General features: G+C 44.6%; 1 long non-coding RNA gene across 1 annotated transcript; it reads right to left on the minus strand.

Moving 5' to 3' along the window:
- Positions 1-9,462: 9,462 nt before the first annotated feature.
- On the minus strand, positions 9,463-32,070 carry LOC141095931 (uncharacterized). Its single transcript, XR_012233511.1, has 3 exons — positions 31,949-32,070; positions 9,734-9,852; positions 9,463-9,646 (listed from the first exon to the last, which is right to left on the minus strand). It is a non-coding gene; the product is annotated as an uncharacterized lncRNA (long non-coding RNA).
- Positions 32,071-72,089: the final 40,019 nt, after the last annotated feature.

Here is a 72,089-nt window from a genome sequence, read left to right on the forward strand (position 1 = left end):
GAACAGAATCCTCAGCCCCGGGACACCCCGAATCCAGACGAGAAAACTCACCAAAATGAGGACTGAACCCATAGTTAATCAAGAAAGGGGACCTACCAGTGGATTGACTCACCCGACTATTGAAGGCAAATTCAGCCAACGGCAGTGCATCGCACCAGTCATTCTGTCTAGCAGAGGTTAGACACCTGAGGATCTGTTCCAGGGACTGGTTAGTGCGCTCCGTCTGCCCATTGCATACCATCCTGAGAGCAGACGAAAAGGACAGAGACATACCTAATTTTTTGCAGAAAGCACGCCAAAACTTAGCCACAAACTGCACACCACGATCAGACACCACATTCAGGGGTACCCCATGCAACCGGATCACATGCTGCACAAACAACCTGGACAACGTCTCAGCTGACGGTAGTGCGGACAGGGGTACGAAATGAGCCTGCTTAGAAAACCTGTCCACCACTACCCATACCACTGTATTACCCTTAGATGGAGGGAGATTGGTAACAAAATCCATGGATAAATGAGTCCATGGCCTTTCGGGCACTGCCAAGGGTATCAGCTCCCCTGCCGGCCGGCTATGAGAGCTTTTAGAACGAGCGCAGACCCCACAACCAGCAATGAATTTTTTTATGTCCGAACCAAGGGTAGGCCACCAAAAGATCCTAGCCACCGCCAGACTTGTGGCTGAAATACCAGGGTGAGCACTCAGCTTGGATTCATGGAACTCCTGCAAGAGTTTCAGGCGAAGTTGCTCTGGGACAAACAACTTCCCCTCCGGCTTGGCCGCCGAGGCCTGCGACTGGGCCCCCAGAATCTCCCGTTCCAATTCAGATGAGACCTCTGCTATCACAACCCCAGGGTGAAGAATGGAGGACGGTGGCTCAGGGGGCGACACCGGCTGAAAACTGCGAGATAAGGCGTCAGCCTTGACATTCTTAGACCCTGGACGAAATGTAATCGTAAACTGAAAACGGGAAAAAAAAAAAAAGTGACCAACGGGCCTGTCTGGGCGTTAGTCTTTTAGCAGACTCAATGTACGACAGATTTTTGTGATCCGTGATCACCGTAACCGGGTGACTGGCCCCCTCCAAAAAGTGCCTCCATTCTTCAAACGCCAATTTGACCGCAAGAAGCTCTATTGCCTACGTCGTAATTTCTTTCCGCAGCAGAGAACTTCTTGGAAAAGAAAGCACATGGCCTGAGGTTGTTTACAGTGGCAGGCCCTTGGGACAACACCGCCCCCACCCCCACCTCAGAGGCGTCCACTTCCACGACGAATGGTTTGGACGGATCTGGCTGCACTAACACAGGAGCAGACATAAAACATTTTTTCAGCGTTGCAAAGGCCTCTTTTGCGAGCGAGGACCAATTTCTCACATCCGCACCTTTGCATGTTAGATCCGTGAGAGGTTTGACCACTTGCGAAAACCCCCGGATAAATTTGCGGTAATAATTGGCGAACCCCAAGAAGCGCCGAAGACCCTTAAGATCTCGGGGTTGCACCCAATCCGCAATGGCCTGCACCTTCTTGGGGTCCATGCGAAAACCCTCACTGGATACAATTAACCCCAAAAAGGACAACTCTTGTACACAGAATACACATTTCTCCAATTTGGCATACAAACGATTTTCTCTAAGCCTTTGGAGCACAGTTCGTACATGTTCCAAATGAGAATACTTGTCGGGGGAATATATCAAAATATCATCTAAGTAGATAACGACAAAACGACCAATGAGATCTGAGAATACCATGTTGATGAAATTCTGAAATATGGCAGGGGCGTTGGCAAGACCAAACGGCATGACTAAATTTTCAAATAGTCCCTCGGTCGTGAGGAACGTGGTTTTCCATTCATCCCCCTCCCGGACCCTTATCAAATTATATGCCCCCCGAAGGTCAAGTTTAGAAAACCACTTTGCCCCTGATAGCTGGTTACATAAATCGGGAATCAACGGAAGGGGGTACGTATTCCGTACAGTAATTTGATTAAGCTCCCGGAAGTCGAGACAGGGACGTAACCCGCCATCTTTTTTCTTTACAAAAAAGAAACCTGCTGCTACAGGTGAGACTGAAGGACGTATGTGTCCTTTGCGCAGACTTTCAGTAATGTACTCCTTCATAGCCAAGCGCTCAGGACCAGACAAATTAAACAGACGGGCTTTGGGTAATTTAGCCCCCGGGACCAGCTCAATAGCGCAGTCAAAGGGTCTATGTGGCGGTAACGTCTCGGCCTCGCTTTCGGAGAATACATCTTCGAAGTCCTTCAGGCATTCCGGAATACCTTCCAGCTCGACAGATGATACAGACACAGATTTAACTGGTTCAACCAGCAGTGCGGATTTATCACATAACTCAAAATCATTAAACCCCCATTGAACAATCTCCCCTGTTTTCCAGTTAATAACTGGGTTATGGCGTTGTAACCAGGGCATGCCCAACACCAACCCTGCAGGTAGATTGTCCAGCACAAAACAACTTATGTTTTCCACATGAATAGCGCCCACTCTGAGCGAAAACACATCAGACATAAAGCAAATTCCCTCCTTAGTGAGGGGAGATGAGTCAATGGCCATCACCTTGATCAGAACCTTGAGCCTAACTGTCCCCATCTTGCAGTGTGTGACCAATTGGGAGTCAATGAGGTTAATAGATGATCCGCAGTCAACGAAGGCTGTAGAGGAAAAAGAACTACCGTCCACAAATAGTTCCACAGGCAGTAATACTTTAGAAAACGAGGAAAATGGTACCTGAGGGTCTGAGCAGCCTCCCCGTTGACTACCCAGACCTAGTCGTTTCCCGCCGACCGGGTTTGAAGACGGGCAATTCGGGCACTCCCTTTTCCAATGTCCCGTTTTACCGCAGTAAAAGCATAACTGCTTGTCCTTCCGGCGTTTCCTCTCCGTATCCTTCAGGGAGAGGGCGCCTACATCCATGGGCTCAGGGGCAGTCTCTTTTCCACTGGGGAATAATGGAGTATCCACCTGCATCACCCCTCTGGCCCGCAGCCTGCGGTCCATCCGGACGGCCTGGGTCATGGCGTCCTCGAGAGAGTTAGGTGGGGGATGTAACGCCAAGGCATCCTGCAGCCGCTCGGACAAGCCTCTGCGAAAGAGTCCTCGGAGTGCGGCGTCGCTCCAAGAGACCTCTGCCGCCCAGCGGCGGAACTCAGAACAAAACCACTCAGCTGAATGTTTCCCCTGACAGACACTCATCAACATATCCTCTGCCAATCGCACTCGGTCAGGTTCATCATAAATGTGCCCGAGGGCCTCAAAGAATACGTTCACTGACATACGTTCAGGAGCAGAGGAAGACAGAGAGAAAGCCCATGCTTGCGGAGCCCCCCGAAGTAGGGAAATAATGACCCCCACCCTCTGGAACTCATCCCCGGAGGAGCGGGGCCTTAGAGAAAAAAAAAAGCTTGCATCCTTCTCTGAAAGACCTGAACTCCTTTTTGTCCCCTGAGAAAAAGTCTGGCAATTTGACCGGAGATTCGGGGGACGCTAATGACACATCCCTACCCCCAGAACTAGAAGCCCCTGCCTCGACAGCCTCCTGCACAGTAACTACCAACTGTTGCTGGGTCTGGGCCATCGTGCGTTGTTCCACATTGAGCTTATGGAACATTTGGGTCAGGTGCTTGACCTGATCAGACAAGGCTTGTATGGGATCCATGAGGATAACACACACTTTTTTTTTTTCCTGAAGAAAAAAAAACCAGACTGAAATGGTCAGTTATAATGTCAGGAACACCGCACTGTACTTGCTCACTGAGCCAGTGCGCGTGTCCTGAGTGTCAGCGCCGGCGTGCAGCCTCCGCTGAGCAGTGACTCACCCGCAATGTAGGGGTACCGGGGTCAGGTACAGCCAGAAAGTACCGATGCACAGGACCTGTGGATGCTGAAGTTTAGGAAGCCAGCATAGGACCTATGGTCATGTGACTGCAAGGGGGCGGGGCTTAGCGTCCTGCACACAGAGAAGGAAGAGAACTCAGAGTCCAAGCAAAGCAGAGGTTATGCACAGTACAGACCAGCGAGGTACAGGAGAGATAAACAGATGGGAGGTCAGACAAAGCCAAAGGTCATACACAGGATCACAGTACAGTACCAGGGAGGAGACAGAGCGGATAATCAGGGCCAAGCAGAGATCAAAACCAAACAGACATATAAGGTACCAGGCAGAATCCAAAGCGATATCCAGGGAACAGACCGAGTCATACACAGAGAATCAAGTAACCAGAACACAGCACAAACACACTCAGGGGTCACCACACAATGCCAAGGGCAAGAGTATAACTGACAGGGATGGGAGCGTCCTGAGGCTATAAGAAGCCTCCCCCAGAACCAGGGAGAGGCCACAATCATAGCCCCAGGTGTGCAGGTAAGCCTGCACCGGGATCACAACCTTTAACCCCAGAAATGCCAGTCATCAGCATTGGTTCCAAACATTAACCCCACGTGTGCGAGTCAAACCCGCACTGAGATCATGACAGGAACGAACCATTTATTATCAGGAGAGCCGGACGGAGACAAATGTTGAAATTGTTTAACTTCAGCAAACAAATCAGAGGTATTAGCAGCCAAAAACACTTTCTCAGGTAAAATGGGAACAGGTGGGATGTTTGACGGTTGTTCAGGCAAGAAGCTTCTAGATAGCGCGTCTGCTCTGGCGTTTTTGCAGCCGGGTCTGAAAGAAATCACAAAATTAAAACGTGAAAAGAACAATGCCCACCTTGCCTGTCTTGGATTTAGCTGTTTGGCCATTTTGAGATATTCAAGATTCTTATGGTCGGTGAGGACAGTAACAGGATGTTTGGCCCCCTCCAGGAAATGCCGCCATTCCTCAAAGGCCAACTTTATAGCGAGCAGTTCCCTGTTCCCAATATCATAGTTTTTTTCCGCTGGGGAAAACTTCTTTGAGAAGAATGCACAGGGTTTCAAATGAGTCAAAGACGAAGTCCCCTGTGAAAGTACTGCCCCCACCCCCACTTCTGAGGCGTCAACCTCAACAACAAAGGGTCTCTCCTGATCGGGCAGGGTAAGAACAGGAGCAGTGGCAAAGCTCTCCTTAAGAAACGTGAAGGCGTCCACTGCATCCTTACTCCAGTTTACCAAGTCGGAACCTTTCACAGTAAGATCTGTGAGAGGTTTCACCACAATAGAGAAGTTTTTTTATAAACTTGCGGTAAAAGTTGGCAAACCCCAGAAATCTTTGAAGAGCTTTCAAAGATGCAGGACGAGCCCAATTAAGAACCGCTTTTACCTTCTCCGGCTCCATTGTGATGGCCTGGGGTGTCAAAATATGACCCAAAAAAGATTTTGGACCCCGAAAATACACTTTTCTTGCTTGGCGAAAAGTTGGTTATTGCGGATACATCCCTTACATGATTCAAATGTGAGTCCCAGTCAGGAGAGAACACCAAACTATCATCCAGATAGACAATTACATAGCGGCCAATAGCATGTTGGAAAATATCATTGGTGAAATTTTGAAAAATCGCCGGAGCATTGCACAGCCCAAAGGGCATAACCAGACACTTGAAGTGGCCCTCGGGGGTATTGAAGGCGGTCTTCCACTCGTCGCCAACCTTTACACGAATGAGATTATACGCCCCTCTCAGGTCCAACTTCGAGAACCATCGAGCCCCCTGAACCTGGTTAAACAGGTCCGGAATCAACGGTAGTGGATATTGGTTACAGACAGTTCTCATTAAGACCTCGGTAATCTACACACGGCCTGAGTCCTCCATCCTTTTTACTGACAAAAAAGAAACCTGCGGCCAGGGGTGAGGTGGACGGACAAATATGCCCCTTTCTTAGAGCCTCTTGTACATACTCACGTAAAGCTTCTCTTTCAGGAGGAGATAAATTGTATAAGCGTCCCTTAGGGAATTTACAATTGGGAACCAAATTGATAGTACAGTCATAAGAGCGATGAGGTGGCAACCGCTCAGACTCCTTCATAGAAAAGACATCTGCGAATTGGCCCAAAAGACTCTGAAGAGAAGCTTGTACGGAGACGATACCACAAACGTGTGTTAACAGGCATTTCTGTGAACAATCTGCACCCCACTTCTCTAATTCACCAGAAACCCAGTTAATGTTGGGATTATGGAGCTGGAGCCATGGGAGCCCCAGTATGACACTAGTTGGGAGGTCATGCATAACCAAAAATGACAGTTGTTCCACATGCAGTACACCAACCTGAAATGATAGCAATGGAGTACAGAGACTAATCTCCCCATTAGCTAGTGGGGTGTTATCAATACCAACTAATTTAGTGGGGTGAGCGAGTGGAATTAAAGAAATACCCAAAGAGACAGCAAACTCATAACACATAAAATTAGCAGTAGCCCCTGAATCAATCATGGCCACTCCTTCTCCCTTAGGAGGAGAAAGCGATAGAAATTGGCACTAAGAGTCTCTTAGAACTTAAAGGAATTACCTGTCCACCCACAGGCCTAGGTGGTGTATTCCGAGAAGATTCTTGTGGAGTGCTAGGGCGCCGCGGGCAATCCTTTATCCAGTGCCGAGGATCCCCGCAGTAAAAACAGGTTCCAAGTGCGTGGCGTGGACGGCAAGGACTAGGTTCTGTGGTAGTTTGCATGGCTCCCACTTCCATGGGTTCGGCAGCTGGCAGACTCGGAACAGCCGGAGTGACCCTAGAGAAAACAGAAACCTGCGCTGCTGCCTGCTCCGATCTCCTCGCCCTTAACCTGCGATCAATTCTGACCATTAAGGCCATCAGCTCCTCTAGAGACTGGGGCAGGGTGTAATGTACCAGTTCATCCTTTAGGGCTGGAGAAAGGCCCCGCTGAAGTTGATTCCGTAGGGCGGGATCATTCCAACGGGTAGCTAAGCTCCATCTACGAAACTGGGTGCAATAAATCTCTACCTCCTGATCACCCTGGAACAGGGAGGTGAGATTTGCCTCGGCCAGAGCTACTTGGTCAGGCTCATCATAAATATTCCCTAAGGCTTGAAAGAAGTCGTCTACTGAAACACAGAGATTTGAATCTGGCGGCAGAGAGAAGGCCCACTCTTGGGGCCCCTCCCGTAAGCGAGAGATTATGATACGGACTCTTTGAGCTGGAGGACCAGAAGAAAGAGGTCGTAATTGAAAATATAATTTACAGTTTTCTCTAAAAGAAACAAATTGGCTTCTATCTCCGAAAAATGGCTCGGGTAAGTTAACTCTAGGCTCAGAATTAGTTGTCCCTGCCACGGCAGCTGCTTGAATTTGCTCCTGACGCTGGACCTGCGCAGCAAGATCTTGCACCAGCTGAGTAAGACCCTGCATCTGATTGACTAAGGAGGTCATAGCGTCCATTTGGGTGGCCGGTGATTATGTTATGATTCCACCACACGGCGGGGAAAGAAGGTGCCACTGAGCTCCACCCCCCCGCTGACCCTACCTACTTGCCGGTCCCACCCTAGCCGGTGGGCGACAACTGGGCGGCGGTCCCTTCCTCGGCGTAAGTGCAGGGAGCTACAGTGAGGGTAAACCGAGGGTGGAATTAATGCTGGACAACCTAAGGGAGACAAGCAGCAGCAAGGAGGACTACAAGAGTGATACTAAAGAGAGAACAAACCTGAAGGGTTAATCCACGAAACCCAAAACTAACACACCAAACAGTACTAAACTTTCAGCAAAGACAGAGCGGAAAGCTAGAGTCCAGAGGTACTCAGACGAAAGAGAGACTGGGAGGCTGTCAGCGGTTGTACCGGGCAGCGCAGTGGAGAAGGCAGAAATCCGTACCACAAAAGAATCACCGGCAAGGAGTGAAAGTCCTGAGGAGTGCTAAATAGGAAGAAGGCGGGACATACGAACAGGAAACAGTGAAGCAGCCAATCACCAGAACGGGGAAGAATGATGAACGAAAAAGAACTAGTTGATCAGAAACTGAGTATTCCAACTGGCTGTGTGGCACAGCCAGAAAGGCAGCGAAACTTGCTGTGGAACCCAGACTAGACCCCGGTACGAATCCTGACAAATGTATTAGCTTCAAGACAAAACTGGGCATTCTGAAGAAGATTGTCCTACGTGTTATGAGTGTGCAAGAATAATAATGTGGATGTTGAATTAATATTGTGGATGAAAGTAATGTTTAACTTCACTGATGGTAAAAAAATAAACAGTAATCCCTTAATTATTATTATATCATTTTTAATAAATCACCAACATTTAGTTAGTCATAGCTTGCTTTTCTTGGATTTTAGAATTGATTTTAGGAAGAGGTACTGGAGAATCATGATCATTTGCTATCCACACTGTCCACATTTGAGAATGATAGTTGCTACCCCACACCAGAACTAGATACAAATCACAGGCAATTTTAATATAGTTACGTCTCCTAAACCCGAAAGCATACAAGATACCGACTTCTTCCCCTGTCCACTATTTATTTATTTATTTTGCTCATTTATATAGTGCCATTAATTTCACAGCACAATCTAGATTCCCTATCAGTAAGGGTCCCGTTTCACATAGCGGCGCACCAGCGATCCCGACAACGATATGACCTGGTAAGGATCGCTGGTTCGTCACTACATGATCGCTAGTAAGTTGCCAAACAGGCATCACAGGATCCGACGATCCATATAACGATCTCGCCGGTCGTTGGTACCTTGTCACACAGCAGCTTTTCTGACAATTCCCGCCTGCGTACCTCAGTTCTGCGTCGCCAACGAGGTCGCTCGTCGGCGTCAAACACAGCGATGCGCGCTGGCCAGCGGGACACCGATGATAAAAAAATGACCCAGGACATTCCTGCGCGATCAGCGATATCCAGCGGGGGGGGGGGCCTGTCGCTGCTGCCTGTCACATGTAGCGAGATCGCTGGCATTGTCACTGTTGCGTCACAAAATCAGTAATGTTTCAGCGATCTCGCTATGTGAGACCAGGGATTAAGTATTTGGAGGGTGGGGTATAACGGGGAAAACCACACAAACATCGGGACAACATACAAACTCTTTGCAGATGTTGTCCTTTGTTGGATTTAAACCCAGGGACCCCAGTGCTGCTAGGCTGCAGTGCTAACCACTGAGTCACCGTGCTGCCCAGTATATACTGACTATATATACAATCCAAGGTTTACAGATAACTTTGAATAAATAAAAATGCTTTTGAGATGCAGCAATTATACTGAAAGTCGGTAGATAGCGCAGATCGGTTCGCCTAATAACTCGATCATACTTATAATATTTCAGAACTGAAATTAGCAATAATGGCTGGGCGAGTGGCACTCTGCTATCATGTTTTTTCACTTGACTATTGCTACTTTTATGAAAGCAGAATGTTAAACATGATAATTGGATGATATTGATTTCGGCATGCCAATGTTTTCACTTTTCTTTCTATGACAGCTGTCAGAGGGGTAAATTAGATAAATCTAACATAATGGATGAGGCTGAATTGTATTCTAAAATGAAGAAGCGAGAACTTTACAAAACATTTTATTTTAATATATTTTCTTCAAACTTTGAAAGAGATGGTTAGCGGTAGATGAAAAGTGCTCCCTGGGGACAGCTCAATAGGTTTCTCCATCTTATGATCTGGACCGTCTTCAGTTTGAAGTCATTCTGTTACACATGCAATGCTCTTGTGCCAGGCATGAAATTGCGCTGCAAAGTCTTTTCTTACAGAGGTCTAAAGGACAGAAATTTTCTTGCAGTGATAGGAACCAAAATACTATTTATTAAGGTTGTCTGTCAAATTGCAACCTATTTTACTGACCTTAGCATGTGGAGAGTAACTTCAAGACTTTGTGCTCTTCGCGTGTGTAACAGCAATAGTTTTGGACTATTTACTACAGCGACTTCTTCAAGGTACAACTTGCCACTTCTAATATAACACTGGAAATGCAAGTAGAAAGATACTTTGGCAATATAGAAAATAGGACGAAATTCAGTTTGATTAAAGAATAATATTGACTAATTTAATCATTTATACATTAATAAGGAAAACTACTAGGATACAAGCTTGTCTACTGAGGAACAAAGGTTTGTGTATGCGGAAATGCAAAATGCCTGATCTTTCTTTGCCATGATAACAAATGTATTGTGAATACTGGTTACTAGAGTTGAGCGACTTTTGGTTTTTTAGGGTCGCGTTTCGTTTCGTGAAACCCGACTTTTCCAAAAGTCGGGTCGAGCAAGATCGTCCGATTATAGGGAAAAGTCGGGGTCGTCCCGAAACACGAAACCCAATGTAAGCCAATGGGGAATAAAAGTCGTCAGTGAGAGGAGGACAGGAAACACACCTACAGTGCCCATTTGAATGGCAAAAGCATCAATTCTTCTTACTGAAGCTTGTCAACCTTAATTAACTTCATAATACAAGTTACGCACTGAAAAATGGGGGTTATTTGGCTACAGTTGTGGGGGGGGAGGGCTGGCTCCAGGTTTTCATGTGCCCTGGGCGAAAGAGCGCCCCTTTAACACATACCACAACTCATCATGCTCCGATACGGCAGAGAAATAGCGGTATAGTACAATGAAAAATACTTCACTTTTTACATCTCATGACGAGGCCCATCTATTTCTCCATACAGAATCATTGGTCCCATATAATGTTTGAAACAGTATATGATGAGCTCCACATAATGCTACAGTATATGTTGGTCCCCATGGATGAAGCTCCACTGTCTTATGGGCCCAAATAATGCTCCAAACATAATGGGCCCCATTTCTAATGCTCTAGTGTATAATGGGCCCTGTAAATGCTGCTCCAGTGTCTGATGTCCACCTTTGGAATGTTCCAGTGTATGGTGGGCCCCATCTATCATTCTCCAGAGTATAGTGCTCCCCAAAAATTGCTGTCCCAACATTGAAAACAATCAAATAAGTCTCCTCGCTAGGGAATCCCTGTACTTGTCTGGACTCCTCGTCGTCCCCATCTTCCATCTCACTGCACAGTATTTCAACTTTGCAAGTGCTGTGATCCTGAGCAAGCAGGGGGGGGCCCACTCGTTGGCGACGGCACTGGCACAGGGCCCCTGATAGTACGGTGGTGTGTCTGATGGCGGGTGGGCCGAACCTGCACTTTCATCTGCAGCTTCCTCTTTGTCACCGTGTAAGATGGAACTGTATATGGGAAGGGTAACCTGAGTTTCATCAGGGTCAGATTCAGGCCGTGTAGCGTGTGAGGGGAATGTAGTGGTCTGGGTCAATGTACCAGCAGATTCATCGAGCAGTGGCTGGGCATCAGTGCACTTGTGTCGCCCCCAGGAGTACGGTCGCCACAGTGGCATTACCTTCCTCCTAGGGAGTGTGATGTCATGCTTGGGAGCAACGAATGATCTCTCTAGCAGGTTAACTGATTGGGCGGCATTATTCCCACGAGTCATGACCCTCCAAACAGCGTTCATGAAGGCAAAGTGTTTGTTTTACGTGGGCAGTATGGTTGCAAAGCTGAACCTTAAAGGAATGTCCAGAAGGGCACCACCAGGAGTGGAGCCTACGGTTAAATTCGACTCCACCTGGGAAACCTCAAACATGCCAGCTACAGAACAGATGCACACATTGCAAGCTTAATTCCGTTAACGAACGAGACTCCGTCATGCCCCGCGGTCCGAGTCCGGCTTACTTGAGGGACACGTGAGGCTCTGGCACATGAGATTGGCCAATAACTGGTGTGTCATGCCCTTACATGTCCGTGGCTGCATGTGCGCTACACTGAAAAGGCCAGCGTTTGTCGCTTTCAGGTGCAGATAACCCGCTGAACAACGTTAGTGATGGGGATCACTGATTACAATTATTACCCGCGAACAATGATTTCCCAGTAAGTGCAGGTCAACCGCAGTTCCGGAATTAGGCCTAACCGTCATTCCTGAAAAAATGAAAAACTTACGTGTGCAAACCACAGGTGCTGTAGCTTGCTTAACAGCTCGCCAGCCGTTCTCACGCCCAGTATGGATTACACGTGATTGCACAAAGGTGAGAAAGGGTACCATATCCCCAGATAACATGTATGGATAGCGTACACATTCAAAATATATGTCTATACATCAGGAGGCAGGCTCAAACGGTGTCCGGCCCAGTATGGATTGCACGAGATTGCACAAAGGTTAGAAAGGGTACCGTATCCCCGGATAACATGTATGGATAGCGTACACATTCAAAATTTATGTCTATACATCAGGAGGCAGGCTCAGACGGTGTTAGGCCCAGTATGGATTGCACGTGATTGCACAAAGGTTAGAAAGGGTACCGTATCCCCGGATAACATGTATGGATAGCGTACACATTCAAAATATATGTCTATACATCAGGAGGCAGGCTCAGACGGTGTTAGGCCCAGTATGGATTGCACGTGATTGCACAAAGGTTAGAAAGGGTACCGTATCCCCGGATAACATGTATGGATAGCGTACACATTCAAAATATATGTCTATACATCAGGAGGCAGGCTCAAACGGTGTCAGGCACAGTATGGATTTAACGGCCCAGACTACACAGCGGAGGAGTAGGGAGAGGTAAAGATTGCAAATGCTGGGGCCCTGCCCAAGCAAGGGGGGTCCACTCGTTGGCATCGGTACTGGCACTGGGCCCCTCATAGTACGGTGGTGTGTCTGACGGCGGGTGTGCACCACCACCGTCAGAGACACTTGATTGCACTATGAGGGACCCTGTGCCAGTGCCTGCGCCCAAGAGTCGGCCTACCCACCTGTCCAGGGCAACGGCACTCGCACGGTGTCGTGCGCTAGGTGGTGACCCCGGCCATGGGGGGGAGGCAGCACAGTTAGGGAGTTTTAGAAAGTGGCATATGTTGATGTTGGACATTCAGCTAATGCAAAAGGTGAAATAGGTCAAGTCCCAGGAAGAGGTGGACCAAAGCAAGCCATTTTTCTGTCACCCTATGTGTCATCAGGGGAAGGTGGGACAAAATCCTTGGAAACCCATGCGTGGTTCATTTTAATGAAGGTTAGATCATCCACATTTTGGGTTGACAGACGGGTCCTTTTTTCTGTCAGGATTGATCCAGCTGCACTGAAGACTCTTTCTGATAGCACACTTGCAGCTGGGCAAGCGAGCTCCTGTAAGGCATATTGTGCCAATTCAGGCCAGGTGTCCAGTTTAGCGGCCCAATAGTCAAAGGGGAAAGACCTGTGTGGGAGGAAAAGTAGTTTGTAACCATAGTTGACAACTGCTGTCTCCTGTCACTTTCCATCGATGCAGTATTACCAGTTGTGTGAGCGGTACTTGAAAAATCAGTCCACAACATTGTCATGAAACCCCTGTCTCCAACGCCACTTCTGCTGTGTGCACCACGAACACCTCTGGCAAGCTGCCCCCCGGCCCGTACGGCTCGTGTGAGAACCATCACCGCTGCTGTGTGCTGGGAATGCCTCAAGCAACCGATTTACCAGAGTTGCTTGTTTATTAGCCAATATTAGGTCAAGGTTCTCCTGTGGCATGATGTTTTGTAATTTGCCTTTATAGCGTGGATCCAGGATGCTGGCCAACCAGTAGTCATCATCGTTCATCATTTTGGCAATGCGGGGGTCCCTTTTTAGGATCAGCAAGGCATAATCTGACATGTGGGCCAATGTTCCCGGTGTCAATGATGCACTGCGAGTGCTGGTTGGAGGAGCACTTTCTGGCAAATCCACATCCCTCCAGTAACGCACAAACCCTGTACCAGACCTTGCCACGCCAACATTTTCACTTGCCCCACGAGATGCATCCTCCTCCCCTAAGTAATCATCCCCATCATCCTCCTCCTCCTCTTCTTCCTCCACCTCGTCCAGGAGAGGTCCCTGAGCAGACAATGGCTGAATGTCATCAAGGATTCCCTCCTCCTCTTCCTCCTCATCAACATTGGCTGCAGAAGCCTGCTCCTTAAGGTGCGTCGAAGTTTGCATGAGCAGACGCATAAGTGGGATGCTCATGCTTAGGATGGCGTCGTCTGCGCTTACCAGCCGTGTGCATTCCTCAAAACACTGAAGGACTTTACAGAGGTCTTTCAGCTTCGACCACTGCACACCTGTCAACTCCATGTCTGCTCTCAAAGTGCCTGGCCGTGTATCCTCCCACAAATGCATTATGGCATGCCTCTGCTCGCACAGCCGCTCCACCATGTGCAGGGTGGAGTTCCACCTTGTTGCAATGTCGATAATGAGGCGGTGGTTGGGAAGGTGGAGCAATCGCTGCAGCTTCTGCATATGAACGGAGTGTACAGGCGACCGGCGGATGTGCGCGCACAGTCTTTGCACCTTCTGGAGCAGGGCTGTTAACTCTGGATAATTTTTGAGGAAGCACTGCACCACCAGGTTCAAGGTGTGAGCCAAGCAAGGTATGTGGCTGAGTTTTGAAAGGGCTACGGCTGCCACAAAATTACAGCCGTTATCACTACCTTGCCTGCCTCAAGATGTACACTGCCCAGCCATGACTCAGTTTGTCGCTTCAAGTACTCGGCCAGCACCTCGGCGGTGTGTCTGTCGCCCAAACACATCATCTGCAACACAGCCTGCTGACGCTTTCCACTAGCTGCTCGATAGGGGGACACCTCGTGTGCAACAGTGGCAGCTGCAGATGGAGTGCTCGTATGACTGCGCTCTGTGGACGAGCTTTCGCTTCTGGAGGAGGAGGAGGAGGAGGAGGGTCGAACGCCTACAGCCAACTGTTTCCTATACCGTGGGCTAGGCAGCACTGTCCCACCACCGCTGTCCCCTGTGGACCCTGCATCCACCACATTAACCCAGTGCGCAGTGATGGACACGTAACGGCCCTGGCCATGCCGACTGGACCATGCATCAGTTGTGAGGTGCACCTTTCCGCTCACTGACTGCTTGAGTGCATGGACAATGCGGTCTTTCACATGATGGTGGAGGGCTGGGATGGCTTTGCGAGAGCAGAAGTGGCGACTGGGTAGGTCATAGCGTGGTACTGCATAGGCCATGAGTTCGCGGAAAGCTGCGCTTTCCACCAACCGAAAGGGCATCATCTCAAACGAGATTAGTTTGGCAATGTGGGCGTTCAAACCCAGTGTACGTGGATGAGAGACTGAGTACTTTCTTGACCTACTCATAGTGTCTGGGAGGGTGAGCTGGACTTGAGAGCTTCATATGGTGGAAGTAGCGGTGGACAGGGCGGACTGAGAGAGGGTTGATGATGATGATGGAGTTGGTGTTCTTTCTGATGGCCTAGAATCAGTCTTTCATTGATATAACAGTGGGATTCCCTGACTGCTGTGGCCTTGCAATGACACCTCAACATTTGCTGCTGTGCTAACCGGTGGGCTTACAGTGGGGGAAACAATGTAGCGTTGCTGACTACCTTCGTTGTGATCAGTTGCACATGTGGCACTTGAGGTTTGGTGTTGTGTCCACGCTTGCAAGTGCATGGTGTTTAAATGTCTAAGCATGCAACTGGTATTCAAATTTTTCAGATTTTTCCCTCGGTTAAAGGTCTTTGCGCACTTCTTACAGATAACCTTGACCTGATCATGAGGATTTTGTTCAAAAAAGTGCCACACTGCACTCTTCCTACTTTGGCAGACATTTTGCGGCCTAGCACGCTGTGATCTTTTGACCCTCTGGACAAGCTGTCCAGCAACTCTTTTGATTTTTGGAACCTGTCTTTGGAGTGCTCCGGGCCTGCCAGAGAACAGCTGTTGCGATGTCGATGTCTGCTGTGGATGCTCCTCATCTGAGCTATTGTAAGCAGCACCCTCTTCCCCCAATGGATGCCAATCTGGGTCAACAACTGGGTCATCCATCACCTCCTCTTCAATGTCATGTGCACCTTCCTCTGTGTCACCGTGTATGGTGATATAGTGTGCGGGAAGGGGCACCTGAGTCTCATCAGGGTCAGAATCTGGCTCTGTACACTGCGAGGACAATGTAGTGCTCTGAGTGAATGTACCAGCAGAATCATCCATCAGCGGCTGTGCATCAGTGCACTCCATGTCAGATTCATCTTGGCCTGGGTAATTCACCATTTGACTTGATAATCCAGGCATGGTATGTGAAAACAGCTCCATGGAGTAATCAGTAGTATGGCCTGCGTCATCCTTCAATCTTGGTTGGGGTGAAGGACACAAGGAAAGGTGTGGTTCATGAACATGAGCCTCCAATGACGACTCAGTGCTTTTACTTTTTACAACTGAAGAAGAGGAGGCGATAGAGCTGGAGGCTGAGTCAGCAATGTAAGACAAAACTTTTTCCTGATGCTCTGGCTTTAAAAGCGGTTTGCCAACTCCTAGAAAACTAAGCCTTCGAAGCCTTATGGAGCCAGACGATGACGCAGGCTCAACACCTCCTGCATTCGGTCCTATTTTGCTCTTGCCACTACCATCAGATCCACCACCAACACCATCATTACCAGCTGCCAACCCCCGCCCAATTTCACGGCCTCTTCCAGCAGCCTTCCTCATTTTTGGTAGAAATGTAGACAAAATCCAACAAACTATATAGTAATGTAAAACAAGGTACAAGGTGTCTATAGGACAGGGGAGATTTTGAATTTCTGCTCACACTAGTGGACACTGGACACTTTTGGATTGTGTGAGGCCCACTGAATATCTGAGCGCTATGTCACAGGCTCGATGGCACAGCTGTGACCAAAGTGACTAGAGGATAAGGGAGATTTTGAATTTCTGCAGACACTTGTGGACACTGGACACTTTTGGATTGTGTGAGGCCCACTGAATATCTGAGCGCTATGTCACAGGCTCGATGGCACAGCTGTGACCAAAGTGACTAGAGGATAAGTGAGATTTTGAATTTCTGCAGACACTGGACACTTTTGGATTGTGTGAGGCCCACTGAATATCTGAGCGCTATGTCACAGGCTCGATGGCACAGCTGTGACCAAAGTGACTAGAGGATAAGGGAGATTTTGAATTTCTGCAGACACTTGTGGACACTGGACACTTTTGGATTGTGTGAGGCCCACTGAATATCTGAGCGCTATGTCACAGGCTCGATGGCACAGCTGTGACCAAAGTGACTAGAGGATAAGGGAGATTTTCAATTTCTGCAGACACTTGTGGACACTGGACACTTTTGGATTGTGTGAGGCCCACTGAATATCTGAGCGCTATGTCACAGGCTCGATGGCACAGCTGTGACCAAAGTGACTAGAGGATAAGGGAGATTTTGAATTTCTGCAGACACTGGACACTTTTGGATTGTGTGAGGCCCACTGAATATCTGAGCGCTATGTCACAGGCTCGATGGTACAGCTGTGACCAAAGTGACTAGAGGATAAGGGAGATTTTGAATTTCTGCAGACACTTGTGGACACTGGACACTTTTGGATTGTGTGAGGCCCACTGAATATCTGAGCGCTATGTCACAGGCTCGATGGCACAGCTGTGATCAAAGTGACTAGAGGATAAGTGAGATTTTGAATTTCTGCAGACACTGGACTCTTTTGGATTGTGTGAGGCCCACTGAATATCTGAGCGCTATGTCACAGGCTCGATGGCACAGCTGTGACCAAAGTGACTAGAGGATAAGGAAGATTTTGAATTTCTGCAGACACTGGATACTTTTGGATTGTGTGAGGCCCACTGAATATCTGAGCGCTATGTCACAGGCTCGATGGCACAGCTGTGACCAAAGTGACTAGAGGATAAGTGAGATTTTGAATTTCTGCAGACACTGGACACTTTTGGATTGTGTGAGGCCCACTGAATATCTGAGCACTATGTCACAGGCTCGATGGCACAGCTGTGACCAAAATGACTAGAGGATAAGGGAGATTTTGAATTTCTGCAGACACTTGTGGACACTGGACACTTTTGGATTGTGTGAGGAGCACTGAATATCTGAGTGCTATGTCACAGGCTCGATGGCACAGCTGTGACCAAAGTGACTAGAGGATAAGGGAGATTTTGAATTTCTGCAGACACTGGACACTTTTGGATTGTGTGAGGCCCACTGAATATCTGAGCGCTATGTCACAGGCTCGATGGCACAGCTGTGACCAAAGTGACTAGAGGATAAGGGAGATTTTCAATTTCTGCAGACACTTGTGGACACTGGACACTTTTGGATTGTGTGAGGCCCACTGAATATCTGAGCGCTATGTCACAGGCTCGATGGCACAGCTGTGACCAAAGTGACTAGAGGATAAGTGAGATTTTGAATTTCTGCAGACACTGGACACTTTTGGATTGTGTGAGGCCCACTGAATATCTGAGCGCTATGTCACAGGCTCGATGGCACAGCTGTGACCAAAGTGACTAGAGGATAAGGGAGATTTTGAATTTCTGCAGACACTTGTGGACACTGGACACTTTTGGATTGTGTGAGGCCCACTGAATATCTGAGCGCTATGTCACAGGCTCGATGGCACAGCTGTGACCAAAGTGACTAGAGGATAAGTGAGATTTTGAATTTCTGCAGACACTTGTGGACACTGGACACTTTTGGATTGTGTGAGGCCCACTGAATATCACAGCGCTATGTCACAGGCAGAAATTGGCTAGTGTATCACAAACTACAAGGTGTATGTAGAATTGGGCAGAGTAGGAATCTCCCTAGAGTGCAGGTCTGTAAGAACGGAACATGTCCTCGACTTATTCTCACAGAGTGACACAGATAACAGCCGTTACACGGTACTGTGTGAGGAGCGTACACCGCTGTATGGTGTGAAAAAATGCACGCTCAGTACCTCAGCAGGACAAAAAAAAAAATTGGGATTGCTTTTAAAAAAGCAGTTTGCAGCTCAGTACCTCAGCAGGACAAAAAAAAAAAATTGGGATTGCTTTTAAAAAAGCAGTTTGCAGAGCAGTGGATAAACAGCAATGCAGCTGTCAGGAAGCCTTAGAAGGCAGCCCAACAACCAACACCACTGATACACAACAATATAGCCTCACCTTGCACTGCACACACAGTGACTGGTGTGTTGTACAGGCACAATCGCTAGCAGCAGAAGCAGTTTTTTTTTCTTCTTCCCTGCCTAACGCTCTCCCTACAGAATCAGCAGCAACCTCTCCCTATGCTAAGATCGGCAGAAGTAAGATGGCGGTCGGCGTGCACGCCCTTTTACACCCCCTGTGACGCCCACCAAAGCAAGCCAATCACTTGCATGCCCTTTTGAAAGATGGTGGTGACCCGTGCCTATGTCATCACGTTGCCCACAGTGTCCGTGGATCCTGATTGGCTGAAAAAGAGGGCAAAACAAACTTTTGAAACGCGACTTTGGCGCGTAAGTCGCCGACCTCGTGGCCGACCTCATCCTAGGGTCGGGTTTCGTTTCATGAAACCCGACTTTGCCAAAAGTCGGCGACTTTTGAAATTTTTCGACCCGTTTCGCTCAACTCTACTGGTTACACTACATTATCCATATTTTATCCATAGTTGGCAGATTTTGAGAATATTTTTGTAATGTCTTTAACCAATTAACATGAAATAGCATATGGATATAGGATTGAGAAAGAACACAAGAACACTGGCTCAGTGGATAGCACAGCTGGAGTCCTGGGTTCAAATCCCACCAAGGACAACATCTGCAAGGAGTTTGTATGTTCTCCCCGTGTTTGCGTGGGTTTCCTCCGGGTACTCCGGTTTCCTCCCACATTCCAAAGACATACTGACAGGGAATTTAGATTGTGAGCCCCATCGGGGACAGTGATGATGTATGTAATCTGTAAAGCGCTGCGGAATATGTTCGTGCTATATTAAAATAAAGATTATTATTAACTGTATATCTTGTAGGTGTACCTGGATTGATATAAAATACAAAGGAAACAAATAACTTTAGATTTACTTTAAAATTTTCATACAATTAAAATTTGACAACTCAAAGTTTAGAATTGTTATGCACCTGTCCCGTATCCGTACTTTGCTTCCTTCAGCCTGGTTTACAGATGGCCCGGCGATATGAGCATCAGGTTGGGTCTATATAAAGCTCACTGAGACACCTTTTTGTCTGAGTATTGCATTAACACTTCTGTGTTGCTGGACCTTAGATTGCTACACACCTTCTACTGTACTCCAACTGCCTGTGAGTTCCAGATGTCCTCGACTTGCCTGTTTCCGGTTTCCTAGAGTCCTCAGCCCACCTGCGGCTTCCTGACATCCACCTGCCTGCAGTTTCCTGACATCCTTTGCCTGACTGCCTGCGTTTACTGATGTGTTCCACCTATCTGCAGTTCCCTGATATTCTGCACCTGCCTGTCTGCAGTGTCCTTGCATCCACTCTTCTGCTTGCTGTTTACTGATTTCCTCCACCTGCCTGGGGGTTCCTGAAGACCTCCACTTGCCTGCTTCTGGTTTGCTAGAGTCCTCAGCCCACCTGCGACTTCCTGACGTCCACTTGCCTGTCTGAAGTTTCCTGGCATCCCAGACTTGCCTGCAGTTTATTTCCTCCGCCTGCCTGCAGGTTACTGATGTCCTTCATCTGCCTGTTTCTGGTTTCCTAGTGTCCTCAGCCTGCCTGTGGCTTCCTAACATCCATCTGCCTGTGGTTTGCTGACATGCTTTGCCTGACTTCCTTGGGTTTACTGATGTCCTCCACCTGCCTGCGGTTTCCTGACATCCTCCACCTGCTTGGCATATCTACCTCACCTAGTGAGCCGAACAAGAATTTTACTGAAAGACCAACGTTAATATCTCATCAAGTGACATACAGTAAGTCATCAATATATGCAACACCATGTGTATAAAGTTACAACATATTGTAGATCCTAAGGAATCACTTGGGTAAGTAATGAGCAGGCGAAGTTGACAACCAGGTATTGTAAATTATGGAAATTGTGAAGGTGTAATAAGTGCAAAAAATTGACAGTAAATATATTGAAGTTTAATAACATTGGGCTGGTTAGGAGATTACAGCATTTTTGACTGTTATGTTTAGATGCAAATATTATTATTTTTATATGGAACCTTTTATTCTAATTCCCCAAGAAAGCTAGGTCAATTAAAGTTCCAGTCCATCTACAGACTGCAAGCAATAAAGGTCTGAGAATGGTAAGCCTCAAAATAACCAGGGTTTTCTTCTTTTAGGGTCTGTTGAAGAAAGATAATATTTTATATTTTTAATCACTGGGTCTTCCCAACCTAACTTTTGAATAAGGCAATAACATCACAGTGATTGAAAATGACTTTCATTGAAGTGGACTCAATGGGAGTTCTCAGGGTAAAGTTTCATTTTCAATCATATGTAAGAATCGGTGTGATGAGCTTGCAACTACTTGTTATATACTCCACATTTCTTATGGATCCCTAAACATATAAAGATATGAGTTATGAGTACAATTTCAATGCTGATATTTCAGTGCAGTTTGGTGAAGGATATAAATTAAATAGCACATGAGTCAGATGCAGCCATAAGATTAATGGGGAAAAGATAAGACTCAAGACTAGAAATGGAAATAAAATCAAGGGAATGAGGATGCATTGAAGCATAAAGGTTCTATAAATTGTTTATTTTGTGAAAATGTCAAATACCGTATGTATCCATCAATTCTAAAAATCTAACACTGACCTTTAGCCATCACCTGTAGCTATTTCATGAAAAAATAAATAAATAAAGACGCAATTAAAACAAAAGTTGGTTTTAGGCTGATAATTAGAAGAATGATAAAAGAAAAAAATAGTATTCAAAATAAAAAGTCATTATTTAACCAGATGTGTTGATGGATTTACATTTTAAAATTTTCAGTGGAGATGTGCTTATGCCACTTCCACACTTTTACAGTCCGTCATAGGACTTTAGCACACTACAACTGAAAACTAAAGAAAGTACTTCTCATTAGGCCGAAGTCACATATGCGAGAAACTCCCACGAGTCTCGTATCTCAATACCCGACACTGCCGCCGGCATGGGACCAGAGCGCTCAGCTGCATAGAAATACATGCAGCTGAGTGCTCCGTTCCCAAGTGTCAGCGGCAGTGCCGGGTAATGAGATGTGAGACTAGCGTGAGTTTCTCTCAAGTCTGACCCTGGCCTCAGGGTAGGTTCATACGAGCGTATTTAAAATCGTTCAGAGTTTTATCAAGAAAATTGGCACTATTTTTTTTTCTCACTTGTTGTCCGCCTGTTTTTACAGCAGCAGATATTAATCATTTACAGGACCATTTACAGTTTTTTATGTTACAGAATTGCAATGTATTCGTAGAAATTTTCTGGCACCCATAGCCTTGATTGCTTGAGTCATCTGATTTATGGAGGAAAGTCATGCACGCTGCAATTTTTTTCACATACCGATTCGATCAGTGAACTAAATCGTCCATCTGCACTTCCCCATTGATTAACATTGGTCCAAATGTGATCTGTTTTTTTAATGTAAAGCATTGGGTGGTGTGCAAGAGTCTCTGTGGTAACTGATAATACCAAATCTGGTTCCTCTGACACCCTGTGAAAGTACTAATGGTAAAATTCATGAATTGGAGCCCTATTTTCAGTGCCTAAAGTCAAACTACTTTATTTAGTCCCAGATATTTGGTACACTAAGTAAGTCTGGAGAAAGATAGGTAAAGTCCAACATGGACTAATGGTTCCACTTGTATAACACGTGTTAGAGAAGACCTCAACACAAACATGTCACCACACACACAAATCAACTGATATTGAATATGACAACCATTTTTTTACATAAAAATCCAAGCAATACAATAGTGATCGAGCATTTTAGTCCATAAAGTCGAAAATTGGTGTCTTTTGAAAATCCATAATTTCATGTATAATACTCAATATAGAATAGATACACAAGGTGGATAAAGCTTAGTTGTAAAACATACAACATTTCTGAGGACTGCCCCCTTGTCTAAATAACGTCTATCATAAGTGGAACCAGATGTGGTTGCTCAGGGGCAAGGACAACAAAAAGCTGAAACAGAAATGTACAGGTTCTGGTAGTTCAGTGAGATAAAAATACTGGAGTATGTAATTGTAGTCAGACTTTCCGAGCTCAGTTAGAAGTATCATAAAGCTAGGGTTAGGTAAAGATAGTGCAATTGAACAACCTGGAGCTGAAAAGTCTCGCACGTTGGATCACAATAGGTCAGGTTAATATATTCTAGGTATAAAACAGAAAAACTGAGAAGTAGCATAAACAACAAAACAGCTTTGTAAAACTCAGATTGCATAGAGCTGTACGATGTCCATGAGTACATAATGTAAGAAAAATGCATTAAACTGTATAACAATTAGTTGAACTGCAGAAGGAAAGAAATCATTGCCTCCCCAAAAAATTCAGATCACATTTTCTGCCAAACTCCATTAGTGTACTGACATGAACTTGGTGAGATGAGACTTTCACCAACATATCTCAGAAAACCAAATTACCATATGCAGATTCTCTAGAAACACTGCACCTTATTAATAAATATGAGTTGGAAATGTCTCTTTTCAGCTTTGATGAGTCTTTAGCCGAACTGTCAATCTTAAGAGCTATTCCCTTTTTAATAATCTGCATTTTCCATTTCATATCCATGTTGATATTATTATAATAATATACGAAGCATTGTATAATATACCAAGCAATTTAGGTTTTTATGCCTTATCAATATATATTATCCTAAACTTTTTCCTCTGACAATATTGTATATTATATTTAATCCATGATAAATATTTTTGCTTGACATTTCAGAGTGCTGATCAGTGAGAGATCTGCTGTGCTCTCATTCAGTGCTAATCAGCATAGAGATAAAACATACATTGGTTGAAGATCAATGTTAGCAGCATTTGTTATTTGGAATGAAGTCAGATGAAATAATTCAGCAGCTTTCATGTGCAGTAGCTTTCACTGCTAATGACATAATTAATTCATGAGGATTTACTATTGATACAATCATGTGATTGTTACATTTGGCAATGCAAATATAAAATATAACACAATTACAATTCTATTATCATAACTAACATAAATATACAGTACATGTGGAATATAGCTTCAGAAGAGGTATAGTAGACTGACCATACAAAGTATTATTGTATTCTTTATATCTATAACAATAAATGTGCTAAGCAGCTTCCGTCCGGTTGTAATGCAGCTTCCGTCCAGTTGTAACTTGGTGACGTCACATCCACCACACACCTCTTGCCATGTTAACCCTCAACACACACTCCTCCTCAACACACACACCTCTCACCTTTCACCATCTCCACTCACGTCCCCCCTCTTTCACTCCACATGCCCTTTCTCTCACTCCGTCTCTCATACTCACGCCGTCATCGCCGCTGCTCCACGATCCTCGACATCTTCTTCCGCCCGCGCCATCTTGGATCCCGATGTCGTCCACGCCGGCGACATGTTCTTGCGGCGACGCCATCTTGGATCGGCGAAATCCCGCGATACTCAAGATGGCGTCGCCGCAAGAACAAGTCGCTGGCGTGGATGACATTGGGATCCAAGATGGCGTCGGTGAAATCTCACGAGATTTCGCCGACGCCATCCTGAATCCAGACGTTGTCCACGCCGGCGACATATTCTTGTGGCGACGCCATCTTGGATCGGCGAAATCCCGCGATACTCAAGATGGCGTTGCTGCAAGAACATGTCGCCGGTGTGGACGACGTCAGGATCCAGGATGGCGTCGGCGAAATCTTGCGAGATTTCGTAGACGCCATCTTGGATCCCGCGGAATTTCGTCATTTACCTCACGCCGACTTGCTGTGCGGACGTGTTGCTTTGCTCCTCTACCTGTTCACTGGTGGTGTCTAATTACAGGGCCAATTTGCCTCTACCACTTCATAACTACTGCTGGGCAATTGCAGGGCCAATTTGCCTCTACCACTTTGTAACTTCTGCTGGGCAATTACAGGGCCAATTTGCCACTACCACTTCATAACTACTGCTGGGCAATTACAGGGCCAATTTGCCTCTACCACTTCATAACTACTGCTGGGCAATTGCAGGGCCAATTTGCCTCTACCACTTCATAACTACTGGTGGGCAATTACAGGGCCAATTTGCCGCTACCACTTCATAACTACTGCTGGGCAATTACAGGGCCAATTTGCCGCTACCACTTCATAACTACTGCTGGGCAATTACAGGGCCAATTTGCCTCTACCACTTCATAACTACTGCTGGGCAATTACAGGGCAAATTTGCCTCTACCACTTCATAACTACTGCTGGGCAATTACAGGGCCAATTTGCCTCTACCACTTCATAACTACTGCTGGGCAATTACAGGGCCAATTTGCCGCTAACACTTCATAACTACTGCTGGGCAATTACAGGGCCAATTTGCCGCTACCACTTCATAACTACTGCTGGGCAATTACAGGGCCAATTTGCCATTACCACTTCATAACTACTGCTGGGCAATTACAGGGCTAATTTGCTGCTACCACTTCATAACTACTGCTGGGCAATTGCAGGGCCAATTTGCCTCTACCACTTCATAACTACTGCTGGGAAATTATAGGGCCAATTTGCCTCTACCACTTCATAACTACTGCTTGGCAATTACAGGGCCAATTTGCCGCTACCACTTCATAACTACTGCTGGGCAATTACAGGGCCAATTTGCCTCTACCACTTCATAACTACAGCTGGGCAATTACAGGGCCAATTTGCCACTACCGCTTTATAACTACTGCTGGGCAATTACAGGGCCAATTTGCCGCTACCGCTTCATAACTACTGTTGGGCAATTACAGGGCCAATTTGCCTCTACCACTTCATAACTACTGCTGGGTAATTACAGAACCAATTTGCCATTACCACTTCAAAACTACTGCTTGGCAATTACAGGGCCAATTTGCCGCTACCACTTCATAACTACTGCTGGGCAATAACAGGGCCAATTTGCCGCTACCACTTTATAACTACTGCTGGGCAATTACAGGGCCAATTTGCCACTAACACTTCATAACTACTGCAGGGCAATTACAGGGCCAATTTGCCGCTAACACTTCATAACAACTGCTGGGCAATTGCAGGGCCAATTTGCCGCTACCACTTCATAACTACTGCTGGGCAATTGCAGGGCCAATTTGCCTCTACCACTTCATAACTACTGGTGGGCAATTACAGGGCCAATTTGCCGCTACCACTTCATAACTACTGCTGGGCAATTACAGGGCCAATTTGCCGCTACCACTTCATAACTACTGCTGGGCAATTACAGGGCCAATTTGCCTCTACCACTTCATAACTATTGCTGGGCAATTACAGGGCCAATTTGCCTCTACCACTTCATAACTACTGCTGGGCAATTACAGGGCCAATTTGCCTCTACCACTTCATAACTACTGCTGGGCAATTACAGGGCAAATTTGCCGCTAACACTTCATAACTACTGCTGGGCAATTACAGGGCCAATTTGCCGCTACCACTTCATAACTACTGCTGGGCAATTACAGGGCCAATTTGCCATTACCACTTCATAACTACTGCTGGGCAATTACAGGGCTAATTTGCTGCTACCACTTCATAACTACTGCTGGGCAATTACAGGGCCAATTTGCCTCTACCACTTCATAACTACTGCTGGGCAATTACAGGGCCAATTTGCCTCTACCACTTCATAACTACTGCTTGGCAATTACAGGGCCAATTTGCCACTACCACTTCATAACTACTGCTGGGCAATTACAGGGCCAATTTGCCTCTACCACTTCATAACTACTGTTGGGCAATTACAGGGCCAATTTGCCGCTACCGCTTTATAACTACTGCTGGGCAATTACAGGGCCAATTTGCCGCTACCGCTTCATAACTACTGTTGGGCAATTACAGGGCCAATTTGCCTCTACCACTTCATAACTACTGCTGGGCAATTACAGAACCAATTTGCCATTACCACTTCAAAACTACTGCTTGGCAATTACAGGGCCAATTTGCCGCTACCACTTCATAACTACTGCTGGGCAATAACAGGGCCAATTTGCCGCTACCACTTTATAACTACTGCTGGGCAATTACAGGGCTAATTTGCCACTAACACTTCATAACTACTGCAGGGCAATTACAGGGCCAATTTGCCGCTAACACTTCATAACTACTGCTGGGCAATTACAGGGCCAATTTGCCGCTACCACTTCATAACTACTGCTGGGCAATTGCAGGGCCAATTTGCCGCTACCACTTCATAACTACTGCTGGGCAATTACAGGGCCAATTTGCCGCTACCACTTCATAACTACTGCTGGGCAATTACAGGGCCAATTTGCCTCTACCACTTCATAACTACTGCTGGGCAATTACAGAACCAATTTGCCGTTACCACTTCAAAACTACTGCTTGGCAATTACAGGGCCAATTTGCCGCTACCGCTTCATAACTACTGCTGGGCAATTACAGGGCCAATTTGCCGCTACCACTTCATAACTACTGCTGGGCAATTACAGGGCCAATTTGCCTCTACCACTTCATAACTATTGCTGGGCAATTACAGAACCAATTTGCCGTTACCACTTCAAAACTACTGCTTGGCAATTACAGGGCCAATTTGCCGCTACCACTTCATAACTACTGCTGGGCAATAACAGGGCCAATTTGCCGCTACCACTTCATAACTACTGCTGGGCAATTACAGGGCCAATTTGCCACTAACACTTCATAACTACTGCAGGGCAATTACAGGGCCAACTTGCCGCTAACACTTCATAACTACTGCTGGGCAATTACAGGGCCAATTTGCCGCTACCACTTCATAACTACTGCTGGGCAATTACAGGGCAAATTTGCCGCTACCACTTCATAACTACTGCTGGGCAATTACAGGGCCAATTTGCCGCTACCACTTCATAACTACTGCTGGGCAATTACAGGGCAAATTTGCCTCTACCACTTCATAACTACTGCTGGGCAATTACAGAACCAATTTGCCGTTACCACTTCAAAACTACTGCTTGGCAATTACAGGGCCAATTTGCCGCTACCACTTCATAACTACTGCTGGGCAATAACAGGGCCAATTTGCCGCTACCACTTCATAACTACTGGTGGGCAATTACAGGGCCAATTTGCCACTAACACTTCATAACTACTGCAGGGCAATTACAGGGCCAATTTGCCGCTAACACTTCATAACTACTGCTGGGCAATTACAGGGCCAATTTGCCGCTACCACTTCATAACTACTGCTGGGCAATTACAGGGCCAATTTGCCGCTACCACTTCATAACTACTGCTGGGCAATTACAGGGCCAATTTGCCGCTACCACTTCATAACTACTGCTGGGCAATTACAGGGCAAATTTGCCTCTACCACTTCATAACTACTGCTGGGCAATTACAGAACCAATTTGCCGTTACCACTTCAAAACTACTGCTTGGCAATTATAGGGCCAATTTGCCGCTACCACTTCATAACTACTGCTGGGCAATAACAGGGCCAATTTGCCGCTACCACTTCATAACTACTGCTGGGCAATTACAGGGCCAATTTGCCACTAACACTTCATAACTACTGCAGGGCAATTACAGGGCCAATTTACCGCTAACACTTCATAACTACTGCTGGGCAATTACAGGGCCAATTTGCCGCTACCACTTCATAACTACTGCTGGGCAATTACAGGGCCAATTAGTATCTGTTTACACTAAAATACTCCAGGACGCCTTCTTCACTGCCAGAAAACTGCCAAATAGACTCCTTTACCTGTGCCAACATGAGTCATAACAAAAAGTATGCCAATGCCAGTGAAAGGAAAGCAGCTTTAGCACTACGATAAAAACAACGCCGTGCTAATGAGACTCCTGAGGAAAAACACCATCGCCTTGACAAGATTAAGGCTTATAAACGCCGTCACCACACACACGAATCTCGTAACTCTAAATCCATTAGATTGGCTGAAGAAGCCTTTGCACGCCGTCACTGCCGACAGCAGACGGCTTCTTCCTCATCATTATTATTAGACTCACAACAGGATGCTTCCACATCAGCATGTGGAACAAGTTACTACCACACTTCATCCTATATGCCGTTCACTGACATAACTAATCAGCTATCTGTTTCTGCCCTATCAATACCACCATTAGTCAATACCGACGCACAGTATGGCAATGCCAGTGAAAGGAATGCCGCTTTAGCACTATGTCAAAAACAACGCAGTGCTAATGAGACTCCTGAGGAAAACAGCATCGCCTTGACAAGATTAAGGCTTATAAACGCCGTCGCCTCACACACGAATCCCCTAACTCTAAATCCATTAGATTGGCTGAAGAAGCCTCTGCACGCCATCACCGCCAACAACAGACGGCTTCTTCCTCATCATTATTAGTAGACTCACAACAGGATGCTTCCACATCAGTATGTGTGAACAAGTTACTACCACACTTCATCCTATATGCCGTTCACTGACATAATTAATCAGCAATCTGTTTCTGCCCTATCAATACCACCATTAGTCAATACTGACGCACAGTTTCTTCACATACAAGCTGCAACAGTTAGCCTGCAGAAAGTGCAACCAAGACAAATATACGTTGGTCTCAAAACTAGGCGCACCCCCCCGGTTGGACATGCACTTCTACTACAACCTCACATTTTCACTAATGATGAAATAGTATTACTGAACACAGCTGTGGTGACATGACCCATGTATGTGAGCATTGCCAAGCTTTGCATTTTGCAGCTGAGATACCTTCTGATAACAACTTTACGCTCTGCTGTCAGAAGGGTAAAGTCCATGTACCCATACTACAATATCCTGATGTCTTTACACATTTTCTGAAAGGGCAAAGTGAATTTAGCAAAAATTTCTTGGATAATATTCAAAGTATTAACAGTTCCTTTGCTTTTGCCTCCATGGGTGCAAATATTTCACCACCTCCTGGATATGGCCCATACTGTTTCCGCATACATGGGCAGATCTATCATAGAACTGGAACACTACATCCCTCAGATGACCAACAACGCGCATTTGCCCAACTTTACATTCTCGATACCGCTACCGCAAACGAACAACGCTTACGATGTTAAGAAAATCAAAAATGTCATCCTACATTGATGAACATTATTGCCCTTCAAATCCAAACTATTAATCCTTTTGTGGCAGCTTATCAAATGTTACGTGATGTGGAAGAACAAGAAAAAATTATATCTCTACAAAACGGAACTGTCATGCCAAACATCACAATGGCTATTAAACAAGATCGTACTCAAGACCCTCGACGCTACAATAATCCCACTGTCAGTGAAGTAGCAGTCGTGTTTCAAAATGACAATGGTGAGCCACCTTTCAATAGAGACATATTAATTCATTTAAAACCTGATCCCCACAAACCTTTAGCTCCAAAAACACAACAAATTAGCATTCGCCATAGCAATTTGGATGCCCTCCTCTATCCAATATTTTTCCCTTATGGAGACCAAGGATGGCATGATGGACTCAAACAACAAGGCAAAAGTCCGAGGAGGATCACACAACTCCAATACTACTGCTATATGTTATCTGTCAGAAATTACTTTAATCCACTCCTCAATGGTGGTAAGCTAACACAGCAATATTTAGTAGATGCTTAAGTCAAAATCGAAGCTAATCACCTACATTACATCCGCAACCACCAAAAAGATTTAAAAGTGGAGAATTACTGCCTCCTTCAAGAACATCTACTCAAAATATCGGTTCAAAATGTCATCCCTATTGGAAAAACCGTCATTTTATCATCTTCTTTGGAAGGCAGTCCAAGAAACATGCAGCAGCGCTACCAGGATGCTATGGCTATTGTTACAAAGTATGGTCGACCAGATCTATTTATCACCATTACATGTAATCCTTAGTGGAGTGAGATTACTACACATTTAGAACCGTGGCAGCGTGATGAACACAGACCAGACTTGGTTGCACGCGTCTTTAAAATTAAACTGGAATCCCTCTTAAAAGACATTAGCAGTGGATTATTTGGAAACGTCACTGCAATGGTCCATGTCATTGAATTTCAGAAGCGTGGTCTCCCACACGCTCATATTTTAATTATTCTTGGCAACCTGTCTAAATTACGGACTGAGGTGGACATAGACAATATAGTCTGGGCTGAAATACCTGATGAAACAATCTACCCTCAGCTCCATAAAATTGTTCTTCAACACATGATTCATGGTCCCTGTGGAGAACACAATACTAATTCTCCCTGTATGGATCTTGGAAAGTGTAGCAAAGGTTTCCCTAAACAATACCATCCATATACCATCAAAGAAAAGGACGGCTATCCCACTTACCGCAGACCCATTGGCAAAACATATGAACACCATTCTAAGACGATTGACAATTCATGGGTAGTTCCATATAACCCATTTTTACTCACCAAATACAAGTGCCATATTAATGTAGAAATATGTGCTTCCATTCAAAGTGTAAAATATTTATTTAAATACGTTTACAAAGGACATGACAAAGCCAACCTTGAAATTTCCCAAAATAACATCCAACATGATGAAACACACCAATTTACGGATACCAGATATGTTAGTGCACCTGAGGCTGCGTGGCGGATATTTGCTTTTCCTATGCATAAACAATCTCATGCCATCATTCGCCTAGCCATACATCTGCCTAATTCTCAACCATTCTATTTTCATGAGAATGACTCTGCAGACAACATCCATCAAAAGCTCAATTCCAATTCTACACTTATGGCGTATTTCAACCTTAATAAGATCGATCACAATGCACATAACTATTTCTACAGCAAAATTCCAGAACACTACGTTTGGAAACAAGGCACATGGGAACAAAGAAAACGAGGGGGTCTCACAGTTATTGGAAGAATGTATACTGTTAGTGTGAAAGACCAAGAACGCTATTATTTATGTTTGTTGTTACTGCATGTAAAAGCTGCTACCAGTTTTGACAGCATTAAAACCGTCAATGGAGTTATGCATGAAACCTTTAAGTATGCTGCGTTAGCACTCGGATTATTATTCGATGATAGCATCTGGAGACGTACTTTAAGAGTTGCTTGCATTCTTAACATGCCTTCCCAACTTAGAGGCATGTTTGCTTATATCTGTATTTTTGGCCCCCCCAGTAATCCATTTGAATTGTGGAATGAATTTAAGGACCATTTTTTACAAGACTACTGTCATACATACCACAGCGACACTGAAGAGTGTATCGATTGTGAAGGATATGCTATGAAAGATGTCCAAGATGTCCTCATAGTCCATGGAAAAACTTTTGCTGATTTCAGTTTACCACACCCAGCAAAAAATATTAAACACCTCCTTAAACAATATGAAAAGGGTTATGAGTTAAAAAAAAGCTGCAGAGATGAAAGAAACTCTTAATCAGGAGCAACTTTTTGCCTATGATGTCATTACTGAAGCTTTACAAAATAGCAGTTTAACACCAAAGTGCTTTTTTCTCAAAGGACCTGGTGGCAGTGGAAAGACCTACCTATACATCTACTTACACATCATTTAAGAGGACAAGGAGAAATTGTCTCACCAGCAGCGACTACAGGAATAGCATCTAACTTGATACAAGGAGGCCGAACAATACACTCTGTAAATGGCATACCTATTGCGATCAACGAAACATTCGTTTCCAGGATTAAAAACGATACAAATGCAGGAAAACATTTACAGAGTACAAAACTTTTTGTTATTGATGAGTGCACTATGGTCCAAAAACATGCATTGAATGTGATAGATAGACTTCTACGTGACATCATGACAACAAATGTTGCTGAAAAAAATAAAACACCATTTGGAGGTAGAGTTATTGTTCTTGGAGGAGACTTCAGACAATGTCTTCCCGTCATCGCTCATGGAACAAGAATAGACATTGTAGATTCCTGCATTAAATATTCACAACATTGGCAACATTTTACCTGACTACCGCTAATCAACAACATGCACTCCACTGATCCTGAATACAGCTCTTGGTTGCTTAAACTTGGAAATGGTGAGCTGTCTAATGAACATAACCTTGGAGAGGATGTCATTGAAATTCCTCCAGACATGCTTTGCACTGGCTCTATAGTAACCGAGATCTTTGGAGACCATATTTGCATTGATGTTAATGACAAACAAAGCCTCAACACTGCTGCATCACATGCTATACTATGCCCAAAAAATGATGACGTAGATTTTCTGAACTGTAAAGTAATGGATCGCATCAGTGGTGATTATACTGTACTAGATTAAAGCCCGATGCTATCGCATCGAGAGGATAGTGACACACCTCTTGCCATGTTAACCCTCAATACACACACACCTCCTCAACACACACTCCTCTCACCTTTCACCATCTCCACTCACATCCACTCACTCTTTCACTCCACATACGACCCTTTCTCTCACTCCGTCTCTCATACTCACACTGTCATCGTCGCTGCTCCATGATCCCCAACATCTTCTTCCGCCGGCGCCATCCTGGATCCCAACGTTGTCCACGCCGGCGACATGTTCTTGCGGCCATGCCATCTTGAGTATTCTGAAATCCTGCGAGTGGACATTAGTGGAGATAGTGAAAGGTGAGAGGAGTGTGTGTTGAGGAGTGGTGTGTTGAGGGTTAACATGGCAAGAGGTGTGCTGTGACGTCACCAGTTACAACTGGACGGAAGTTGTTACAACCCGGAAGCTGCTTAGCGCATTTATTATAGTAGATTAAGGCCCGATGCTATCGCATCGAGAGGATAGTGACACACCTCTTGCCATGTTAACCCTCAATACACACACACCTCCTCAACACACCACACCGCCTCAACACACACTCCTCTCACCTTTCACCATCTCCACTCACGTCCATTCACTCTTTCACTCCACATACGACCCTTTCTCTCACTCCGTCTCTCATACTCACACCGTCATCGTCGCTGCTCCACGATCCCCGACATCTTCTTCCGCCGGCGCCATCCTGGATCCCGACATTGTCCACGCCGGCGACATGTTCTTGCGGCCATGCCATCTTGAGTATTCTGAAATCCTGCGAGTGGACATTAGTGGAGATAGTGAAAGGTGAGAGGAGTGTGTGTTGAGGAGTGGTGTGTTGAGGGTTAACATGGCAAGAGGTGTGCTGTGACGTCACCAGTTACAACTGGACGGAAGTTGTTACAACCCGGAAGCTGCTTAGCGCATTTATTATAGTAGATTAAGGCCCGATGCTATCGCATCGAGAGGATAGTGACACACCTCTTGCCATGTTAACCCTCAATACACACACACCTCCTCAACACACCACACCGCCTCAACACACACTCCTCTCACCTTTCACCATCTCCACTCACGTCCATTCACTCTTTCACTCCACATACGACCCTTTCTCTCACTCCGTCTCTCATACTCACACCGTCATCGTCGCTGCTCCACGATCCCCGACATCTTCTTCCGCCGGCGCCATCCTGGATCCCGACATTGTCCACGCCGGCGACATGTTCTTGCGGCCATGCCATCTTGAGTATTCTGAAATCCTGCGAGTGGACATTAGTGGAGATAGTGAAAGGTGAGAGGAGTGTGTGTTGAGGAGTGGTGTGTTGAGGGTTAACATGGCAAGAGGTGTGCTGTGACGTCACCAGTTACAACTGGACGGAAGTTGTTACAACCCGGAAGCTGCTTAGCGCATTTATTATAGTAGATTAAGGCCCGATGCTATCGCATCGAGAGGATAGTGACACACCTCTTGCCATGTTAACCCTCAATACACACACACCTCCTCAACACACCACACCGCCTCAACACACACTCCTCTCACCTTTCACCATCTCCACTCACGTCCATTCACTCTTTCACTCCACATACGACCCTTTCTCTCACTCCGTCTCTCATACTCACACCGTCATCGTCGCTGCTCCACGATCCCCGACATCTTCTTCCGCCGGCGCCATCCTGGATCCCGACATTGTCCACGCCGGCGACATGTTCTTGCGGCCATGCCATCTTGAGTATTCTGAAATCCTGCGAGTGGACATTAGTGGCTCACCATTGTCATTTTGAAACACGACTGCTACTTCACTGACAGTGGGATTATTGTAGCGTCGAGGGTCTTGAGTACGATCTTGTTTAATAGCCATAGTGATGTTTGGCATGACAGTTCCGTTTTGTACATTTTTGATTTTCTTTACATCATAAGCGTTGTTCGTTTGCGGTAGTGGTATCGAGAATGTAAAGTTGGGCAAATGCGCGTTGCTGGTCATCTGAGGGATGTAGTGTTCCAGTTCTATGATAGATCTGGCCATGTATGCGGAAACAGTATGGGCCATATCCAGGAGGCAAAAGCAAAGGAACTGTTAATACTTCGAATATTATCCATGAAATTTTTGCTAAATTCACTTTGCCCTTTCAGCAAACATGTAAAGACATCAGGATATTGTAGTATGGGTACATGGACTTTACCCTTCTGACAGCAGAGCGTAAAGTTGTTATCAGAAGGTATCTCTGCTACAAAATGCAAAGCTTCGCAATGCTCACATACATGGGTCATGTCACCACAGCTGTGTTCGGTAATACTATTTTCATCATTAGTGAAAATGTGAGGTTGTAGTAGAAGTGCATGTCCAACCGATGGGGTGCGCCTAGTTTTGAGACCAACGTATATTTGTCTTGGTTGCACTTTCTGCGGGCTAACTGCAGCTTGTATGTGAAGAAACTGTGCGTTGGTATTGACTAATGGTGGTATTGATAGGGCAGAAACAGATTGCTGATTAGTTATGTCAGTGAACGGCATATAGGATGAAGTGTGGTAGTAACTTGTTCCACATGCTGATGTGGAAGCATCCTGTTGTGAGTCTACTAATAATGATGAGGAAGAAGCCGTCTGTTGTTGGCGGTGATGGCGTGTAGAGGCTTCTTCAGCCAATGTAATAGATTTAGAGTTAGGGGATTCGTGTGTGAGACAACGGCGTTTATAAGCCTTAATCTTGTCAAGTCGATGCTGTTTTTCCTCAGGAGTCTCATTAGCACGGCGTTGTTTTTGTCGTAGTGCTAAAGCTGCTTTCCTTTCACTGGCATTGGCATACTGTGCATCGGTATTGAATGGTGGTATTGATAGGGCAGAAACAGATTGCTGATTAGTTATGTCAGTGAACGGCATATGGGATGAAGTGTAGCAGTAAATTGTTCCACATGCTGATGTGGAAGCATCCTGTTGTGAGTCTAATAATAATGATGAGGAAGAGGCCGTCTGTTGTCGGCGGTGACGGCGTGCAGAGGCTTCTTCAGCCAATCTTATGGATTTAGAGTTAGGGGATTCGTGTGTGAGGCGACGGCGTTTATAAGCCTTAATCTTCTCAAGGCGATGGTGTTTTTTCTCAGGAGTCTCATTAGCACGGCGTTGTTTTTGTCGTAGTGCTAAAGCTGCTTTCCTTTCACTGGCATTGGCATACTTTTTGTTATGACTCATGTTGGCACAGGTAAAGGAGTCTATTTGGCAGTTATCTGGCAGTGAAGAAGGCGTCCTGGAGTATTGTAGAGTAAACAGATACTAATTGACCCTGTAATTGCCCAGCAGTAGTTATGAAGTGGTAGTGGCAAATTGGCCCTGTAGTTAGACACCGGCAGAGGAGCAAGGCAGCAGTAGTTATGGCGGTAGAGGCAAATTGGCCCTGTAATTAGACACCGGCAGAGGAGCAAGGCAGCAGTAGTTATGGCGGTAGAGGCAAATTGGCCCTGTAATTAGACACCGGCAGAGGAGCAATGCAGCAGTAGTTATGGCGGTAGAGGCAAATTGGCCCTGTAATTAGACACAGGCAGTGAACAGTCAGAGGAGCAAGGCAGCAGTACTTATGGCGGTAGAGGCAAATTGGCCCTGTAATTAGACACCGGCAGAGGAGGAAGGCAGCAGTAGTTATGGCGGTAATGGCAAATTGGCCCTGTAATTAGACACCAGCAGAGGAGCAATGCAGCAGTAGTTATGGCGGTAGAGGCAAATTGATCCTGTAATTAGACACCGGCAGAGGAGCAAGGCAGCAGTAGTTATGGCGGTAGAGGCAAATTGGCCCTGTAATTAGACACCGGCAGAGGAGCAAGGCAGCAGTAGTTATGGCGGTAGAGGCAAATTGATCCTGTAATTAGACACCGACAGAGGAGCAAGGCAGCAGTAGTTATGGCGGTAGAGGCAAATTGATCCTGTAATTAGACACCGGCAGAGGAGCAAGGCAGCAGTAGTTATGGCGGTAGAGGCAAATTGGCCCTGCAAATTAGACACCGGCAGAGGAGCAATGCAGCAGTAGTTATGGCGGTAGAGGCAAATTGATCCTGTAATTAGACGCCGGCAGAGGAGCAAGGCAGCAGTAGTTATGGCGGTAGAGGCAAATTGGCCCTGTAATTAGACACTGGCAGAGGAGCAAGGCAGCAGTAGTTATGGCGGTAGAGGCAAATTAGCCCTGTAATTAGACACCGGCAGAGGAGCAAGGCAGCAGTAGTTATGGCGGTATAGGCAAATTGGCCCTGTAATTAGACACCGGCAGAGGAGCAAGGCAGCAGTAGTTATGGTGGTAGAGGCAAATTAGCCCTGTAATTAGACACCGGCAGAGGAGCAAGGCAGCAGTAGTTATGGCGGTAGAGGCAAATTAGCCCTGTAATTAGACACCGGCAGGGGAGCAAAGCAGCAGTAGTTATGGCGGTAGAGGCAAATTAGCCCTGTAATTAGACACCGGCAGAGGAGCAAGGCAGCAGTAGTTATGGCAGTATAGGCAAATTGGCCCTGTAATTAGACACCGGCAGAGGAGCAATGCAGCAATAGTTATGGCGGTAGAGGCAAATTAGCCCTGTAATTAGACACCAGCAGAGGAGCAATGCAGCAGTAGTTATGGTGGTAGAGGCAAATTGGCCCTGTAATTAGACACCGGCAGAGGAGCAAGGCAGCAGTAGTTATGGCGGTATAGGCAAATTGGCCCTGTAATTAGACACCGGCAGAGGAGCAAGGCAGCAGTAGTTATGGCGGTAGAGGCAAATTGGCCCTGTAATTAGACACCGGCAGAGGAGCAAGGCAGCAGTAGTTATGGCGGTAGAGGCAAATTGGCCCTGTAATTAGACACCGGCAGTAAACAGGCATAGGACCAAGGCAGCAGTAGTTATGGTGGTACAGGCAATGCCAAGCGTCCGCACAGCAAGTCGGCGTGAGGTAAATGACGCAATTTCACGAATGCAAGATGGCGATTCGCCGACGTCGTTAACACCTCTTGCCATGTTAACCCTCAACACACCACACCGCCTCAACACACACTCCTCTCACCTTTCACCTGCACTCATGTCCACTCACTCTTTCACTCCACATACGTTCCTTTCTCTCACTCCGTTTCTCATACTCACACCGTCATCGTCGCTGCCCCGACATCTTCCTCCGCCGCCGCGATCCAGGATCCAGACGTTCTCCAGGCCGCCGACATGTTCTTGCGGGACGCCATCTTGGATTTCGTGAAATCCCGCGATATTCAAGAAGGCGTCGCCGCAACAACATGTCGCTGGCGTGGACGACATCGGGATCCAAAAAGATGGCGTCGGCGAAATCTCGCGAGATTACGCCGACGCCATTTTGGATCCCGATATCGCCCACGCCAGCGACATGTTCTTGCGGGACGCCATCTTGGATTTCGTGAAGTCCCGCGATATTCAAGATGGCGTCGCCGCAACAACATGTCGCTGGCATGGGCGACATCGGGATCCAAAATGGCGTCGGCGTAATCTCGCGAGATTTCGCCGACGCCATCTTTTTGGATCCCGATGTCGTCCACGCCAGCGACATGTTGTTGCGGCGACGCCTTCTTGAATATCGCGGGATTTCACGAAATTCAAGATGGCGTCCCGCAAGAACATGTCGGCGGCCTGGAGAACGTCTGGATCCTGGATCGCGGCGGCGGAGGAAGATGTCGGGGCAGCGACGATGACGGTGTGAGTATGAGAAACGGAGTGAGAGAAAGGAACGTATGTGGAGTGAAAGAGTGAGTGGACATGAGTGGAGGTGAAAGGTGAGAGGAGTGTGTGTTGAGGCGGTGTGGTGTGTTGAGGGTTAACATGTGCGTGTGTGTGGTGACGTCACCGGTTACAACTGGACGGAAGTTGTTACAACCGGAAGCTGCTTAGGGCATTTATTATTATAGATATACAAGCGATGATTCTGTCGATGCTGATGAGGCAGAGGAATGTGAAACTACCCAGTTGAATTTTTAAACTCTCTGACACCATCAGGAATGCCATCACATCTCTTAAAACTTAAAATTGGCACCATTGTGATGCTATTAAGAAACCTAAACACCAAGAAAGGTCAATGCAATGGCACTCGCCTCATTGTCACTGCCTTACTCCGCAACATCATACAGGCTAAAGTGATTACTGGCTCAGCTGAAGGAGACATTGTATTTATTCCACGCATCGATTTGTGTCCTTCAGAAGCTGGGTTACCTTTTAAATTAAAACGTGGACAGTTTCCTCTAAAACCTGCTTTTGCTATGACCATTAACAAATCCCAAGGACAGACCCTCAATCGAGTTGGCATTTTTTTTCCCGAACCTGTATTTGCCCATGGACAATTGTATGTTGCATTCTCCCGAGTAAAGCAATGCAGCAACGTTAGGGTCAAAGTGGTGGATACACCACTTCAAGGACAATTGCTACCTAATAGCCCAAAAATCTTCACTAGAAATGTCGTTTACAAAAATGTCTTACTTTAAACTATTTAAGTTGGTCCTGGAATGGATAGATATATCATACACTAATTATCTCTTTCACATATATGTCATAGACATATTTAAATCATAAAAACATACATAGGTATAGGTATATATAGATTAAAAAAAAAATAAATAAATAAAAATACAAAAACAAAAGCAAAAAAATATAGGCACACATACGTAGATTTCAACTACATAGCTAACACATACCTACATAACTTAGGTAATAATAATTAATTTTTTATTTATTTATAGAGTACTATTATTTCAATAGCACTTTACATACGTCAGTAATACTGTCCCTCTTGAGGCTCAATATGTAAATATCCTATCCACATAAAAACATAGGTGTGATACATTTACACATAATTCTCAATATTACTGTAGCACATATTAAGTATAAAAGGGGAGATGTGTATCATCAAAATTCTTTCATTTGGTGATATAAACCCGGATGTCAAGGTCCAGCATCATATTTGCTGCAGAGATATGTTATTTCCTCTTTTAACAGGACCAGGTTTTTGTGAACAGCTAAAGAGATGGGCGGGATGGCTGTTCACCACATCTCCTTCTCAAGGTGTGTTACTCACAGTGCCGCACAACACATGGTCAATGCTACATCACTATCCTCCCGATGCGATAGCATCGGGCCTTAATCTAGTTTTATCATATTTGTACACATCTACTTTAGGCCCCCTTCACACATCCTGTTGATTCCTGTACAGGAAAAACTAGTAGGAGTGGGTTTCGTTATGTGTGCCATCTGTGTGGTCGTCTGCTGCATCCATGTGTTTGCATGTCCATGTCCATGTGACTTCCGAATGTCCATGTGCAAAGTCCATGTGCCATCCGCGTGGCAACCGTGTGTCCATATATGTTAGAAATTTCGCAAGGTGCTAGCAGTAATCTCATTGAGGTCACCGCAGTTCATTGGGTCACTCACAATGAGCAGCTCATGTGAACCACAGCTTCAGTAACCTGTGGTAATAGCATTGACGTCACCGCAGGTCACTGAAACTGCTCTGTGACGCTCAGCGCCTCCGGGATGCCAGGCTGAATGGTCGCATCGTGCCTCGGGTCAGCAAGGCATCCAGATGAAGCAGAGAAGGATTACGTCATGAGACAAATGAATTATCGTTCGACAGGTAAAGACTATGGTGTTTTGAATTTTTAATTTTACACTAATAAATAGGTAAAAGAGAGTGGGGAGTGTATTATTCCAAATAAAGGAGTCTGCGTCTTTCTTTCAATCAAAGGACTTAATTCTGGCTGTGCATTTTTAGCAATATGTCTATAGGGTTAGTAATGGGGGCATCCTATAGATGCCTCACCATTACTAACCCCTGGGCTTGATGTCAGTGGCCATCAAACAGCTGACATCAACCCCAACCCTACTACCTTACTTGCCACCACATAAGGGCAAGTAGGAAGGACGAGGTTAAGTGTCAGATTTGGCGCATTTTATTGAAGCACCATTTCTGGGGCCACTGAGAGCTAATGTTATTAGCCTGGGAGGGGGTCAATATCAATGGCCCCTTCCCTGGCTATTAATATCAGCCCCAGCTGTCTATTTAACCTTTGCTATTCAGACTTTATTGGGGGATCCTAAATCATTTTTTGTGGGGTTCCCCTGTAAACTAATCAGTAAAGACAAAACAAACAGCTTTGAGCTGTTATAAATAGCCTGAAAACTTTTAGGGTTAATGACTAGAGATGGGCGAACCCAAAGAGTAAAGTTCGGCGTCCATACTGAACACCTACTGTTTGGGCACGGACGCCGAACACGGGCTTCATCAGGAAATCTGTGTTACTGTTCGATTTCGGGTGCCCTGTTTGTCATGCTATTATGTGCATGACAGCACGGCAAGCACCGCTTCTCGCCAATGTTTGCCGGGGTTCCCACACACAGTGTGAATGCTCAGCTGTGATTGGAGGTATAAAGTTTACCTCTGGTCACTGGTGTCAGCTGAGGAGACTACTGCTCCCATCATCCGACACCTGCAGCTGCTAATACCAGTAAGAGCAGGAGCGGCGGATGGGAGTATTCATCAGCCGCTCCTGTGCTGTAAATAAATAATTAAAAAAAAACAGCATGGCTCCCCCTGTTCTTTTGATAACCAGTGTCACGCTTGCGCCTTGGCTGATTGGCGCGAGTCGTGAGGTTGTGGCCCTACTGGGCCACAAACTAGACTACCCTGGAAGGGGCATGACTAAGACAGCTGCCTTGGTCTTCTCTGGAGGCTCCAATGGTGATGTCAGGGTTGTGCAGCAGGCAGCTGCCAGGTGCCACTCAGGGTGGTGTCTGGCTGTGGCTGCTGATCCCACTCAGGGACAAGTCACTTGGACAGGTGCAACTGACAGGCAGGCAGGTAAATCCAAAGGGAGTTCGTAGCTATATTCCGCGCTGCCGCTTTAGACAAATTCCAGGAGAATGCTGTATGATTGCAGTGGTTTTATTCTACGCGTTTCAGGGGTCTCATGCCCCCTTCATCAGGACATAGGTGGTATTTCCTGATGAAGGGGGCATGAGACCCCTGATACGCGTAGAATAAAACCACTGCAATCATTCAGCATTCTCCTGGAATTTGTCTAAAGCGGCAGCACGGAATATAGCTACGAACTTCCTTTGGATTTATCATTTCTTCTGGTCACTGAAGACCTGTGGATCTGCAGCAGCCGCTACCTACACGCCTTTATCTCATCCTAACCAGGTGAGCATATTTCAAGATATACTGTCCTTTGTAACATGGATAAGACCCTATTGCGCTTTTTGTCTCCCCCCCTTTTTTTTGCAATAGGCAGGCAGGTAGGCACGGCTGGTACCCAGGCAGGCACGGCTAAGACACAGGGCAAGCAGGCACGGCTTGATACACTGGCAGGCAGTCTTGGCTTGAAGACACAGTGCAGGCAGGCATGGCTTGCAACACAGGGCATGACTTGAGACACAGGGCAGGCAGGAACGGCTTGAGACACAGGGCAGGCAGGTGTGGTGTGCAAAGGAACAGGTAGGGACCTGTTCACAGCAGGAGCAGGTACTGGCCGGAAGGAATGGAATATGGAGGAACAGGTAGGGTCCTGTTCAAACAGGAGGAGGAGGTATGGATACAGGCAGGAGTGTGGAGTAGACAGAGCCGCAGGAGTGTGGAGTAGGCAGAGCCAAAGGAGTGCAGAGTAGGCAGAGTCACAGGAGTGCAGAGCAGGCGAAGCTGCAGGAGTGCAGAGCAGGTGGAGCCGCAGGAGTGTGGAGCAGGCGGAGCCACAAGTGTTATGAATGGGTCACCGAGGAGAAAAAAGCAAAACAGGCTAAGTCACAGAAAACCAGAGAGGTTGGTATCTATGCAGATTGTAGATCCCTGATCCTACCACACAACTAGCAGCAGCCATGGAGCGTACCTACGATGATCCTAGATGCCTCATCACGGCCGGAGGACTAAATAGGCCTAAAGCAAGAAAAGGGGAAAACTAACTGCCCCAGAGCAGACCCCAAAGGAAAGACAGCCCCCACACATGTATTGACGGTGAAACAAGATGAAAGCACAAACACAGGCAGGAAAATAGGCTGAGCAAACGATGGGGCCCAAACTAACTAGAAAGGAAAGGAAAGGGAAAGACACTGTCTGCAACCTGCAAAAAACCCTACAAAAATAATGTCCAACATTTCTGATAGCAAAATTAACCCTGAAGTCACTAGACTTCTCCCACTATATCAGCACTCTGAAATATTCTGAGACAGAGCAAAAAGAGGCCAAACTAGTAAGGGACAAAAAGAAAATTGGCAAATACAGATAAATAAGAGTGGAAATTCAGCACAGCCCCCAGCCGGAAACTGAATAGACCAACAAAATCAAGTGTGAACATTAGCAGAAAAACTTAGCTTTAGATGACTGGAACAGAGCTGAAAACCAAGAGCTGACAAGCCAGAAGGAATCACCAGCAACTGAATAGGGCGTTGGCTGTCTTAAATCCAATCTGAGATTCCTGAGGTCCAATCGTCATCCTCATTCTCAGGTGGCAGATCTCCACCGATCAAATCAGCCTCACTACCTCCTGTTACCACTAGAGGGAGTCTCGAAGGAGCACTCACAACTGGTGAACCAGAGAATGAACTCACAATACACAAGGGTGCGGAACTGGGCGGAGCCATGAGGCTGTGGAGCAGGCGGAGCCACGAGGGTGCAGAGCAAATGGAGCCGCAAGGGTGCAGAGCTGCGAAGGTGCAGAGCAGGCAGAGCTGCGAGGGTGCAGAGCTGGCAGAGCTGCAAGGGTGCAGAGCTGGCAGAGCTGCGAGGGTGCTGAAGCGGCAGAGCTGCGAGGGTGCAGAACAGGCGGAGCTGCGAGGGTGCAGAGCAGGCAGAGCTGCGAAGGTGCAGAGCAGGCAGAGCTGCGAGGGTGCAGAGCAGGCAGAGCTGCGAGGGTGCAGAGCTGGCAGAGCTGCGAGGGTGCTGAAGCGGCAGAGCTGCGAGGGTGCAGAACAGGCGGAGCTGCGAGGGTGCAGAGCAGGCAGAGCTGAGAAGGTGCAGAACAGGCAGAGCTGCGAGGGTGCAGAGCAGGCAGAGCTGCAAGGGTGCAGAGTAGGCAGAGCTGCAAGGGTGCAGAGCAGGCAGAGCTGCAAGGTTTCAGAGCAGGCAGAGCTGCAAGGGTGCAGAGCAGGCAGAGCTGCAAGGGTGCAGAGCACAGACAGGGAGGAAACATGGAAAGACACAGCAGGGAAAGAAGCCAAAGACAAGGAGACAGGGGTAGGACAGAGTTCAGACAAAGTACAGGGACGAAGACACAGAGACAAGGATATTCTGCCTCCTGGAGGGCCGACAGACAGGCACAAGACAAAGCTAGGAGTGTAGCCTCCAGAGAAGGAGAACCACAGAACAGGGCCTGGCTTACTCAGCAGCAAAACACTAACTGAGTTTAGACATTGCTCAGGCAAGTTTCCAGTGGGTGGAGCAACCCTAAATAGTAGAGGGCTCTAGGTAATTGGTCAGGGACACATTAGACAGGTGCACCCTGACTCCATAAGAAGCAGAGAGTTCAGGCGCCGCCCCCTTATACACACAATCAGGAAACATGAACACAGCAGACAGGAGATAAGAGGGACAGAGCATTGAACTGGCAGTATACAGAAATCACAGCATGGCCTGGAGCAGAGAGCAAGTTGGTAAGTGGGGTATGGGAGGCCATGCAGCGATGCCAGGAGGGTTGTTACAACCAGACAGGCAAAACTCACAGTTGGGGGCTGAATCCCTCAGCTGTCAGCTTCAACAAGGCTGGTTATCAAAAATAGAGGGGTCGCCAAGCTGTTTTTTTCTAATTATTTAAATAAATAATTATAAAAAGACAGTAAAGGGTCTAAAACTAGCAAAGGGTCTAACATTCTGTCCCAGTAAACAGCTTGACACAGCTCAATTCTGTAGTGATATTGAGGAATTCTTCTGCAGATTAAGGCTAAAAGAATTCTTCCATGACCACACAGATAATCCATCACAAATCAGTGAGACAGACACATCAAAAAAAAAAAAGAGGACCAACTGGACCCCACAACCTAGACACATCCAAACTCTGGACCACTACATGGACTATTTCCGCAAAAAAGTAAAATCTGACATTTTGGACAAACACCTCAAAATACCACACAATATCAGCACAGAGGAAAGAAGAGTCATAAAATCCTTAAATACCAATGACAATATCATCATTAAACCAGCAGATAAAGGGGGAGCTGTAGTAATTATGAATAAGATAGATTACATCCAGGAAGCACACAGACAACACCTGGACAAAAAATAGTACACCCCCCTTCAGGAAGATCCCACCAAAAAATGCAAAGAGGAATTAACAAAGATCATCTATGGTTTTGACTCTATGTCATCCTCCCTACTGGACCTAATACCAGACAACCCCCAAATAGGTACCTTCTACATGTTACCTAAAATACACAAAGAAGGTAATCCAGGGAGACCCATCATCTCTGGTATTGGGACATTAACTGAGAATATCTCTGGCTGGGTGGAGAGCATTTTGAAACCCTTGGTGAGGCAAACACCCAGCTACATCCAGGACACCACAGACATTCTCTGCAAATTGTCAGCACTGGGTCCACTTCCAGAGGATACAATATTGGCCACCATGGATGTAGAGTCCCTATACTCCAACGTTCCTCACAGAGATGGGATTGCTGCATGCAAATATTTCCTCCAAAAAAAAACAATCTGGCCACGGAACCAGCCTTGCAATTTATCAGGTTTGTGCTCCACCATAACAATTTTTCCTTTGGAGACAATATATACCAACAGTGCATGGGCAGCGCCATGGGAAGCAAAATGTCACCACAGTATGCTAACCTGTTTATGGCTAAAATAGAACAAGACTTTTTGGCATCCTGCACTATCAAACCTCTAGCATACTTCCGCTACATTGATGACCTACTTATAATCTGGAAAGGCTCAAACGAGGACCTGCTTACATTCAACAAAAACTTCAACAAGTTCCACCCAACCATCAAGCTCACCCTCAACTTTTCAAAATCCCAAATCCATTTTCTAGACACGACCATATACATCAAAGACAATACCGTACAAGCGACTATTTACCATAAACCCACAGGACGTCCGGCATACCTGAGATGGAACAGTTTTCATCCAAGACACACAAAAAAATCAATAATCTACAGTCAAACTCTAAGTAAATAAAAAAAATAAAAAAAATAAAAAAAAAATTAAAAAAAAAATTAAAAAATAAAAAACGACTGTCCCACAAGGGTTGCCGTGACGTGGCGGGATGGCTTGTACATTATTTTGATCAAAATTATGTTTACTAAATACCCTTATTATTATTACCTTTATGCATTATTTGCAGTATACATTTTTTACTTTTTAGTTCAGGATATTTGTGTTTTTGCTTTTTGTTTTCTCTGGTTAATGGTCATGTGTTGATATGCGCTTACATTGTGCATACACATTAACTTACTATTCTCAGTTCAGATTTGTTTTTTATTCATTTCATTGTGCATTCAGTGCATATATGGGTGTGACCGCCCTCTTTCTGAGCTGGGAAAGCCATCCAGTCTGGCCTACACTGTTACTAGTGGTTCAGCCGCTCGACCCTTGTTCACATTCACGCCACTTGGCAAGTGAGAAGGTTTTAAATACTAGAGTAGGGACTGTCCCACAAGGGTTGCCGTGACGTGGCGGGATGGCTTGTACATTATTTTGATCAAAATTATGTTTACTAAATACCCTTATTATTATTACCTTTATGCATTATTTGCAGTATACATTTTTTACTTTTTAGTTCAGGATATTTGTGTTTTTGCTTTTAGTCAAACTCTAAGGTACATTCGGATCTGTTCAGACAACGAGGATAGAAAACTACACCTACTATCACTAAGGAAAACATTCCTACAACAAGGATATCATCCACTTGTAATTGATGAATAGATTCACAGAGCTACAAGGATCCCAAGAAGCAGCCTCCTGGATTGCAAACAGAAGGAGGATAGCAACAGGGTGCCGCTTGTGGTCACGTCCAACCATCACATAAACATTTTAAGGAAAATTGGCGCTGACCTCCAACCCATATTCCACAGAGGCCACAGACTGAAAGCAATATTCCCAGAACTGCCACTGCTCTCCTACAAACAGCCTCCCAACCTAAGGAATATTCTTGTCAGAAGTGCCCTCGCATCACCATCAGACATGGGCACAGTCCCCTGTAACAGTAAGAAATGCAAGACCTGCACCCACATATCACCAACAGATAAAGTCCCCATACTAAACACAAATCAGGACTAAAAGATCATGGACTCTTTTTCATGTACTTCCTCCAATGTCATTGACATGATACAATGTACAAGGTGCAATGCAGGGACATACATAGGAGAAACTAAACAAAAACAAGGATGAATATGCAAAGACATACGATAAAAAATGAGCTGGACACACCTGTAGGAATACACTTCTCTAGACCTGAACACAGTATGGCAGATCTAAAAGTCCTAATATTGATAGGTCATTTCAATAGTGACAGAGAAAGAAAAATATGGAAGTTCAAATTTATACATATATTTCAATCTCTAACAATAGGACTCAATTTGACACCTGGATTCATGACTCATTACATGGACACAGTTCACACCTCCACAAGAAGGTCTCCTGATGTCTGACAGAACACTTCCATTTCACACCTCTACAAGAAAATCCTCAGATGTCTAATAGAATGCTTCCACCTCATCTACATGTATAACAAAACCTTAATTTGATTTCCTTGGCCTATCTCTACCAAGCATCTCTCATGTCCTTGCATAATTCCTATATAAATGTTGCCATCTCTTCTCAGTATATGCCTGATGAAGGGGCCTTCTGAGCCTTGAAAGCTTGCAAATATAATTTCTCTGGTTAGCCAATAAAAGTATCACTCCTTGAATACTTTTCTCAATTTTTTTTGGGACATAAGTATTTACATCTATTTTTCTGGCTAACGCGGTACCACAATATTATTTTGTATTGTACATTGTAATCCTATAGTTGTATTGTAAATAAACACACAGCCAGAATAAAGTGGTTTATTAGAAATAAAACAAAGCACAGTTTTCCATTTTTATTTAAAAATAACAAGCACAATTATACCCCTCCAAACGCCTATTCCACCGAAGCACTCGATCTCCTGTAATATACCAAAAATAAAAAAACAACAATATACCATACCTATCTGTTGTTCTGTCCTAAGCCGTAATCCATGTCTGGAGGATAAACAAGTATTCAACCTGGACGGTGCCAAGATGCAACCGTCCAAGGTGAGAACCACTGGTGACTGAACTGCTGCGCGCGCAGCCTGAGTGACCAGTGGTGACAGCATTGAGCGCTAGAGGAGGTCACAGCAGTTCAGCCAGGCTGGGAACGGAGCCTCACTGACGGGAAGTAACCTTGATGACATCACCATCGGGGGACCCATGCCGGTCTTTTTTTTTTTAATAATTTTTTTTACAGCGCAGGAGAGGCTGATGAATACTCCCACACACACCCCGTAGCTTTACTTGACCATCAGCCATTTCCTAATCTCTGCAAAACTCTTCCTCCTAGCTTGTGCCATTGTGCACAAACTGCACATGTATACACACAATAAAATTCACTTAGAATAAGTACCTAATACTTGAACTATGCATATAATTCACTAAAATATATTGCAAAGCCATTGGCCATATATATTTGATTGAATTAATAATCAAGTGTTTCTTCCCATCTTTCACATCTCTTGTTTTTCTTTTCTAAGCGTTTATTTTCAATAAAATTTGTCATAATATCCTAATACAATGTGAAGGTGTTTTATCCTGCTAGGAATATTTAGTCAGCTTCGTAAAGTGGCCTTCGGGAGTATCATCATAGGGATTTTATTCACAGATCTGGCTGGACTTATAGTGTTATATTTAGGATTATGAGAAATCTCCCTGATGATCCAGCTACATATATTAGATCTTTAGAATGTTTTAGTCATACAATCAGAAGAAGCATAACACATGTAATTTAAATTTTACATTATCTATTTCTGCTGAAATATTCTTTTTACAGAGGGAAGAATATTTTTTATTTGAACTTTTGCTCAAGTAGCAAAATTACCATCAAATGGTATTAATGAAAGTACATATATTTCTGCAAGAAGAAATGTTTTTCTTTTTCAGTAACATCCACATAATACTAGAAAATCTCTCAAAATGCAATAAGCTTCACAAAAGTCATTTCCCTAGGAAAAAAGTTAGAATTGAAAGTTGAAAAAAGCATTGAAGTTAAAGAGAAAGTCTGAGTAAGTTATGAAAATGAACACTGTGTAATACTTGATAATAATGATTGCTATTGGTTTTCTCAGAATCCTCACTCTGCTTTGGATGACTCAAATGCCTCATGCCTCCATGCAATTCAGACAAACTACTACTGAATCCACTTAGAGGCCATGATCCTGGAGACAATGTATTGGTATGGGCAAAGGCCCACTGGTCCAATGACACTGTTGGCAAGCTGCTTGAGAAATACATTCCCAGAAAAAGAATGCAGAGGACTGCATTCAGTAAAGAGTAGGGATGAGCAGACCCAAGGATAGGCGGACTCGGCCGGAATTTTTTTAAAAGTCTGATTCGGGACCCATAGAAAAAGAAACGTGGCACAACTGGTGCGGTGCTCAGGTAGGATCCCAAACCAATAGTGCAAATAAGTAAAACCTGGCACTCAACTTGTTTAGCTGATTTAGTAGAAATTTTATTGAATAGTCAGTGGTACAAATAAATTGACGATTCGGTCTAACTTGACCTTCATCAGTATACCTACTGCTATAATGAATGAGTCCTGAAAAAGGGATTTAAATATTATTGTCCTCTCTCAGCGGTGGATACCGAGATGAGACCTTGACAGCAACATTCACTCTGAAATGGAAATCATGCATACCACACAATGTGCTCTTCACTGAGAAGGTAATCACTCTAAGTGACACAGCACATAAGATTGAGAAAATCCAACAGGTGATACCATAGGCTCAGAGAGGACAATAATATTTAAATCCCTTTTTCAGGACTCATTATAGCAGTCGGAATACTGATGAAGGTCGAGGTTACACACTAAGTAGCAAACTCTGAGCAATAGCACAGGTGTGACAGGTAACGAGAGAGAATGGTCAGATGAACCAAGTCAGAAACTAGCTGGAGCAGACGTACCAGAAGGAGCAGCAATACACGAAGTCACAATACCAAGCCGAGGGTCAGAAAGCCAAAACATGAGCACAGGGTCCAGAAACGTGAGGCGAAATACACGGTCGGGGTACAAGCCGGGAAGTCAAATGCCAGAGAGGAAACGTAGGAGCAGAGACGAATACCAAGAGACGGGGTCAGAGATCAGTCCGGGTCATACACATGTATACTAGTCAGAGGCAGGAGGATCACCAAGGTACAAGGGTCAGAGGCTCTAAACTGGAAGCTTGAGCTATCACTAACACTGGTCAGCAGGCTGTGAGAGACTGAAATAGCCCAGCCAGCTCCAGAACAAGGCTGAGGAGCTTAACCCCCGCATGAACAGTCCAGAGTGAAGACAGCAGAAAATAAACTGGACCATGACAGATAGGGAAATTGCTTACAGGGGTTCTTTCACCATAGCAATCATGGTAAAATAGCAAGTAAATGAATAGCATAAAAATTTTAACAGTGCCCCCACAGAGACTGAGGCTTGATACTGCCAGCCCAGTTAAAATTTTCACCCATAGAGCAAGGGGCAGAGCACCCCTACAGAATAGGGCAGAGTAAAGTACAGTAGTGCGCAGGTGCTGGGAAAGGTCAGATAAGTACACCTGCTCAGCAGTGTGATGGAGGGGACTGATGAAGCAACAGGTGGGCAGCATCGCAAGAAGATGGGAGGTACCGGACCTACAACACCCATCGGACTGGACCGCACCGGACCGCCCCCCGGGTGAGTATAATAAAAGTTATTTTTCTTATCTTTCAGGTTACATTGGGGGCTTATCTACAGCCTTATAGAATGCTGTAGATGAGCCCTGAAAGGCGGTAGCCGCATCTTATATTGGCCAAAACTACTGACAGGTTCGCTTTAATGAATGTATCTGGCGTTTAATAGAGAGTGACGGAAAAATTCATGGTGGTATCTATTGGTGCAGATGGGGAAGATTGGCATGAGTATTTATTGAAGTTCTTCCTGCCATTTGAATCCTGGAAAAGTAAACTGTAATTGGTAACTGAAGAGCAGAGGCTCATTGATGGAAGTGTTTGAGTCCCGGCATTTTCTGAGTCTCTGGAGTAGAGGTTGCCTTTGTGACTTGAATGAGGGAGTCAAGTATTTGCAGGTAAGGATACAATAAAACTCACATTTATTGGAAAAATTAGCTAGAAAGGAAAATAGGTGTAAAAACCATAACTGGCATAGGAGAATAAGTTTGGTGTGGGTTGTTAACCATAGGCAAGGTACTTGTCTTTTACACCCCAGCACGTTACATGAAAGTGGGTGTCATAGCTGGGTTAGGGTTATGTATTTGTGCTAAGGTGGTGCTACGCCCATGCAGACAGCATGTTACTGATTACTTTGGTTAGACAAGTCCAGATTTTGAGGACTTCAATGAGGGAGACCATCATTTAAAACATTTTTTTTTACAGAGCAATAACTTTGTGAAAATTCCGTACAGCAGATAGCGGGTATGCAACTTTCTGAACGTTTCCTTCACAATACAGAGCATTTTCACACACAGCTTCAAGTCCTTTCTTGTTACTAATTTGGTCTCTATCACCAGTGTTTCATTTTCCTTTACTGCAACCCAGCTCAGTACTACAGTCCAGTTAGTGAGAGTTCTATTTCCCTTCCATCATACCACGTCCTCTTCCCCTCAAGGGAAGTATGTTGCCAGTAGAGATGGTCTTTAGCTTCTCTGCTACTGACACCTTGGAACTCTGCCCGGGGCTCTGTCCTCGTCTCACATTCTAATCTTGGCTCGTTACCTTCTTGAGTTGTAAATTCAAAACTGTACCGCTAAGAATCCTCTACCATGACCAGTCTCCGATTGACCACTTTGTCTTTCTGTTAGTTCTCATTCCCATTTTCTCTGGTTCAGGCTAACCACTTTCTTGGTCTCTCCTCCCTTTATGACACCCACGTCATGGGGCACTGCCTGCTATTCAGACCATCGGTCCGTTTCTTGCACACAATGGGCAGCAACTGACGTCCTGACAAGAAATTATCTCTGTCCCTTCACCTTAGCACCTCCCACTCTGGGCTAGTCCCATTAATTAACTCTAACTCTCCCTACTGTCGAACAGAACATAATACCAACACTATTAACACATATCACAGTTCACATCATACAATACAATAATACATGTGTTCTTCAAGGAGGAATGTGGGCAGTATGGCCATCTCCTTGCTAAGACACCAGGTCTAAGTGTTGCGAGTCCCTAAGGACTCTTAATCATGACAGCATGATTAAAACAGGAATGAGAGTTAAAGCAAAAACACCTGAAAATGGCTGGTAGGGAAAACCACTAAAAAAAGAAAATATCATAAAAAATCTGATAAATTTAATTATAAATAAAAAGAAACAACATGTTTGGTGGTATAAACAAAACTATCATTCCAGATCCAGTTCCATTCCAGGAACCATGAATGATTGTTCGCCAGCATGCATATTTCCCAATCCCACATTCTACCCTGTCAAATCACATGGTTCCCATCATGGATGCATTTCAGCAAGCCGTAAAACATGATTAAAATACATCATTTATGAATAAGACTATAACATAATGCAACATTAGACACCAGGAAAAACTAGCTATACAATTACAAGCTAGCCCTAACATTATCAGACTCCTTTTAGCTAGGAGTGGATCAGTGGTTATACTGTACAATTGCCTCTATGAAAAATAGGTAATTCAAATGCTGATGGATGATTCCACATACTGTAAATTGACATGTCACCTGTCCAAAATTACTAAAATTAAATCAACCATTCTTTTACAGCAAGGTGTCTCAAGTGGAATCCTTGCACCTGAAGTGGTTGATTATCTTTTGTTGGGCACACCTGGCCACGTTCAAGATATCAAACAACAATTGCATACCATGGACAATCTTATGTGGTCCAAAATATCTATTTTTGTGACCAGTAAAGTTAAGCCAATCTTTTCAAATTCAAATTTGCCATATTCACAGAATTATACCTCAAAATTTGATTTGCGGTAGATAAGTTTGTGTGAATTTCAATACTGGAAAACTTGTAATTGCTCATAAAATACATGCGGGGGAGGGGAGAGATAGAACATTGGTTACCATAATGGCTTAAACTTTATAGGCAGTGTGGGAAATGGTGCCAGGCACTTTTTATTTTGCGAACAGCTTATCAAATCTCAAAATATTCAAATATACGTGAAAACGCAAATTCCAGGAAATTCGACTCAAACTCAATCCTCCCTGAATTGGTCCGCTCATCTCTAGTGATGTTGTGTCTCTGTATTCGTTTAATATCCATGATAAATAATTTTTCCTGATTTGTGCCTTAAGTGATCTTTATCTGGTGCATCTCGTCATTTTCTTGAACAGCATAATTGGGATACCTGCCAATTGAAGGATTATGGCATAAGAAGGATTAATCACCCAATTAGTGGTGGAGACTGAATTAAACTACTATTGGCCTGAGAACCTTATTGGATTTTACTTTTCAATACCTGCACTCCAATGGGTCAAGAATGACCTTGTGTATCTATATTATTACATAGTTTTTTCATATGCCTTAAAATATGTTGTTTATTTTTCATTAATGTTTACACGTGCTTGATTTTTTATGTCATTATTTACTTTTTCATTTTTTTGGTTTGTTTCCCTATGAACCATTTTTTTTTTTTTTTTTATATAAATCTCATTGCTGTTTTAATCACGGTGTCATGGTTAAGAGTCTTTAGGGGCTTGATGCACGCAGACCCAGTGAATCCTATACCTGTTACGACTTTTTTAACTAATTTCCAATAAATGTAAGTTCTATTATATCCTTACCTGTGGATGCTGGGCTCTCTCATTCTATTCCCTTACTTATGTTTGCCCAGAAGCCATCCTGGAATTTGTCTGTGCACCGTGCCTTGATTCGTCGACAGCACTTCTTATGGTAGATCGTTGAGGGCAGAAACTTTTTTGGTCTTACCTCTGTGGCTGCCAAGGGCATCCATGAGAAAGAGGTAGAAAACTTCTGAATTCAGAGTTAAGGTCCCGTTACATTTAGCGATGCATCAGCGATCCCGACAACGATACGACCCGGTCAGGATCGCTGGTGCATCGCTAAATGGTCGCTATTGAGCTTCCAAACAGGCAGATCTCAGCAGCGGTGCAGCAATGGTCGGCGGTCGTCACTTAGGCCTCTTTCACACTTCCGTTTTTTACAATCAGTCACAATCCGCCAGGTTTTGAAAAAAAACGGATCCTCAAATTTTTTTTGAGGATCCGTTTTTTTCCCATTGACTTGCATTAATGGCGGATTGTGACGGATTGCTGTCCGTTGCATCCGTTTTTTGTGAGGATCCGCCAAAAGTTGCTGTCCGTCACCATCCTCAAAAATTTCAAAACGGAGCTTGTAACGTTTTTTTCTCTGGCGGATCCTGCAAACACTGATTTAACCCGAATTTCTTTCTGGGTGCCGGACAAAAAAAATTTTCTCTCTCTCTCTCTCTCTCTCTCTCTCTCTCTCTCTCTCCTGTGCCATCCGTTCACATCAGTTGAGAACGGATCCGCTTGTCCGCCTTTTTGGCGGATTATAACTGATGCAAAAAACTGAAGTGTGAAAGAGGCCTTACCTGTCACACGCAGCGAGGGTGATGTCTTCCGCCCGTGTCCATGGAGTCGCTCGTCGGCGCCAGCAGGAAGCCGATGACAAGAAATGGACCGGGACGATCTCGCATGATCAGCAATATCCAGCGGGGAGCCGAGTCAGAGGTAAGTGTCACATGAAGCGAGATCGCTAGCGATATCGCTGTTGCGTCGCAAAATTGGTGATGCTTTAGCTATATCGCTAGCGATCTCGCTTTGTGTGAAGGGGGCTTTAGACAGGGGAGCCAATTGTGTCAAGTCACACACCCGGGAACATGCCACTTGAGACATATCTGCTGGATGTAGTGCTGTCTCTGCTAGAAATTGAGATAGATCAAGGAGAAAGAATTCATTATTTCCGTGGAACGATTTTCTGGCTGACCTATTAGTGACTGTATATATAGCAACCCTGCCTGCCAGAATGTGTGAGGAGCGACATGAGCACAGGCATGTCCTTTATGTTTTTAGGAAGTAACAATGATTCCTTCAGACCAGAGACTGTAAATATTTACACTATATCCTTCTAAGTGCCTTCTGTAGGAAGAATCGAAGAAACAGTTTAGATGAACTGTTATTCTGTGACATGGCTTCTTTCTGGGCAGACCTGACACTCTGCTGTCGATGCTCTGCACCGTGACCACAAGGTTGTTATTTTCTTGTGGCTTTGGCTCTCAATTCTGGCTTCTCTTCTGTTTGCACTCAGGCAATGCAACAGTAGAACGGGATATATACGGTAGATAAATCTGCTGCATTGCTGGTTAAGAAGAAATTCAAAGGTGATGATGGTGTTGAACAATGATCAGTTTTATTAATCTATGTGTTTCAGAGTTGAACAAACTTCTTTTTCAGTTAAAAAAAACACATTTATTGCTCAGGTCAAGCCCTATTGGGTGCTATGTGTCACTTTTTAGCAATACTACTTTACATGGATTCAGTCAATAATTGAGCTTCATGCTTGATCTCGAAGGAACATTTTCATATCCTGTCTGGGTCGCATGTCATTCCCCAATCTTTGTGAACAAGAATTCGGGGAATAACTCTTTGCTTTACAGTTCAGGTGCACAGGATCTGCATGTTACAGCAGTTTTTCTGTATGTTACAACTTATACAGCCATGTTCTTTGATGTGATGGATAACAAACTATAATTATATATATTAGAAATAATCACTATTGTGGTGATATCTGCTGGACTAAGATTACTGAAATAGTCAAATACTACTGTATATAAAAGTCATCATGCAAAAGGTCTTCTTAGTGACTCATTTTTTAGGATTTCATTACTTCAAGGGAATGTACAATATCTTCTATTTCAATTGTGAAGAAGGAACCGTTTGTTTTTTTCTCCAATTTGGTTTTATTGTCCGATCTATTTATTGGAAGATTTTGAACTTAAAGAGGAAAGACAACTTACTACTGTTTGAGTAATGTCCTTGAATATTTCCCAAGTTTTTATGAATCTAAGTTGCAGCACGGTGGCTCAGTGGTTAGCCTTGTAGCGCTTGAGTCCTGGGTTTGAATCCCACCAAGCACAACATCTGCAAGGAGTTTGTATGTTCTCCCCGTGTTTGCGTGGGTTTCCTCCGGGTACTCCGGTTTCCTCCCACATTCCAAAGACATACTGATAGGGAATTTAGATTGTGAGCCCCATCGGGGACAGTGATGATAATGTGTGCAAACTGTAAAGTGCTGGGGAATATGTTAGTGCTATATAAAAATAAAGATTATTATTATTATAAATACTGATACATGTTCTTGCGTAAAATGATTTAAGTATAGAAGCAAATATTAGAAGAAGGGTTTGATGAAGTCTGCTATATAGCAACCCATTAATAATCTGTGGGGTACTCGGTACCGGGCCCGATGAGCTTCAATAGGAGATGTCACGGCAGCTGTGACCCGGCCCGTCGCCCTGGGTGCCCATTGTAAAAGGGGTTGTTTCAGTGTGCTTGTGGTGATGAAAGTTTATAAGTGATTCGTGACGCCACTTGTGGTGTTCGGCAATGAAGATATAAGCCGACGCTGCAGACAGATCCTCTGGGACAGATGGTGTGGTGCAGCAATGATGTTATAGCCCTCCATAGGCAGGGCTGTAGTCCCAGGGCAGAGTAAATGGAGTGACACGTAGATGGTGTAGTGTCAGGTGCAAGGGATGTAGCAGTGCTGGGCAGGTTGGCGCAGGAATAAGTGGAGGACACCAGGGCATGTAGTTCCAAAACTTTACTCACAGTCTGTTGTACAAAAAGGGACCTGCCTCCGTGCCGTGTCCTCCGGGTCAGGGACTCAGTCAACCTCCAGGCCCGATGGAATACTCCTTTCCAACACTCCGCCAACATGTCCCTTTCTGAACATCTCCTCTTATAGCGCTTTTAGATGAAGTACTACTAGTACTGAGTTACACTGGACTTCCTCCTGTCCGATGTTCTTATGAACTCTACTTGTACGGCAGACAGCAGTAGCCTGCTTCGGGGACTCCTTGCTACTAAGTCCCGGCTCACTGTTATGTTGCTGTTGTGCCCCCAAGTCTTGTGTGGGAATAAAGTGGTCACTACTACTGTTCCTCCCGTGTCTGCTGCAGGACCATTAGTATCCGTACAACCTCGGGGACCAGGCCCTGGCCTTGCGCTTAGAACTTCTAGGAAGGGTTCTCTTCTAACCCACGTTCTCTGTTCTCTTTTACTCCTCACGTTCCGTACTGCTCTTCCTCTCTATGGAGAGTCAAGCTTCCAGTCTACGTTGCTCTCACTCTCTTCCATTCCCGTGCCAGCAGACCCAGGTCACTGGGATCTGCTGCAGCACTTCCATTCATCTATCCCTCTCTCCGGGGATCCTCTTCTCTCCAACTCTCTAACCAACTGACTGACTGCCTAATCCCAAACTCTTCCCGCTCTTTGTAATGTCATCTAACTCCACCCATCTCCCAGCACATTTCGTGTTCCAAGCAGGGAGCCACCAATGGGTGCTTTGCTATACTTCAAGCAGGGAGCCGCCAAAGGTGCTTTGCTACACTACTTTGTGGTGTGGGGTGCAGGTGTTGGAGTGTGGTCAGGAGTCTCCACCTTACCTGGAGAGTGGGATACCACACCTCAGGAGGAGGTGCAGTACCTCTGTGGCGACTGAGCCTCAGGGGCGCCACAATCTGTGTATGAAGACGAATGTATTCTTTGAAAGCACCTTTATGACTAACATATGAGAGGTTGTCTAAACTTGTCCACCAGCATACAAGGCTTTTAACATGTGGAACAAGATTTTGCTTTGCTACTTTTGAGATACGGAGAGTGAGTAAACGCAGTTGTAATAGTGTGATGTTATACAAGCCTTCCAGTTTATGTTTCTTGACTCACACTAGAAATATTATGTTGAATATATACTTACAGTACTTCCATCCTCAGTCACTCAGCAGAAGAGCCATGAAGGATCTGCATCAATTGCTGTGTGATGTGTAAGCACTGCAGCTATTTCAGTCTTGTTTAATGCTAGCTGTAATGTTTTCCATTAAGTTTGTAAGGGGGAGCTCTGAATATTTGAGCAATAAACCACAGAGCTTTTAGACTGTATCCTTGATATAACCACAAATGAATTAACGGGTGGCCCATAGGGATGGGCGAATCTACTTGTTAGGACTCGTTACTCTGCGAGTAGTAGGGGACTCGCAGGAGTCGGTACTCTGCGAGGTTCCAAGCGATTACTCGCACAGTAACGAGTCCAATGCAAATGAATGGCAATCCTAGGTTTTGCAGAGTTTCTTAGCGATTTTGTGTCAGTAGCTGGACACAAAATCGCTAAGAAACTAGGATTGCTTGTATTAAACTGTGAAAAAACTAGCTAGGAGTTCTCTCTCTCTGTTTTGCAGCGATTCCTGTGCTGGGGGATTCCTGTGCTGGGGAGGAGGAGAATGGGGATGCGAGTTTTGCAGCGATTCCTGTGCTGGAGGGGAGAGAGAGAGAGAACTCCTAGCTAGTTTTGTGTGTCCTAGCTGGACACAAAATCGCTAAGAAACTAGGATTGCTTGTATTAAACTGTGAAAAAACTAGCTAGGAGTTCGTTCTCTCTCTCTCTCTCTCTCTCTCCTCGCATCCCCATTCTCCTCCTCCCCAGCACAGGAATCGCTGCAAAACAGAGAGAGAGAACTCCTAGCTAGTTTTTTAACAGTTTAATACAAGCAATCCTAGTTTCTTAGCGATTTTGTGTCCAGCTGCTGACACAAAATCGCTAAGAAACTCTGCAATAAAAAAAAACTGCATCCCCATTCTCCTCCTCCCCAGCACAGGAATCGCTGCAAAACTCGCATCCCCATTCATTAACATTGGACTCGCTAGACTTGCAACGAATAGCGAGTTTCCAAGTCGGACTCGTTACAGCCTAGCGATTCCGAATATTTCAGGATTCGCCCATCCCTAGTGGCCCACACAATGTTATCATACATTTTTTTATTCATTTCATTGTGCATTCAGTGCATATATGGGTGTGACCGCCCTCTTTCTGAGCTGGGAAAGCCATCCAGTCTGGCCTAAGCTGTTACTAGTGGTTCAGCCGCTCGACCCTTATTCACATTCACGCCACTTGGCAAGTGAAAAGGTTTTAAATACTAGAGTAGGGACTGTCCCACAAGGGTTGCCGTGACGTGGCGGGATGGCTTGTACATTATTTTGATCAAAATTATGTTTACTAAATACCCTTATTATTATTATTACCTTTCTGCATTATTTGCAGTATATTTTTTACTTTTTAGTTCAGGATATTTGTGTTTTTTGTTTTCTCTGGTTAATGGTCATGTGTTGATATGCACTTACATTGTGCATACACATTAACTTACTTTTCTCAGTTCAGATTTGTTTTTTATTTTTTTAATGTTATCATACTGTAGCTGTTGAGCAAGACATGGACTGCATATTTAAAAATCATACCTGACCTAGTGCTGTTAGGCAAAAACCTAACAAACTGAACATGAGGTTTTAGTTTAACATTCTGATCAGACTATATGAAGCCCACTGCAACCTTTTAGTGGGTCCCTAACTTTTCATAGCTTTAAAGGTGCAGCATCATGCGCCAGCCACCACCGCCAATCACCGCCGCTCTACACTGCAACTTTGGTCGTTGCACACATCATGTAGCCGCCAGACATTGTAGTGCTATGCCACAACTACATTGCTCCTTTATGTAAATTAACAGGGTCAAGTTGCAACCTGCAAGTTGCCTTTTCTATGATGTGGAAGGTGCAAAAAAATAGTGGCTAGTGGCATGATCTTTGTTTTAGCCTTTATGAATTTGATGAGAAATAGAGGCGACATGAAGAGAGGAGAAGAAGGGTAAAGAGAGATGTGAAGAGAACAGAAAATGTAGACACAATAAATTGTAAATATGGGTTTCTTGAAATCTTGTTATTTCCCTTTCAGTATATCAAGGGACCACAAAGAGCCTATTACACATGAAATCACTCCCATAGTTTGCTTTTTGCCGATGTTGTCATACCGGCCACTATTGTCTAGTATTTTTTCTTATAGGCTGTGGACAAGGACTATTGATTTTGAGATTGCACTTAAAATTAAAGTTATTACAGAGTAAATACATAATAACAGCAATTGCATCAGGATTATAACACAGAAGAGTAGGCTTTGATGTTTCATGTAATTAATGGGATCGATTTATTTGCTTCAATGAACAAAAATTCTGGTAAGTGCAAAACAGTTATTTTACAATCTTAGATTAATGTAAAGATTAATCATTATGTATACGCTGTATTCCTATTGGTATTAATTTTTTACATTTGCAAGAGACAAAATGAAGATTAAATCCTAAAGTGTAGCTTTGCTTCTAACAACTCATTTAAAAAAGGTTGGCCATGAAAAAGGTATCATCGATCCACAGGACAGATGATGATAAATGTACAGTATGTTTGCTTGAGTTCTCACACTCTTTGCAATAATATGGGCCCCATGTCACCTTTTCAAGCCAAATGGGCTTTTTTAGAGTAGAAGGTGTTGCCTTTTCATGAAGAGTTTAAAGCTTTTTTTTAACATCAGTAGTAGAATTACAATGACAGGTAACAGCTCAATACACAGCTGATTACACAGGATCCATCAATCTCAATAGGCAATGTCAGTGCTGACTCTGCTGTCCGTAAATTCACAATTACATTTGCACACGCTCATTAGATGCTTCGATACAAAATATAGGATCAGAGTCTTTTCTTTGTGGTTAATATTCATGTGTTATTTTTTTGAAACAGATGGAAGTCAGAGTCCTAGTAAGGTCTAAGTGATCAGTTTGAAAATGGCTAGATTTCCTATTTTTAGTAAAGATAGTGATATAGAAAAGAAAACTTTGCCAAAAATGTAAGAAAAATACATTTAACACAGAAACCTGATCTAAAATGTAGTGAATTTTCTGACAACACTTTCCCATTACTTATATGTTTTTTTGACACCGTAGAATTTCAATGTAAAATACACCTGTATGAAATGATGGAGATGGGCACTAATACCTGTAGTTTGGTCAGCATGAATCAGCTGACAGGAGTTTAAATATAAAGAAGTTGTCCAGGCCTGGGACAAGTCACATGGCTGCAAGTATGCAAATCCCATACATGTGGTCATGTGGCCACCCACACACACTGGGAATACAGGGGGGAATCATGACAGTGAGCACACTACACACTGTCATAATTCAGTAGTCTGCAGTTACACAAAGTGACTGCAGACTGTTGTCCCCAGCCGGTGCAACCCCTTTAACTAAAAATAAGTAGAAAAATAGATATATCACAAGCATAATATATTAGTTGCACCATTGGCAAGACTGTAAAAAAGGCAACAGTCCACCAAGTTTAATCTGTTGTTAATTGAAAATGTGCTAATATAATCTGCATTTACAGGTTCACTTTTTAGTCTGGCTAATTATATTCTTCGCCTGCAGTTCTGACTCCTGTTTCTTGTAGTGCTGTCTCTTGGTGCACATGATTCCCCCCGGTATTCCCAGTGTGTGTGGGTGGTCACATGACCACATGTTTGGGGCTTATTCACCTTCTCCCCCCCTCCTCGACTTGCTGAATGTAATCTTCACCTATAAATATCACAGATGCCGTAGTTTTCCGTGCTTGCACATTGAAAAGGCCTCCGGTGCTTGCGCAGTATGCTTTGCCCAACTGTGGGCAAAGCATATAATCGGTACTGTGCATGCGCCGGTATTTTTCAGCGCGGTCTATGCCCCGGAAGTGTGTGCTGCATGTGAAGACTTCCGGGGCATAGACCGCGCTGGAAAATACAGGCACATGCGCAGAGTGGTCTCTAGTCTGGAGGAGAAACAAGCGCGGGAGGCACGGTGTTATGTGCGGCTGCCTGCAACGGTTGCAGCCCCTGCAGTCAGCCAGAGAACAGAGGTGCCTTTGGTGGATATGATGGCCACAGTGGGTCCACAGGAGTCGGAAGCTCCAGAAACGCTAAATTCGCCGCTGGCGGATGAAAGGAGCAGAAGTGATAGCGGGGAGTCCTCCTCCAGTGGGTCTTTTAGTCATACTTTTATTGTTATTCAGGGCCAGAATGTGGCCCACTAGTCTGGTCAGTGGCCCTGTATTGACTGAAGTGCCCCTTTAAGAAAGTTGAGCTGGTTGCACTAGAAAAAAAATACAAGCGAGACTGTTCTGCGTCTCCGGAAGGGCAAGGAGCCCTTGACGGCACCAGGACTGGGTGCCAGTGGTGGCCAGTACAGTCACAGTCAAGTGACTTTTGTTTCCCCCCACAAAAGTTTTATATGTGCATGCTTGCGCACCCCCTGCTGGATTACGGGACCGAGATTCTGAAGGGTCAATCACCCTTAAAAGAAAAATGGATTCTGTGTGCGGCTTCTTTAAGAATTGAACTGTTTTGACCCTGCATTTTACCTGTATTAGCCCTGCATTTTACCTGTTTTAACCTTGAACTGTCTCGTGATAAAGCAGCCCACTTGTGTTTGAGGGTCTGGATTCCACTCAAGGAGGGAGGGGGAAGAACCAGGACAGGAGGGCCCGAGGAGCGAGCTGGGTTAGGACTAAATGGACTGTTGTTAAGTTGGTCATTGAGCCACGTGTTTAAAGTGACCTCCTGTGTTTGTTTACTCAGAGCAGGAGAGGACTGGCCTACAGGTCTAAGCTGTTGTTGTTTGACACCATATGTGTACAGGTCCCAGGAGCCAGGAGACCGGGGCCAGTCGGACCTACACTGAAGGAACTTGAACTCTTTTGTTCCAGGTCTCTAAGTGAGTGGAGCTGAGGTCATGGTTGACACACCATAAATATTGGATAAAGACTGTCTTAAATCTAACAGTTTTACATTGACAGGTGTCTCCATGGTCAGGAATAACCATATTCTAGTAGGAAAAAGTGTAAGGAGGTGACGGGGACCCTCATGTGCCTCCTCTCTCCTGGTAGCTGCTCACAGGATTCCGTGCGGCACCTCATCATTTATTAATGTGAAATGTAATGTTTATTTACTGTAATGTCATGTTTCTATCAGGTACTGTGTATAGGATTAAGGTTACTGTGGTAGGGGCCAGATTGAGGGGTGGTCTACTGCTTACCGCGCACAGACGACACAGAGACGAGACGGAGGCAGATTTTCGGGTACAACAGGTCCGAGTTTATTGGCCGTCCTCCTGACGACCGTAGCCATACACCGCAGCACCTTTACAGCTCTCCGTATTCAGGCCCGGGTACCTGCACCTTTCTTCTGTTGTTGTGACGTTCCTCGCGGCTCTTTCACTGGGGCTGCCCTAGGCCTATCTACCGCCAGAGCTTCACTAGTCCGAGGTTGTCGTCAATTTGGTACCCCCGGGGCCTCGTCTGTTCTGCTGTTCTTCGTGGCGGGGCCACCCCCCTGACTTCTTTTCTCCTCAGTTCCCTGGTCGAGCTCCCCACTGCTGTTCATTCTCCTTCACTGTCTCTTCTTCTCCTGAGCTTCTCCCAGGACTGGAACCCTCTGGAACCCTCTCCTGTCCTATTTATCTCCCTCCTCGGGAAATCTCCTCCTGGGCTCCTGTCTCCCCGCCTCCCATGTCTAAGCGGTTTCTAAAGCCATAAGCTGCTGTCAAGTCCTGTACTCACGCTCCCCCCTGCCATCTTGTGGTCAAACTTAGGTACTGCACTCCTATTCCATTTTCCCCCAGCTGTTTCCCTTCTATTATTATAAACGTCCATCTACAGTGCACCCAGCATCCCTTCTTCCTACATACAAGTCCGTCCATCAGGTCACCTTCCGTACATTACGATAGGCACTTAGATAGTATCGGACCATAGGGGGATTAGAATAGAGGGGGCACATTAGAGATATAGACTAGAATAGACAGGATTGTTAGTTAGATACAGGCAGCATAGGGGTTAAGCAAATGGGAGGGTGCTGGCTGTCAATCAGCATGATTTTAGCTGTTACGCTTTGTCAACAGAGCAACCCCGAAAAGGAAGAGCTACTCTGTTGGCATAAATCAGAAGGATCGCCGACAGGAGCGATCCGTTAGCGCTCTGAGCGCTATTTTAAAAAAATAGTCCTGGAAAACCCCTTAACTGGTGTGGGAAGCGATGTAAAGTGACAAAAATCAAAACAACAGAATTGACACATCTCAGTCTCCAGACCTCTCTCAAAAAACGCAATAAAAACCATTTAAAACATTGAATAAGGGACCGGTTCACGCAGACTTCCGTGTAAATCTTGCAAAAAAATGAGGACAGCCCTTCCCAGGTTGGTGAAATTCAATCACTTTATTCTGCCATCTGTTGCGACGTTTCAATCTATACAGATCTTTATCAATCACTTGATAAAGATCTGTATAGATCAAAACGTCGCAACAGATGGCAGAATAAAGTGAATGAATTTCACCAACCTGGGAAGCGCTGTCCTCACTTGTTTTTACCTTGTTTGGACTTTTTGCCAAGAGGGACTCCTTGGATATGATTTGCGCTTTCAGTATGGGTAAAGTTAACCCTTTGTCTACATGAGGTGCTGTGAACTACCACTTATTTGAATATATTTCCATGTAAATCTGACTGAGACCATACAGACTGGCTGTGGATCTCCTGATCTGAACATGCCAGCTTCTTAGAAATACATCACGCTCTGGTCGGAAGACTCGCAGCCAGTCCATGCATTGCGGTCCAATCTTGGACGAATTTACATGGACGTCTGCAGGATCCCTAAATCACAAATTGACATAAATAAAAATGCTAGATTGCTGCGTAAAAAATAAGCACCCATAAAACTTCATTAACATCAAAATAAGAAAGTTATGGGTCCCAGAAAATGGTGACAAAAAAGAAATGTCATTTTTTACAAAGTCTTGATTTTTTTTGAACCACTAAAATAATAATGAAAAAATTAAGTTTGATATCACTGGGTTTATACTGATCTGAAGAATCAATGTGCCAGGTAATTTTTACTTGTATTTAATCCCACTTTGTATTTTTTCCCATTTTTCTCAACATTACATGGATAAAATAAATGGTGTCAATGCAAATTACAAAACGTGCTGATGGAAACACTAAATAATGATAGTTCTTTAAAAAAGGGAAGAAAACACAAAGGCATAAAAATAGAAAATTTCCTAGGTCTATTGGGGTTAACATTTTTTTTCTATCATTGCCCAAAAGAACAATCTGTCTCCTGTTTTGATTAATCTTGATCGAGATTTCTCTATTTCTTTGCATTCAATATTTATTTTCTTGAAAAAAAAAACAAGAAACAACATCAAATGTCTGGTTGCACATCATCGAATGCATCATTAATTAAAATGGTCACTTTTATAGTATTCTAATTAGCTCATATTATCACCTAGAGGCAGGTGTTAAATATTTGTGGATTTAGATCTATCCATGCAATTACTTCATCATAGCTGGATGAATTCCACATGCATATAATGAACCCGCATTTCCACATTTGCAAACACATTTGCAAACTTATCACTGAATTTTTTATATCTGAATATTTATTACATACAAGTTCTCATATTTGTGCTCTACAGTAAATTGCTGATTGTGAATGCTATGTATTAAATTTGCAAATTTGCCCTATGTATGCCCTTATGTACTGAAACAAAAAAAAAATTGTTGTATATGCCAAGGTTTTGAATGGGTTAAATTTCACCCACATTAGGAAGGCAGTTTTATTGAAAAGGAAATCTTCAGAATTCTGAAGCCATGTTGTTATGTTGCATAAAATTAAAAATTAATGCACTTTGTAATTCATTTCATTGACTTGTCAATTTCAATGTAGTTTAAGCTCTTCTGTACTTAATACTGTTCTCGGGGGTGTACTTAGATTTGGCTTGATCATTACTTATATAGAACAGTAGTAAAGTGAAAGCCGTCTGCATTTTAATTCCAACATATCTAACAAGATTCTTTATTATAGAAAATAGAGGTATGAAAAGTAGCAATTCCCGTCTTAATTAACCTGTAGTTAACAAAACGAATTTCCAAAATATGGTAGTTGTTTATTCCTTAAAGTGACTGTCCAGGATTTTAAAGGTAATCTGTAAGCACGATCACCCCCCACCCCTCAGACTGTATATATGGTTACAGGGCTGCCACTAGGAATTTCGGGCTCCATACTGGTAACATTTTCGGGGCCCCCTGGAGACTCTGCCCAGGCTCCACCCCTCGAACGGTCCAAAGTCCCATAGCTCTCTCTTGGAAAAACTCCACTTCTCACCAATCACACATTAAGAGTTCCCATCACCAGATTACACATATAGCCAGCAGCTTTTGTTTTGGGCAAAAGATTTTTTAAGCCGCCACCATAACACGGTAGACTCTTTTGGCCATGCCCTAATCTACTGTAACCTATTAAATATTTGTTAAAATATGTGATACAATTTAGTTATATTTTTATTTTTCAATTTTTAAAATGACCAATAATATCACATACAAGGGAAAAATACCACCGCACCATAACCAGACACAATATTACCACCACATAGTGACCTATAATACCGCATACAAGGAAAAAAATATATAAAGTGCTCTCAGTGAGAGAAACAAAATAGGAATCTTGTGGGTATGATACCTTTTAATGGCTAACAAATAATAGTGAATGTTGTTACAAAGCAAGCTTTCGGGACTGCTTACGTCCCTTCATCAGGCTGATATGACAAAATATTTGAAGAAACCTTATTTATATACAGTTTAAAGCACAAAGTCCCGAAGTGGTGAAAAAAAATTCCAAACTTTGCAAATAAAATAAAAAAATTTGCAATTTTCTGAGATCAGTAGCGTCTCCATTTTTCGTGATCTGGGGTCGGGTGAGGGCTTATTTTTTGCATGCCGGGCTGACGTTTTTAATGATTCCACATTTGTGCAGATACGCTCTTTTGATTGCCTGTTATTGCACTTAAATGCAATGTCGCGGCGACAAAAAAATGTAATTCTGGCGTTTTGATTTTTTTTCTCACTACGCAGTTGAGCGATCGGGTTAATCTTTTTTTATTAATAAATCGGGCTATTCTGAATACAGCGATACCAAATATGTGTAGGTTTGATTTTTTTATTGTTTTATTTTGTTTGGGGCGAAAGGGGGGTGATTTAAACTTTTATGTTTTTTTATTTTTTTTAAATTTTTAAACACTTTTTTTACTTTTGGCATGCTTCAATAGCCTCCATAGGAGGCTAGGAGCATGCCATACTTGATCGGCTCTGCTACATATAGGCGATGCTCAGATCACCTATATGTAGCAGAAATACAGCTTTGTTATGAGCGCCCACCACAGGGTGGAGCTCATAGCAATCTGCCAGCAACAACCATAGTGGTCTCTATGAGACCTCTGGTTGCCATGGCAATGTGTCGCTGACCCCCAACCACGTGACAGGGTTGGGCGATGCACTCATTTCCAGCCGGGCACTGGAAGTACTAGTTAAATGCCAACTGTCAGCGTTTGACAGACGGATTTAACTAGTTATTAGGCATGGGCAGATCGCGATTCCGCCCGCGCTCATTGTGGGCACATGTCAGCTATTTATCACAGCTGACATGTCGTGGCTTTGAGGTGGGCTCACCACTGTAGCCCACCTCAAAGCGGGGGATACCGACCGCTGATACAATAGTACATCAGCTGTCATAAAGGGGTTAACCTCTTTACCCCCAAGGATGGTTGCATGTTCATGACAGGGACAATTTTTACAATTCTGGCCACTGTCCCTTTATGAGGTAATAGCTCTGGAACACTTCCATGGATCCCAGTGATTCTGACAATGTTTTCTCATGACATATTTTACTTCATGATAGTGGTAAAATTTCTTCAGATAACTTGCGTTTATTTGTAAAAAAAATAGAAATTTGGCAAAAATTTTGAAAATTTTGCAATTTTCCAACTTTGAATTTTTATGCCCTTAAATCACAGAGATATGGCACACAAAAAACTTAATAAATAACATTTCCCACATGTTTACTTTACATCAGCACAATTTGGGAACCAAATTTTTTTTTGTAAGGAAGTTATAAGTGTTGAAAGTTGACCAGCGATTTCTCATTTTTACAACTTCATTTTATTTATAGGGACCACATCACATTTGAAGTCACTTTGAGGGGTCTATATGATAGAAAATACCCAAAAGTGACACCATTCTAAAAACTGCACCCCTCAAGGTGCTCAAAACCACATTCAAGAAGTTTATTAACCCTTCAGGTGCTTCACAGGAATTTTTTGAATGTTTAAAAAAAATTAACAGTTAACTTTTTTTCACAAAAAAAATTACTTCAGGTCCAATTTTTTTATTATACCAAGGGTAACAGGAGAAATTGGACTGCAAAGTTATTGCGCAATTTGTCCTTAGTACGCTGATACCTGATATGTTTGGGGGGAACCACTGTTTTGGCACATGGCAGAGCTCACAAAGCAAGGAGCGCCGTTTGACTGTTTCACTGCAAAATTGGCTGGAATTCAGATCGGATGTGATGTCACGTTTGGAGAGTCCCTGATGTGCCTAAACAGTGGAAATCCACGACAAATGACATCATTTTGGAAACTAGACCTCCCCAAGGAACTTATCTAGGTATGTGGTGAGAACTTTGAACCCCCAAGGGCTTCACAAACATTTATAACGTATGGCATTACAATTGAAAAATCATATTTTTTTCCACAAAAATGATCTTTTTACCCCCAATTTTTATTTTCCCAAGGGTAACAGGACCCCAAAAGTTATTGTGCAATTTGTCCTGAGTACGCTGCAACCCCACATGTGGGGATAAACCACTATTTGGGCACATGGCAGAGCTCGGAAGGGAAGCAGCACCATTTGACTTTTTTGGCTGGAATTGAGATCGGACGCCATACCGCGTTTGGAAAGCCCCTGATGTGCCTAAACAGTGGAAACCCACCACAAAGGACACCTAGAAATGACCTAACTTGTTTCTTGGAAATTGGTTGTGACCAATTTTAGATAGCTTTCCCCTTGTTCTCCTGTTGCTTGATTTCACACCTATTAACAATATAGCCAAGGAATTTGGCCTCCTCCTTCACCATGGCACACTTCTTTGGGTTTATGGTAAACCCTGCCTTCCTCAGTGCATTCAATACCATCTGGACCTTCTGCAGACAACTTTCCCAATCCAGGCTGAAGATCACTATATCATTTAGGTAAGCTGCAGCACATTTTTTATGAAGAGTTAGGACCCGGGTTCATGGCCCTATGGAAGGTGACTGGGGCTCCTTACAGATCCAAAGGCATCCTGGTGTATTGAAACACCCATCAGGTGTAGAGAGGGCCATCTTCTCTTTGGAACAATGGAATTTGCCAGTGTCCTTTCGTCAGGTCCAGATATATCTTGCTGACCCCAACCTCTCAATGAGCTCATTGACCCAGGGCATCGAATACACATCAAACTTGGACACCTCAATCAGCTTACAGTAATGATCACAAAACCGCCATTCTCCATTTGGCTTCGGTGCAAGAACATTGGGACTGGATTTGCCGCTCTTTGACCTTCCGATGACACCCATGCTCAACGCTCTTCTCACTTCCTTTCAAATCACATCATGGCATGGTTCAGGGATTTGATATGACTTAAGGTTTACCCTCCTGTACGGTTCCGTCAGAATGTCGTGCAGAGAACATCTCGGCAACTCTGAAAACTCTGTTATTTCTTGCCGGTGTTATTGTCTCTGCCAGCTCAACATCCTAGACTTTAGCTCTGAGGTTAGGCCCGAGGCAAGGAGCCTCCCTCGGCTCTCTGTCATGCCATGGCTTGAGTAGGTTGACGTGGTAGATCTGATAGCATTTTTTTCTCCCTGGCTGGTGGACCTTATAATTAATTTTGACCACTTCGTATCGCCCCTGCTACTTATCCAGAAATTTACTTTCCACCATAGAAATTAGCACTATGACTTGATCTCCAGGACTAAACTGTCTCAGCTTTGCTGACAGATAGATGACTTTTGAATGAGCCTCTTTTGCCTGGTGGAAGTTCTCTCTCACAATTGGCGTTACCTCTGCAATTCTCTCCTGCATCCATGCCATGTGCTCTATGGTGCATCAGTAGGGTGTAACTTCAGCTCCCAGTTCTCATTTGCAACATCCAGGAGACCCCAAGGGTGCCATACAACAGTTCAAATGGACAGAACCACATAGAGGGCAGTGGAACTTCCCTGATGGAAAACAGCAGATACGAGAGTAGGAAGTCCCGTTCTATTATAATTGGATGTATCAGGTCCCTCACCACTCTGACTTCATGGGACTAAGTGCCACAGTTTGTTTCTAAGGTTAGTCGAGAGACAGGGTAGTCCTTAGCATTCCCGTGTGTACTGAAGACAAACACAATCCTTCCTGGGATCAACTGGGATGGGAGTGTGGCCCTTAGAAGGGTCATTAGGCTCCCAGTGTCGAAGAATCCAGACACCAGTAGTCATTTTATCATCACAGGACACGTCTGCGTCCCCTTTCAAGGTTGACAGTCCACAATGCATAAGCATCATACAAATAGCACCACTCTAGTCTGTAATCTATTGGTTCAGGGAACATGGGACAATGAGCGGCTATGTGTCCCAGACCCTGACACCTCTAACAAATTAAGTCCTTAACCCTTACCTTCAGCAACCCCTCAGTGGGCCAATGTGACCTTGGAAGTTCCCCATTTGTGACCCTAGTACCTCTTGAGAGTTAGCCTCCTTTTGGGTAACCAGTATGGAGGGGTGATGGTACCTGGTTTTCCTAATGACTTTTTGACCACCTGGTACCTTTACTCTAGGCCAACAGGTCATCCGCATTCCGAGAATCTCCCTGGATAACCAAAGTCTGCACTGATCTAGGGATGGCGTGAATAAATCTGTCCATTACTCAACCATCTGGGTAGGGGTGAAGGATTCCAGCTGCAACTACTTCTGAATAAAATGTAGCAAGTCAATCATTTGGGAGCAGAAGGGGAGATTGTCGCCGATATATGCCCAGTGGTGGACCCGTTGTGCCCTGACAGACAAAGTCACTCTCTAGTGTGCCAAAATTTCTGTCTTTAGCAGTTTGGCATATTTCTTTGTGTCCTGTAAGACGAGGTCATGAAAAGCCTTTTGTGGGCTCCACAGATAGATAGTGTGACAGCACTTCTACTCACTGCTCTGACAGCAGCCTCTCTCACTAAGTGAACCTTTGAAATATTATCAAAAATGTAGTGACATCATCCCTCTGAGTCATCTTTTGCATGGCACATCTTACCGCCTTCCGAACATGAGAGTCATCATCTGGTGTTGGGGTTGGCGTGGTTTATCTGCTGTGGACAGGAGTTTAATCTGCTGTTGTATCTGTTGTATCAGGAGTTTATTCGTCTCCTGCTGGGCTTGATGCTGCTGGTTTTGCTGCTGGTGCTGCTGCTGCTGGAGCTGCTGTGCTGCTGCTGCTGGTGCTGCTGCTGGCTTTGAGCCATGAGCTTGATCAGCATCTCCATTTGGTCCGACCGTTGTTCCATCCTTAAAGCTGCATTCACCCAGGATATGGAGCTATAACTGTGGGGTTCGCCCTCACAGCAATCAGGATTCAGCTCCGTTTACCAAGAGCCCAGCTCTGGAGGTCAAAACTTCCAGGTTTCTATAACTGACGTTTCTAACCTCAGTGTCACGTACACACTTCTCAGCATGTGACGTGGAGTGCAAATGCATGGGTTAATTTATCGCTTCTCACTCAATCCAGTGCTCAACCCCTATTTTAGGTTATAGAGTGAACATAATTCACACCTTGACACATTAAGCACACCCTGGTTTCTTACACTGCCACCACTCAGCAAACACACAGGGTGATGAGTCCTCGAAATCTATGTTACTACGAGACAATCAGAAAAAGGTGACACACTCTTAAAGGCTGTAGGTTCTTT

This window comes from Dendrobates tinctorius, unplaced genomic scaffold (assembly GCF_039654945.1).
Source record: "Dendrobates tinctorius isolate UK_male_01 unplaced genomic scaffold, ASM3965494v1 ptg000070l, whole genome shotgun sequence".
Classification (NCBI taxonomy): Eukaryota; Metazoa; Chordata; class Amphibia; order Anura; family Dendrobatidae; genus Dendrobates; species Dendrobates tinctorius.